We start from the raw sequence: 55,054 nt of genomic DNA on the forward strand, positions 1-55,054 counted from the left end.
AGTAAAATAACTTAAAAAATTAATTCAGTAATATTCTGGGTCACTGTTAAAAGTTATCAATTGGAAAAAGGAGCAAAACCTTTTAAGGAAAGCATTTTATGAGTTAGTGCTTTTTATGAGAAAAGAGTGAAAATGCACATTGACTTTTGGAGTGATTTGCCTTTAAATTGTACAAAATTTTATAATAGTTTTAACTTGAAAAAAAAAATACAGCAATAGTCAGGATCACTATTAGTTGAAAGGTATACACACACAAAACAACACACACATACGCATTACATATTGTATCAATGTTGATATATAATATATATATATATATATATATATATATATATAAATGTATATTTATAAAATGTATATATATAATATATAATATATATATATTATTATATATATATATATATATATATAATATATATTATATTATATATATTATATTATTACACACACACACATATATATATATATATTTAAAATATATATTTATAAAATGTATATATAAAATATATATATATATAATATATTATATATATATATATATATAATAATATATATATATATATATATATATATATATATATAAAATATATATAATATATATATATATATACACACACACACATATATATATTATTATATATATATATATATATATATATATATATATATATATATATATATATATATATATATTATACACACATTGAATAAATTATGTTATTAATGTAAAATAAAAATGTTAATGTACAAAAATAATGTATTCAGAAACATTAATTCAATGTTCAAGTCATTTAAAAAAATGCATTATTTATATCATGACATGAAATAGCAATACATAAATATTCTGATGTCCCTTTAAGTTCTTTTATGGGTTAAATGACGTTTTATGCAGATTTTATTTCATTTTTTTTTTTTGGGAGGGGGTGGGGCACCCGTGAACTATTGAAAATATCAGAAAAAGTATAAAGGAAAACGCCGTTACGACAGCTTCTTTACATCTATTTTGACCGCTCCCTGCACCCGTACCGTCAGTGCACGATTAGACGCACAAACAAAAAAAAAAGTGCGGCTGGCTTGACCGTGTACTTTCAAACCGCGGCTGGCTTGACCGCAGTGCCATTTTGCAACGAGCCTTCAGCGGCGTACTGAGTGAGCGAGCGCCTGACTGAGTCATAACATAACATAAAACATAAGTTGGTGTTTTTTTCTTCTTCGGGAGTGTCAGGGGCGTTGCCTGTTACGTCGTTTGGGTTATTGGGCTACCTTGTTGAACGCATATCATTATATTTCTCTTTTTTTTTTCCAAATATAATTAATTAGTCCAACGAACCGTTCGGTATGCATAATGCGTACCGCGTACCGAACCGAAAGCGTCGTACCGAACGGTTCAATACGAATACGCGTATCGTTACACCCCTAATATATATATATATATATATATATATAATTATATATATATATATATATATATATATATATATATTATACATATACATACACAGTACAGACCAAAAGTTTGGAAAGATTACTATTTTTTTAATGTTTTTGAAAGAAGTTTCTTCTGCTCATCAAGGCTGCATTTGTTTGATCAAAAATACAGAAAAAACTGTAATATTGTGAAATATTATTACATCTTAAAATAATAGTTTTCTATTTGAATATACGTTTAAAAAAATCATTTATTCCTGTGATGCAAAGCTGAATTTTTCAGCATCATTACTCCAGCCTTCAGTGTCACATGTAACATCAGTCTATCACATGATCATTTAGAAATCATTCTAATATTCTGATTTATTATGAGTGTTGGAAACAGTTCTGCTGTCTAATATATTTGATCAATAAAAGGTTAAAAAGAACTGCATTTATTCAAAATAAAAAAAACATTTCTAATAATATATATTCTAATAATATATTTTCTTTACTATCACAATTACAATTTAACACATCCTTGCTGAATAAAAGTATTGATTTTATTAAAAAAAAGAAAAAACAATTACTGACCCCAAATTACTGACCAGTAGTGTATATTGTTATTACAAAATATTTATATTTTAAAAACATAAGCTTCTTTTTTTTTTTTTTTTTTACTTTTTATTCATCAAAGCATCCTAAAAAAGTATCACATGTTCTGAAAAAATATTAAGTAGCAGAACTGTTTCCAACTTTGATAATGAATCATCATATTAGAATGATTTCTAAAGGATAATGTGATAATGATCCTAAAAATTCAGCTTTGCATCACAGAAATAAATGATAATTTAAAGTATAATAAATTGAAAAACAATTATTTTAAATTGCAAAAATATATCACAATATAAATTTTTTTCTGTATTTTTAATCAAATAAATGCAGGCTTGATGAGCAGAAGAAACTTCTTTCAAAAACATTCAAAATAGTAATGTTTCCAAACTTTTGGTCTGTACTATATATATATATATATATATATATATATATATATATATATATATATATATATATATATATATATATATATATATATATATATATAAACAAGGCTCTTATCCTCATCAAATTTCTTTTGATTTGATAAAAAAAAGACAGTAAAACAGTAGTAAAACAGCTATTTTGTAAAATATTTTTACAATGTAGAATAACTGTTTCCTATTTGAATACATTTAAAATACAAATACACTTTTGTTCCTCTGGTGTAAAGCAGAACAGCCATTACTCCAGTCTTCTACTCCAGTGTTGATAATTCATACATGATCATTTAGGAATCCCTAAAATAACAAGCTGTCTGTCTGGATCTCTGGATCTTAAAGCTGTGAGTAAATTATGAATCACCTAAATGACTGAACATTCATGATGGGGGAAAACTCACCCCATGATGTTGAAGTCGTCATCAGGAGGTACGTAGTCCTCATCATCACTGGTTAGACCCAGTTCATTCCCATAACACTGATGGACAAAGTGCCACAGCTCTTTAGGACACAATGGCTAGGTAAAAACGAGACACGCACTGGGTGAACATGGCCACCAAACATTTGCTTTCAACAGATCATAGGATATAATTCCATTTCTTGTCTAACCTTGTCCAGAAGAGCATTTTGCCAGAGTCTGAACATCATCATGTATGTCCGATCTCTTGCCCCGAATGAGGTAAAAAAGTGCTGGAGGAGAATATGTAAATGTTTAGTGTTGGTACACTACTGGTGATGTGTAGAAGTCAGAGGCCTGTGTTCACCTTTTCACTGTCTGTGCACAGCTGGATGGCATTGGGGATGAGTCTAGCCGTCTTCTCTTTCGTCATGGAACAAACATCTTTCAACTTCACAGTCAGCTACACACAGAAGACAACAAACTCTATCATTCTATTGGCAGAGCTAAAAAGACATATCAAAAGCATGCAGAAATGTGATCTTTGTTGTCCCTCACACAGCTTTGCTAATCAAGCTGTGAGAGACTGATGCCCTCCGAGACGAGGGCAATTCATCAACTCACCAGCGTTTCCCAGCGGAATATGTTGCTATAGAAACAGATCCAGTTTTCGGAGAGGTAGAGGCGACCCTGCAGGAGGATATCTCTCTGCAGGGCACAGGAGTAGTCTGTCAGGATGAGGCCACAGGTCAGAGGTTAAGACATGCCAGCCTGTTTCATACATAAAACTTTTCCCTTGTTTCCAATCACACACCAAAAATATAACAGGCTACCACTAGTTAGAAAAAAATAGTGGATCCTAGTCTTATATGAATGTTGTAAAAAATGTAATTCCTTTTAAATATCAAATAAGACTCACCCACAATGAGGCGCTCTGAGTCGGGCAGCTGCTTAAAGAGCTTCCTGAAGTCTTTCATTTCGCTGTTTGTATGTGGGGCTCAAAACCTGAGAGACAAGAGGAAAGAGAGAATGAGACCAGCTATATACAACACACATAAACACACAGCCACAAACATCCAAAAAGAAAAAACAGGCAATACATTCAGGGTACAAGTCCTCATTTGATAGAGACAAACTGTAAAAGGTCATTCTACAATACAGGTGACATTTAATCATAATGAATAACATTTTTAAAAAAATCCATAATTATATACAGTAAATTACATTAAAAACATAAAAGTTAAAAGTTAATGAAAATTAAATTAGATGTTACATATAGATTTGTATTTTATTTGTATAAAATATATACTATTTATTTATTTTAAAAATAAATAAAATATTACACCCCCCAAAAATATGAATAAATATATTTATGCTGGACTTCATCATCTACACCTAGATACTGATCAGTACATCAGACCCTCTGCAGTTCTGTCCTGACAGTTTGTGAGATGTTCATGATCGAACATAACCAAAGACAAAAAAAAGGACGCTTCTCTTCTCTTCTGCTGTCTGATTAGTTCTCGAAATCGAAGTCCCAGTTCGTCCAATCACATGGGGGCACTCTGGGCTGTTGGACTGCCTCCCAATCATAGAGCCAATCAGTCTCCGCCTCAAAACTGAGGACTTCCATTACACTTGTCCAGCTGTGGAGATTTTGCCACTTATTATTGTCTCAGCTCCTGACAGTGGTGAAAAGCTTCGCAGCTTATGTGCTGACCTCCAGTCCAGCTTCACCAGGCCACGCTCTGAAATGACCCGGAGTGACCTCAGCAACATATTAGCATTACTTATTCTGTTGTTTAAATGAGTCTCACCACCTCAACACCAGTCAAACAATCTTCCTCAGACAGCAGCAGAACTCGACACATTGAGAGACACGCATCACACTTGACAATGAAAATGGAGTATGTTTTCCTCAGGAAAATGAGTCAAATTTTTAACAAGACACAGAGAAGAGTTAGTGGTAAGGTAGCAATGTTCAATCCTTGGAATTGATCACCTGACGCTCTCAAAATGGAAATGTTACTTGCAGAAGAACATCTATTTAAACAAATCCAAAAACTGGAAAGTGCTTGAGGATCCCAAAAAAACAACCACCTGTTACGAAAAAAAAAAAAACTCTTCTCTTGAGAAAATAGAAAATTCTTTGTATAGACAAAATTATACACATTAATATCCTTGCAAGCCAAGATGCATTCATCAGTCGCTTTTGATAAAATTTCTTCCCAGAGGATGTGAATTTTCTCTCAGTTTCACAGAATAACTGACTTAAGCTGAAGCAACCCTTAACAATGGCAGAAAAGAGTTCTCACTGAGAATTTCTACAAAACAATTCTGCCAAGAGGAGTGGGAGGGGGCTGAGGGAACGTTCGTGTGTGAGAAACAGGGAGGGGGAGGAGCTAAGAAAGCCAGCTGGCCAATAGAATGCCAGAGATTGGAGCAGTGTCAGATGTAGAAAGCTCATTGCTTCAGGCTGTCCATTTTTCTCACTCATGATCAAAGAGATGTGAGATTTATATGCTTCTCCTAGGACTATTGAGAGAGAATCACAGAAGCCTCCATTGTGCACAAGTCATTTTATGGTGTTAGAGTAGAGACAATGCCTCAGTCTTCCTTCTCTCCCTCATACTCGCACTCACACGGGGTGAACAAACTCTAGTTAACTTCCTGCGCTGGAGGAAGGGGGACGTTTAGAGGGGATGCCAAATGGGTCAATCATCTCTTTTTCTGGCCTCTCCTTCAGTCCAGTCTCAAGTTAAGCATCTAGAACCTCTAAGAAAGTCCCTTATTGAACTATTTTGGTACTATGTCGGATTGTCACTTGATGCCCAATATCAAGTCTGGGTCAATATCAGTAAATATGAGCAAAGTAATGGAAATTAACCAAGTGTGGTCATTGAAGATGAGTCCGGTTATTCCCAAGGTCTTCCTTCTGCTGGCTTAACATGGGTTTTTTCTACTGCCACAGTTTTTCTTTGTGGTTTTTAGGACTAATGCATTTTCTGTAAAGCTGCTTTGATGCATTATACAAATAAAAATGACTTGACCCTCCTTGCAACCACACGTGATTATTTACCGTCCTGTGGTGAAAATGCATTTGAAATGGACATCTGAAAAGTTTTTACAGCAGACATCTTACAGCTTGTGGTTGTCTGCCCACCCAGGAAAAACAAAAATGAGCACAAAAAAAAAAGTTCACACTTGGAGAGAAGCCCAGCATCTTTGTTTCCTGCTGATCTTTATAAACAGGCACAGTTATCTTCACACAGATGCTGGTGTCCACGCATCCTGTTTTCTTCAGTTTACAGAGACATGCAGAAGCATCATGCCCATTCAGACTGGTCTTGTAACCAAAGGGCCAAATTTGATCCATCATCCATGCACTTGTCAAAATGCGGTCAGTTCAACCGAATCAAGTGCAGATCATGGGGTTCGAGATGGCCCAGAGGTTATGACCGACCACAACACATTGACAAAACATCATAAAGGCACTTATAAAATTATGTCAGGTCAAACATCCATCCCTACAGAAGAAAGAGGTAATCATTTCCAACAAGAGATGTCCGTGAAAGCAGTTTAACTCAGACAACACTGTGAGCCGACAAGCTCCCAGATTCACATGATTCTCATCATCCTACAACATATAAAGCCTTGTGGACGAGCAACAGAATAGTATTCAAATAAAGAAAAACAGCATCCATGACCCATACACCTACATATCATACACATCACAACATTCATCAAAAATCACTGATATAAGCAAAACATAAAGAAGAATAAAAAACAGACTTACGTTATACCAGCTTTGACTCTTCTGTGAGTTTGAAGAATCAGATTTTGATGTTGAAAGAAACGAGAGAGGAACATACAAACATTAGAGTGAGTTTTTAAGGGAATATACAACCATTTATATTAGACTATGTACTTAGTCTATCTATCTATCAAAAATGATTGATCAGCACAGGTATACAAGCAATTGATTTGAGTATACCATAAAACAAGGGATTATGGGACAGCTCTGTCGTGTATGGGATTGATTTCATCAGTGCATGTATCACATTTCTCATACACAAAGCTACCACAAGAGGACAGTCTTTACACTAATCCAAAGCTTTTCTTTCAAATGGTGCAAAACGTATAAAGGACTTCTCTACAAAACCACATCTATTTCAAATGTGTCTTAGCAGGGATTATGATACAGTTTTATGTTACATATACACAAATATAAAGACCTAAGAGAAATCTCTGCAAAACTCTCTTTCTCTGACTCCAAACAACAGCAGCATGGAGACAGAAGAGCTTTGGGTCTCTACAGTTCTCTACTGCGGACTCTTCTCACAGGACGGGCCAGGACTCAAAGGCACAGATATTGATTTCTTACTTTAATCAGGTTTAGTCTGTCATACTGGAGAGAAAGTTCATCAAGAGTAAGAGGTCAGGTGTGAGATGTTTTACTAATACAGTATATATGTTTTTCTGCCTCTGTGACATGAGTAATGCATCTCTATATGGGATCGGAAACTGAAAACTGCTTTGGTGTGATGCTGCATCAGTACAGATTGTTGTCAAGATTACTTTTTTTTTTCACAGTTTATCAGACACAATTCATAACATTCAACTTGGCATTACTACAGTAGCTAGTTTCGCACAGGGTTTGCTTAGCATGTCCTAGGGTAACTTAGCACAGACAGGTGAAGCAGAGCATAATGGGATGGCTCACAGGCAGAAGAGCAGAAAAGAGTGATGCTTACTTTAGACAGTCTCTTGTGTGACTAGCATGCATGAGAGGAAGAACAGATATCAGAAAACAAACAAAAATAAAACAATGAATAAGTGCAGAAAAAAAAAAAAAAAAAAACACTGTTGGGTTGCGAAGCTTCTCTACATAGCAAAGAGATGTTCTGTGATTAACTCCTGTACATGAGGAGCTGCTGATGAATATGAAATGATTATGCAACGATTGTGACTTCACAGGAAGGAAATGTCCCTAATTTTTTTGACAGGTATTTCTTTTGTGAAACATTTTTTTGTAAAATATTTTGTTCTTCTTGAAAAGGAGAACTCAACCTTTTGAGTTCAAAAATATATTAGGGATGCATGATATTGGAAATCTGATGTGCCGATAATTTTAAACTCATTTTGGTGGACAGCTGATGCCGATAAATTTTTTTTTGTTTGGAAACAACACCAAGTCTCTCCTGTGCAGAGATTATGAATAAATTTTTTTGTGTTAATTTTGAGGAAAAACTGACTTGTTAGAACTAAATAAACAGTATTAAATTTCCTTTTATAATGAGAGTATGTATGTAATGCTTTGAAAATAGCTTGAAAAAAGCACTGCATTATATATATATATATATATATATTAGTGCTGTCAATCGATTAAAAAAAATTAACTAATTAATCGCACAATTTTTAAAAATTAATCGCGATTAATCGCGATTAATCGCAATTAAAAGACTGAAACTTTTTGGATATGTAAATGTAAAATGTAAATAATTAATGTAAACTCAAGACATTTAAATTTAAATTCAAAATATTTAAATTCAAAATATGATTGTTTATTGGAATTTTTGTTTAACTTGTAACACAGATTTTCTCATGTAAACAACATACCTGCAATAAACCATCAATATCCTCCAAATTAACTGTTGGCTTGAAAGCCATATTTATTACAGAAATAAAAACACAGGCATGTAAGTACCATTTGAATTTCAAAACAATCAATGCCAATGAAAAACAAAAATGATTTCCATGTTGAATTCTAAGTGGACTGCAAAAAAATTCCAAAGTATAGTCATTGCCAGTGCTTTAAGTGGGCCAGTACGCACCAGTACTCAGTACCGCCACTTCCAAATATAGCTCTTGAGCGTACCGCCACCTCTCCGTGCGCCCAGAACGTGCTTGTAGCGTACCGGTACGCTCATTTGGACATCTGTTTTAATAGAGGTTTTAATCTTTTACCTACACTGCCGATTTTCAGAGCGCCCTTCACAATGCAAGCTTCCTAATTCATCCCACCCAGGGCAGAAACTACATTACACATTCACCCTTAAGTTATACAAGTGAATAGCGCATGTGTCGCTTTTCCCACTGTTAAGTGTCAACAACTCAACGTGGCCGGAGAAGGTGTGTGAAACTCGTTGTGAGTTATACTAAAGCAAAATCTTGAGTATTTATTGTCTGATAAACATTAAAAACTGTCTGCGGAGGTTGAGTCGTCCTGCAGCCCCCGCTGGCTGCTCATTGGCTGCAGCATCTTTTTTCTAAGTTCTAAAAAAATACCGTAGACGGCAAGGCACAAATTTAGATATTCATTTATCTAATTAATCTATAGCCTATGCACAAAGACAATATGATCTTTTTGTCCCCTTTTTGTTTTAAAGCTTGATGAAGAGAGTTCAAGTTCAGCAAGTTGCTGCAGCTGAGGAGGACAGTGATGCACGCGTACAGGAGTGATTGACAGTTCGCGGCACTGTGTACAAAAAATACTCCGCTACACAATTATTTCGTTTAAGCTTATTAACGTTAGCGTTACAGAAAGGTCTGATTTACGCACTGTTACAGTCATTGTTTTTTTTTTTTTTTTTTTAAACAATGACATTTGAGTTCATGATTTTAATGTTGCTGTTTCTTGTGGCAGACTAAATGAAGAGTAATGTTTCTTGTGGCAGACTGAAGAGTAATCCGGCAGAGTTTTATACTGAAACTTTCCGTCTAAATGTCCTTCCTTGGTCTTATCCATATTTCTTTGCACGTTGAACACACATAGGCCACAACTGGAAATAAAAAAAACTACAACCGCGTTAATTGCGTTATTTTATTTTAACGCGTTAAATATTTCAAATTAATCGAATGCGTTAACGCGCTAATTTTGACAGCACTAATATATATATATATATATATATATATATATTAGGGCTGTCAAAAATAGCGCATTAACGACGTTAATTAGTCGTTTGTCGTCAAATTTTTTAACGCATTTCACGCATGCGCAGTGTGACAAATTATTCAGGTCAGGAAAGTCTCGTCGATCTCTGAATTTTCAAGTTAGTATAAAACAGCGGCGAGCGCCGCAACGAAAACAACGAGGAAGCTTAAGGTTTTACCCCAGTTACTCTCAAAAACTGTACATTCATGCCAAGCTCGATAAACAGAGATGACTTTGGTAGTTGATACGCTGGAGCTTCTTCCTGTTATAGCGTCCTGTGTTTCACACTGCGCATGCGCAGAACGCCTACATGCAATGCAGCGAAAATTACAGCTGTTTGGAAAAGCATATGCATTTTTACTTGGTTTTACTGGCACTTGAAGCCTTCAGAACGTGAAAGTATCGATCCTAAAGTATTGTGGCAGAGCAAATGAACACCTCCCAAAAACAAGAGTGCTGCTTATGTGATGGTGGCGCATGTTTGTGTTTCTGAGTTCATTCTTTCGAGTTTCTCTATGCATAATTTCATAGATATGTGGCTATATTTAAACACTGGTTCACCTAAAACTCTTACACTATCTGTAGTTAAATGGCATGGTTTGATATAGTGCTCAGGTAAATTTGATCTAAGTAAATGTTAAACTTTTGAAATTCAGAAAAAAAGAAGCACATATTGATGAATCAATACATGAAAATTATCTATCTGTGTCCTGTTATTTATCTTTTGGTATGCATTTCAGAAAAAAAATGGTTAGGATTCAGGTGTAATTGCAAATAGTGATTAATCCTGATTAATCCACTGAAAATTCTGATTAATTTGATTACAAATTTTAATCATTTGACAGCCCTAATATATATATATATATATATTATAAACATATATGTGGCACATGTATGTGCCTTATCCACAGTGAATATGCTGCTAAAATATGACACCTACATTTTTTTCTAGGTTGGCAGCTCACTGGGTTTTGAAGTCAGTTTACTCGAAAGCTAAACTCGCAACATTGTTATCATATAAGAAGACATGGAAAATCATCTTTATGAATATAAATCATCTGCAATTTTATAATGCTACTCAGAATTGAGTTTAAAAACTGATACAGAATTTAATCCCACAGTAGCAATTAAAGTGCAAGGCATGCAGTATATGAAAACGGAGAGAGTGGAAGTACAGGAAGTACAATCACACGTTTACCTTGGAGTTTTTCCCTCCGGGGCGGGTGGTGTGAAGCGACTGGCTGTAGGTGCGCTGGACGGCTTGTTCTGGGGTGGATGGGGATTTATCAGAGGAATGATCGGAGCTCTTTTCCACCATGTTCTCTCCCTCTGGACTCTGGGGTGTTGGGGAGCGCGAGCGTTTACGCAGGACGGGTGAGCAGGCCGGCGAGCTGCGGTTCGAGTTACTGGCAGTGCTACAGAAACAAGAACAATATCCAGTAAAAAACTGATTCTGTATTTCCAAAGGAATACAAATGTTTGTTGGATGATGGCCGGACACTTTAAGCTCACAGGTTCCAGACACACTGATTTGCAGTGCTCATGTGTCAAAGGAAGTTTTCTTTAAACCAGCAAAACGCTTAATAAACTAAATGTCTTTATGAAAATGTGAAAATGCAAATGTTTCTGAAAAGTTAGGTTTAAAGTTAATCCAAAGCCACTTGCTCACTTTAAAAACAACAGAAGTCAACCACTAAAACAAACATTTTCCCATGAGGCCACACCTCTGCCCTGTCAGCTTCTAGGAATGCATTCAGACTGACATCTCACAACTCTGACCAAAAACACAGCACGCAGTTCTGCTAGGAACGTACACATCACTGATAATATCACATTATCTGTTGAAGAAATTACGAATGCACATTCATAAGGTGTTTTTTAGATCAGAAAAACAATATTGGTCAAAATACACAGAACTAAACATCTGATAATCTTTCTGAAGCACAAAACTGAGAAGAAAGGAAGAACTGAGTCTTCAAGAACAGAGTCATACTGCGCATGTTCATTTTGTTATTGCATCTTTTATTTCCTTAAAGGGGTTTTCGGAGAAACATTTCATGCAAAATTGATACTTAAAATAAAGCATAACTGAGAACTCCATTAATTCTTAGGCTAATGAAGAGCAACCTCCAGACAATAAAGTTATATTCTGGGAAAAACCATCACTCACTAGCTGACCTCAAACACACAGAATCTCAGAATTTGCTTACAAAGGTCAAGATGATGTGGAAATGAAAAGCTTTTTTCAGTCAAATGGGGAAGCACTCCATCTGTGCAGCAATCCTCCATCTTCCTGCTGTCAGCCCTTCATCTGTCCATCAGAAAGGGGTAGGGTTGCCACCCGTCCCTTAAAATACATAATGGTCCCGTATTTGAGAATAAAATAGCGCGTCCCGTTTTGAATCAATATGGGACGGGGTTTGTCCCATATTTTCGGAGTTGTCTTCAATGCAGCATCTCATGCAGATCATCCCACCGGCATTCTGTGAAGACTCGTCCTATTCTGCACCTGATTGGGTAATATTCGCTGCTATCGTTGGATTGATTGGTTTGTTTCAGGTTCACGGCCAATCAGAGTCAGAGGGGGGCGGGTCCCTTGGCAGAGAGTCGATTTGAAAGAATGGCGGAGGCTCTTCAGATACCCTCCACATCCACCCACCCCCCCGCATCAAGCGCTGGAAAGATAGCGGATGCAAAAGTATCGACGAGTGCGGGAGGAATCAAATGCTTGGCTGGAAAGTGTCCGCGGAAATGAGTATCAAGATCAACAATTTGTCGGCGAGTGTTCTCTGTTCCGCACGGTGGCTTGTCAGATGTGCGACAGCATGCCTCGGGAGAACAATATTCATACACTTCACAGTAAGGTTTATTTATTCAACATTAGTTTATTAACTAACATGAACTAACAATGAGTAAATACATTTGTTACAGTATTTATTAATCTTTGTTAATGGTAGTTAATAGAAATAAAGCTGTTCATTGTTTGTTCATGTTAGTTCAGTGCATTAACTAGTATTAACAAGATTTTAATAAAGTATTATTAAATGTGGAAATTAACATGAACAAAGATGAACAATTGCTGTATAAGTGCAGATCATTATTAGTTAATGTTAATTTATGTAGTTAACTAATGAACCTTATTTTAAAGTATTACCGATTTGTTTATTACGGTTAAGGTGTACAGTGAGACACATAAGCATTATTTTAATAAGCGATCAGATAGATATACTTAATAATAAAAATATAGGCCTAAGTGAAGCAAATAAACAACGTAACTAATTTAAATGATTGCATTCTTCAATAGGCTACTGTAGAATTAACAACAGACTATATAAAATAGAGTAACTTACCAATAATAATAATTTAAAAAAAATTATTTTACATGAATTTAGAAATGTTTATAGATCGGTTATTTATTATGTGGTTTCACTATGTGGATGGTGTTACTGTCTGCAAACAGTGACAAAAATTTTATCAAAAATCTGTGTTCACGCCACCTTATACAGTTACTAAAGTTCATTAGCAATTCCTATTTTTATGAAAACATGTTTTAAGTTGTGATTTACCACCACTGGCACTTCATCGGACCTGTGGTCATCGTGGCCCCGAGGGGTGTCCACCCCCCAGGCGTCCCTTATTTCTCTGTATTGAAGGTGGCAACCCTTGAAAGGGCACCAAGCTTATTACCAAGCTTATTATTAATCTTAATTACTAATTCTGTACCTGAGCTAAGAGCTGCCCGTCTGGAAAAACAAACAGTGTGACAAAAGACAGATAAAGAGAGAGAGAGAGAGAGCGAGTAGATAAACACCTCACAACCTCTCTGGGTTCATGATATCCACCTAATGCACTTGTGATTTTGCCCATGCAGCAACACTCAAGCACTCTAGGAGCCATTACCTCCCAGAACACAAGTCCACGTTTAGAAGGTTCTAACAGTGAATAAATCACTGCAGATGAAACCTTCACAGAAACAGTGGGATTAAATGACCGTTGAATAGATCTACATCTGTCATGCTGTCAGGAATCTGTTAGATCAGCTGCTTAAATGTTTTCTTTTACATCATTGCATTCAATTTACAAAGTGAGGATGGGAAGCACAGCTCTGGAAAATGAACTGCTATGTTGCAGTTTTAAATTCCATAATAAAAATCTAAATAAGTAGTCTAAATACTAAAATAAATCACTTCAGGGTGCCATAAATGAAAAAGAGCATCCAAACCTTATAATGTACAGTCTTAAAACTGTGATATTTAGATAAAAGCAAAACATGTCAAATGTAAAAACATGCTAAACAAGCATGCACAATTAAATATTAAATATCTACTGATAACTTACTGATAAATTCAAAAATACTACACACCAGAATTACTATAGTTACCTAAAACTAAAACCATAAAAAAATATTTCCTAAAAGAAAAGAAAAAATAACTATAATACAAAAAAAAAAAAAAAAAAAAAACATATTTCATCTAGATGAAAAGGCCACTTCTCATTTCCATTTAGTTGAACTAAACTAAAATAATTAAAATAAAAATGAATACACACAGCATAATGAAAACACACCACATAATTAATAGGAATATCATAATTTTATAATCCCCTTTACATTGAACTTTCTTGGTACTCATCTTCATCTCTTTTTTGTAATTGTATTATTATGTATTAAGTATTATTATATTCCTCTCACAAATCTGAGCTATGTGTGTACCTTTTTTGGGGGGGGACGGTTCCTTGTTATGCTATAATTACAGTTCAATAAATCATAATAAAAAAATATGTAAATAAAAACTCAAAATATTCCAAATATTAATAAAAAATATATAATAGTATCTCGATGATACTAAAATAAAGCGTGTGAATAAAAAAAAAAAAGCTAGTAATTCATTCAAAACATGTCTTTTACAAAAGCCTCGTCCATCATGTCCAGCATCTGATGTTAGTGAGAGCTCTTTTAACGCCTATAAAAGTGAGAAAAGGTCTTTGGCAAACACTCTATAGAAAAAAGCTGTTGTGGGCAGCTGTATGGCTCTCTTTACCTCCCACCTGTCACAACGACAGGCCACAGAGGCGTATTCACACGTGTATGTACAGTATGTGTGAAGGGTGCAGTTTTCACCCTTCTGCTTAAATGTTGAGACCAAAAAAAAAAATCAACACACAAGGTCTAAGACAATTTCTCAAACCACCAGTCAGAGGATCCGGCTCTCTCACGGTAGCAGCCAAAAGGAAGTGATAAACATCTTTCTCACACTCGTTGAAGGGGAGAAAACACTCCTATGTGATGCAAAAAAGCTTGTTACATGCAGCAAATGCGATGCAATGCCCTGATTAAATGGCGCATGTCAGCTACTCTTTTAAAAGCATGCAGCTCACGGATGCTTTTGCCACTTTGCAATATTTAATAGTGTAATTGATAAAAATAGCTGCTTGGAATTGGATGAAAAATGGCTTTATTTGCTATTCAATTTTTTTAAATTATTCTATTATATATTGCAAGGTGGCAAAAGCATCTGTGAGAACTAAAATACAGGAAACTGTTGCTCATGGACATGTCAAGTGCAACTACCCATCATGCAAATGCAAAAACAACGACTTTTCATGATTTTCATGCAAAAATCACACACAGACAAACCTGGTGGCCATGGGGAGCTACGCGAAAGCATTGGGCTCGGCTTCATTCATTCAGTGCGGCTGCGGTGTGAGGATGGAGTGATGTGACGAGAGAGGAGGAAAAGAGGAGGCGGAGCTTATCACCTCTGAATCCAGCATCCCTGTTTTTTCGAGCAAGCGTTCTAATTTTTTCACTCTTCTGCATGGCTGTCTCCTCTAAGGTCCCATTAGTCGTTTGCTATTATTAAGTCAGGGTCAGCGGGGGCAGGAGGACGGTGAGCTGGTGTGAAAAACGGCTGCTGTGTGGCGCATTGTGGTGGTTGGGGTTGATTTAATATTCATGAGTTTCTTGAATGAAGCCACTTGCGTCAGCAGCCTGAACGTCAACAAGCCAGTCTCTGGCTCTCTACCCCTCCCCCTGTCCAATCACACCACTCCGTCTCTCACTCTTACTCGCTCGCTCTCTGTCTGCTCCTGATGCATATGCCAGCAGATTCTGCACGAACATATATTCTGGACTGTATAACTTGTATTGTTACCAGTATTACTATTGCATATTGCATGGTGCCTCAAATCCTTGTTGTTGAACAATGTGCTCTTATTTTTCTTAACAATGAGACTCTTGAAGTATTTTTTGGTGGTTGATAAAAGAGGTAGAAATATTGATTCCTGTGATGACAAAGCTGAATTTTTTAGCAGTCATACACTACTCACATGATCCTTCAAGAAATGATTATAATATGCTGATTTGGTGTTCAGTTATTACCAAATACAACCAGTGCTCAGTTACTTAATTGAAACAGTTTTTGAAAAACTTATTATTAAAACTTATTATTTTTGGGAAAACTATCATATTTTTTTTTTAGGATTCTTTGATGAATAGAAACAGCATTTATTTAAAAATTATATTTCTGAAAAATCACGTGACACTGAAGACTGGAGTAATGATGCTGAAAAATCAGCTTTGCACCACTTTCACACTAATTCACGATATGCATATTTTAACTGTATTTTTGATCAGAGAAATGCTGTCTTGGTGAGACTTTAAAAAACATTTAAAAAAATCTGAATTAGACCAGAGGCAAGATCAGGTTATGATTGATTATAGATGAGATCAGCAAGGTCTAAGGTGATAATATTGCATCAGATCATGATTCAATTAGATCACTTTAAATCAGATCAGTGTCAGATGAGATCAGAATTAAATCAGATGAGAATTAGATACAAGTTTGAGTAAAATCAGTGCAAAAACAAATCAGGTGTAAACAACTACATGAAATTAGAGTCTAATATCACAGATCTTAAATATGAGTCAAATCAGACTGTAATCGTAATTCATGAATAATCAGATGGTCCGCAATCACAAGATAGCAGAAACAGAAAGAAATTAAAAATATCAAAGATCAAATCAAACCAAACCAAACCATTAATGTGAATTGTGAATCAAATCAAACTAGTCTGATCTACACTGAATCAGAGATAGACAGCACATCTCTTCTTAAAATAGACCTGTAATCTGCTCAGTCAGGGCAGTGTAATACATGGCAATGCTTGTCAGCTGAGCTACTGCAACAAATCACCACAGAGAATAAAACACAAACATAACTGGAACAAACAGCCCATCTTTACTGTAAAAAATAATAATAATAAAAGCACAAAAAATCCCCGGTTGCCAGTTGGTGGAAAACACAGTGTATTGCATCAATGGAAGCTTTCAATCAAACTTTGTAAGGGGTTGCAGATTCTATCCAGATAAAAAAAATAATAATAAAAAGAAAAGAAAAAAAAGAACGAAATGCTTAATTGCCATCTAAAAAATCCATCTAAAAAGCTCTGGGACTAGAGGAGTATTAAAATATGGATACATCAACTCATCAACTTCTCTCCTTCAATTGTCAATTACGCTCATTCTTTCCTGTAGCTTGTCATCAATCCGGCAACCCTCCGTGAAAATACACTTTTTACAAGATTCAACAAATATTAGACACCATACAGTTTGATCTGTCAACATATAATGTAGCACACCACCATCAGATATATTTTTCATTCCATAATACACACACACACACACACACACACACACACACAGTATTTTTAACAGTATGCAGTCTATACTGTGCAGTATAGCCGAAACTCAAAAGCATTCTTCAGCTGTGACAGACTACACTAGAGAGGGAGCTGGTCATATGACCACATCTGGTTTAGGATGTAAATTATCTTTATACTGTATTCTACTAAACAGAAACTATAAATCTGGATTATCAAACAGGATTATTCTTACTGTATCTTTTAATCATATAAAAATAAACAAAATAGCAAGAAGAGTAGTAAATCTCGATGAGTTTTCATGAGGGACTCATAATTGTATATCAACACGCCTCTTGGATTTGACTGCAGTAAACACCCACAGATGGGCACAGAGTGAGCCCCGATCCAAGGACACACTCTGCAGTGCTCAAGGGTCCCACCGGAGGACACAGCAGCACACAGATGCTGAGACTGTCCACACTGTTACCGCAGAGCGGCTTATGAGCAGAAATCTGTACAGGGTAAAATTAAAATAAACCATCTACAAAAAGTACACAGTTATTCCATGTTTTTTATAACACATATTATGGTAATATCTTGTCTCTTTTGTCGTACTATGGTAATTGTTTTTGCATATACAGTATTGTTCAAAATAATAGCAGTACAATGTGACTAACCAGAATAATCAAGGTTTTTCGTATATTTTTTTATTGCTACGTGGCAAACAAGTTACCAGTAGGTTCAGTAGATTCTCAGAAAACAAATGAGACCCAGCATTCATGATATGCACGCTCTTAAGGCTGTGCAATTGGGCAATTAGTTGAAAGGGGTGTGTTCAAAAAAATAGCAGTGTGGCATTCAATCACTGAGGTCATCAATTTTGTGAAGAAACAGGTGTGAATCAGGTGGCCCCTATTTAAGGATGAAGCCAACACTTGTTGAACATGCATTTGAAAGCTGAGGAAAATGGGTCGTTCAAGACATTGTTCAGAAGAACAGCGTACTTTGATTAAAAAGTTGATTAGAGAGGGGAAAACCTATAAAGAGGTGCAAAAAATGATAGGCTGTTCAGCTAAAATGATCTCCAATGCCTTAAAATGGAGAGCAAAACCAGAGAGACGTGGAAGAAAACGGAAGACAACCATCAAAATGGATAGAAGAATAACCAGAATGGCAAAGGCTCAGCCAATGATCACCTCCAGGATGATCAAAGACAGTCTGGAGTTACCTGTAAGTACTGTGACAGTTAGAAGACGTCTGTGTGAAGCTAATCTATTTTCAAGAATCCCCCGCAAAGTCCCTCTGTTAAAAAAAAGGCATGTGCAGAAGAGGTTACAATTTGCCAAAGAACACATCAACTGGCCTAAAGAGAAATGGAGGAACATTTTGTGGACTGATGAGAGTAAAATTGTTCTTTTTGGGTCCAAGGGCCACAGGCAGTTTGTGAGACGACCCCCAAACTCTGAATTCAAGCCACAGTACACAGTGAAGACAGTGAAGCATGGAGGTGCAAGCATCATGATATGGGCATGTTTCTCCTACTATGGTGTTGGGCCTATTTATCGCATACCAGGGATCATGGATCAGTTTGCATATGTTAAAATACTTGAAGAGGTCATGTTGCCCTATGCTGAAGAGGACATGCCCTTGAAATGGTTGTTTCAACAAGACAATGACCCAAAACACACTAGTAAACGGGCAAAGTCTTGGTTCCAAACCAACAAAATTAATGTTATGGAGTGGCCAGCCCAATCTCCAGACCTTAATCCAATTGAGAACTTGTGGGGTGATATCAAAAATGCTGTTTCTGAAGCAAAACCAAGAAATGTGAATGAATTGTGGAATGTTGTTAAAGAATCATGGAGTGGAATAACAGCTGAGAGATGCCACAAGTTGGTTGACTCCATGCCACACAGATGTCATGCAGTTTTAAAAAACTGTGGTCATACAACTAAATATTAGTTTAGTGATTCACAGGATTGCTAAATCCCAGAAAAAAAAAAATGTTTGTACAAAATAGTTTTGAGTTTGTACAGTCAAAGGTAGACACTGCTATTTTTTTGAACACACCCCTTTCAACTAATTGCCCAATTGCACAGCCTTAAGAGCGTGCATATCATGAATGCTGGGTCTTGTTTGTTTTCTGACAATCTACTGAACCTACTGGTAACTTGTTTGCCACGTAGCAATAAAAAATATACTAAAAACCTTGATTATTCTGGCTAGTCACATTGTACTGCTATTATTTTGAACAATACTGTATTTAACGAAAGAGCAAGCATAGCTATTGTAACTTACACGTGTGTGGCTGTTGGCTTTTGCTACCAGTTATTTTAGCGGTACAAAACAGCTTGTTATCCTGCTTTATATTGCAAACTATATTTCTTATCATATTGTTTTAATGCATTGTCAAAATAAATTGTCATAAACACACTGGTTTTTAGCACAACTAGTTTAACTGCTTACTGCACTTGTTATTCTTTACGTTATTTATTTAAGCCCGAAACACACTGCACGATTTTAGCAGTCCTATAAGATCATTGCATATCACACTGTCCGACATCGATCAAATAAACTTGGCTGCGATTTATGTGCAGACTGTATGATGTTGATACCTATTGACCCGTACAGTCATGCTGTATTTCTGACAATCTCAGAAAATTACCTTAGGTTTACTTTAGTCGCAAGACCGTGACAACGGCTGCCTTTGAACCTCTCTCACTGTACGACAAAGGAGCACCGATTAGGAAGCACGATCACAGAAATCACCACAATTGTTTCACAATGCCAAAATTTTTCGCCTGGGTCAGCCGAAAATCATGCAGTGTGTTTCAGGCTTTACAGTGGCAAATGAATCAGAAGTTTCAAACATTCACAGGTGTACTATTTGATAGCAATCTTTCCTTAGAAAGCCACGTTTCTAGCATTTGTAAAACTGCATTTTTCAATCTCAAAAATATATCTAAATTACTGCCTATGCTCTCTACAAAAACAAAACAAAATTTTTTTTCTTATGTGATAATTTCTTATGAGACACAAGCTCAGATAAGACTCAAGATCTCAACACAAGTTATTTTTAAACAAGTTTATCAACTTCTGATCTGATATGGAATAAATCTGCACCATAACATCATTGTCAAACATTTCCATTTAGCATGTTTGTGACTTTAAACACACAGTACTGCATTACAAATGACAAAAATGTGTCCAAAACAGTTCAATGATAAAAAAACAGTTCAAATTAAAACTCTTTAATCATGCGACTGCTTCATAATGAAAACATTAAATAAATACATTTTATGGATGACCGTTTTGTGAATAAGAGGAGGTAATTCTTTCTTTGCCATGACAATCTGGCACTTCTAAATCAGCTACTGGAAGTATGTTTTGTTCTTAGTTTAAGTACTGAATGTTCCAATGTGGAGTTTTGCACACTTGTGTGTGTGTGTGTGTGTGTGTGAGAGGGAGAGAGAGAGAGAGACAGGGTCACACAGTGGAGCCAGCTGTCTTAACCGTCAGTTGCTTGTGTCCTGCAAACACATACGAGCTTCATCACTGTGTCTGTCACATGACTCTGTTCCCCTTTCAGGATTTAACTGATGGTAAAACTAAGAAAATTATTAACTGTCTTTACATTTATTTTATATTAAATTAAATTAAATTAAGTTAAATTAAATTAGCAGACGCTTTTATCCAAAGCGACTTACATTGCATTCAGGCTAACAATTTTCTACTATCGTGTGTTCCCTGTTATTCAAACCCCCAATCTTGCGCTTGCTAATGCAATGCTCTACCAGTTGAGCTACAGGAACACATTTTATTTGAAAGAAGAAGCTCATGATTATGGAAAAGGAAATTATATTTCCGACGATCTTTGGCCTATAACAATGCATTGGGTCAGTTGGCAAATCTGTGACTGCATTTGTCGGAAGGAGGGACTTTGTAGAAAGCAACACGTTTGCGAGAGCTGGAGCATAGAGATCCTACAATAATGTACAGTATTTGAAAAATAATGTGTTTTTTGAACATTAAAGCATGTCAACATATTTTGTTACACCAAATAAAGCATCATATGACTCCTTTAACATTAAAGTCAATCATCTCAGCCTCAGCCTCAGCTGTGAGACTGCCAATCGCTCGGAGCTATGGAGAATGAATTCGGTTATCAGACCAAGTCAATGCTGTACTTGGTTGATGTAAACAAGTGGACACTAATACGTCATTGCAGATTTCTGACAGCAACAGATTCAGACCGCATACAGCACAATGCAGGTGTTTAGAATGAGCATGGCGAGCCAAAATCTCTTTCCTGCAACACTAAAAAACGACGTACACACAAACAAGCACTGCACAGAGAGGAGAAGCCCTTGACAGACCAATTGGCATCTGCCCGTCTATCTTACCAGGCAAGCTTGAAGCCTTTCATTAGTGAATTACAGGCTGTCCAGATCCCACTGTGTCATCTTTCCATTTTACGGGCCGCCTTTCCCAAGGCATCCCGAGCAGGATGTTAATCCGGGTGGGTTTGGGTGATCCCAAGCACAGGCGATCAGCCCGACTCAGAATGCTTCATTCTGTATGAAAGTGCGGTGCCAGCCATGCTTCCACATACTGTGTGTGAAACACTCGTGTGCACCTCTCTGTAATGCAGCTCAGCCTCTCTCTCTCTCTCTCTCTCTTCCTGCAGATGAGGGCATGAGCAGATCTCTTCTAAATCCGGCGCTCACTGAGCATGCTCAGATCATTCAGGCCACTCCCCCTTGCTTCCTTCCTGACTCAAAAAGATTCCTGTCCAGTCGCACTGCTGCTCTGTGTGAGGGACTATGAGGCAGTTGACAGCTGGTCCTCTAATCCCTTAATACAGATGGACGGTAAACCTGCGAAAAGAGTGTGTGTTGATGTGTGTGTGTGTGTGTGTGTGTGTGTGAGGATGACAGAAATGTATTGTTTGTTCTCTTGTTCTATTCCAGTTTGAGCTGCTATATGCCACACACACACACACATACACTGCTGATATTATGGCAAATATCTAGTCACATGTTCAGGCCAGCAGCGCTTCCCTGATCCCATCGACACAGAGGTCACCAAAACATTCACAAGCTGTCTGAACACGTAAACCTCTGTTAAATTTTGATGTGCATTTAGGCCATATTTGCAAGTAATTAGCAATGGAAGTTTTCACTGCACAAGGATGTGGCTTTCAGATTTGACTGAGTATAAAAGACAAGACACTGCTGAGTCACTGTCTCCAAATACTCTTAAATACAGTGACAATGATTTTGCAAAGTATGACATGTTCCTGAATAAACATCCTTTTTTTGTCCTAGAACAGCATTTAAACCAACCAAAAAAATTTTGGGACATGAATAGTATTCAAAATGATAATTTCTGTATTATTTTAGTGGTTAGGAAAGTTGTTTCTGTACAAACAAAATGTGTTGCTTCAAGTCTTACTTGACACAATCGCAGTCAAATATGAACAAAAATACAAAAGGAGTACTAGGGATGTAATGCTCCTCGCAGCTTCCAATGCAATAGATTTCAGGATACTGATTACCCAATACGATTTTCTCAACATTTCTTACAAATTATAAATGAAAGATTTATGGCAAATTATAACTGGAAAGGTGTCCTATTATTTTTGTTTGGACAAAATTTCTTTGTGAAATTAAAATGTATCTAATGACAAAACTAATTAGACATTTTTAAACAAACCCCAAATCAAATAAATAACACACATTAAAGAAATCTCTTCATATAAACAAACTAAGGCTTTGCCTGTGCTCTTTCCCTTTAAAAGGGAACCACTGTATTTTAATCACAATCCAAACAATGTTTTTAATAACTGAATTGTATAATTTCAAAACTGGGTTTTGTTATTTGTTTAACTATACTACATAAAACATCTGCATGTGGCGCTTATAGAACAGCGGCAATATAATGTTTTCTTGATTACCGCTGTAAACAAAGCAGCGCTGCACTTTAATATGTAAATTTACTTTAATATGTATTATAAAGAAAATACCATCTAAAACTCTCATGTACATTCACATAAATTCCATACCCAACTGTATCGCAATTTGTTTAAAATTTCAACTGACTTAATTTGTCACATAATTGTATTGATTTTGAACCGGCTAAGGGTGCATTGTTGCATCCCTAGGCGTGTTTAAACTGACAGGCAGTATCAGCATAATCAGAAGTGAATTTCAATGAGAGTTAGTGATTTTAGGCAAGACTAGGGAGATTGTTGGCATTGTAACAAAATGCATGCAGATACACAGTGATACACCACAGAAGCTACCATTGGAAGTGCAGAGAGTAAAGCGTTCGATTGTCACCCAGTAACAAACAATAGGACTCTGACTTAATCACTGTCATTGTGAACACACCTACACTGAAAGTAAGGTGTAGAAACAATTTTCATTCAGAAATTGCTAGTACATTTCACAAACTGCAAAGAACTTGCAAGTAACACATTTGATTAAATGTGAAATTCTTAAGCAGAAAGACACACAAGAAAAACAAAAAGAAACAGGACACCTCTTACTACTACTTCCAAATACTGTGATACTTTTCAAATGACCAGCACACATGCCCATTTACAGAGATTGCTAAACACATCCATCAAATCTAAAAAATAGCCATATAATTCTCATTTTCCAATTATCCAGAAAATGATTCCCTATAACAGTATTAGCCAATCGGAGTGCATGTCACTGTGGTGCTGAATGGACAGCTCCATCACAGGCCCTGAATGTGAACACATTGCATGCTGTCTAAAACACAATTTTATCTGGAAATAAAATGCACGATTTAGGTTTGTGAAGACAAAATAAAAAATGGCCAATGTTTCGCTCCACCTTGGGATTTAATCACATAATGTGGCACAACCTATATCATTTTATACATCTATATTCTGATTCTTATACAACCTGGACATGATATTACTTGTCCCAAAAGCGGTGATGTCCAAATAAGGAATCTGTTCAAATATAGAAAAATTGTTTCATTGGCAGTGCTTCTAGAATTTCCCAGCATTCAGTGGAGGTCAGTGCTGATGTGAAATATCAGCATTGCACATGTAATCGGCTGTGTCATCGGTTGCACATGCTCCTTTGCCCTTGCTGGGTCTCTGGGGGTCTGAGTGGGGAAGCGCAGAGCAGACGAGGATCTCTGGCTCCAATGGCCTGCGGAACCAGGCATGGGTTTATTTCTGCGGGTCCAGTCCTGCTATGTTTAGCATCACAGCCTAACAGCCTCCAAAAGCTGGTACATAGCCCCGCCCCCACAGCATCACCATCCACTGCCACATGGAGGCTGTCAGGAGCCAGCCAATGAGAAGAGAGTGTGAGGAGTCAGGTGATGAGGTGACTGTCAAGCTTGGTTAGTGAGTGTACTGGAGACATGAAGTGAGGCAGCTAATCCCTGCATGAACGCACACACAGACACACACACACACACACACACAGAGAGAGAGAGAGAAACAAACCCAAGCACTGCACACAACCCTGACTAGCAAAAACAACACAGATTATTATACCACTGAAAAGATTTCAGAGGGTTAGAAGATATTACTTATTTCCAATATGAGGGCAAACTTATTAAAATGAACACTTATTTTATAAATATTTTTACTGAAAATGTACACAATTTTTTTTACATTTTTATTATTATTTTGAATTGACAAGGCTGTGGATAGAGTTTTATGCTGAATTATAAATATTGGCCTAAAAATTAGCCTGGAATACCAGTTTGTGACTCATAAACGTATAATTAAAAAAAATAATAATTTTGGACTGATTGTTGAGAAGAAATAAGAGGAAAAGATAACTATGGCAAACTAACTGAAAATACACTATTACTTTCAGTTATAACTAATTTATTCAAAAATGCATTAAAATATTGAATGTGTACAATTATGAATATATATGCATAAAGCTCCACAGACTCACAGTACTACATTCTTATTCCGAAATTGTATCTATAAATATGATCAGATTAACAGATGTGTACAACGATGTTTATTAAAGAATTGTTGAATTGTGCTCAAAATCTATGAAATAGATGACTTGTGATGCAAACACTGAGGTCTCTGGTGTTTCACTGAGATTTATACAGAAAGCACTGGTGAATCCCACATAGGAAGGAGAACTCAATCAGTTGCTCATGACCTACTTTCACTGGCTCTATGCGGCCCACTCTTCCTCACAAAGAACCCAAAGGACTCTGAGGGTTAACTCATTGTCCACAGACAGACAGACAGACAGATGTCCAGACAGGACTCAGCTTGCATATGGCTGAGGAAAGAGTCCATTTAACGGAAAGCACATGAGCTTACTATGAGAGCTGGGCCTCTGTTTACAGCTCAGTGGAAAAGAAAGAGTGAGACAAGAGCAAGAGAGCAGAATTTGATTGGGGTGTTAGATAACATCAGTCTGCAGTTCTCGGATGAATCATCAGCTCTGGTAACAGGACACTGCTGCTGCAGGTTTCTGTCTAATCTTAGATGAAAGATGGACTGCACATCCTTCACAGGGATCTGGCTAATTAAATAAGAACACAAGAACACATGAGGCAAACAGAACATGTTGAGCACATTGACACATTATTACAGGAACAAAGTCAAGCAATAATGTGCTTTCACATCCTACAACAATTTTGACAGAAACTATGTTGGTGGCACTGAGAAAACAGTCTAAACACTGAATAAAACCAGAATCACATGATCTACTATAAGCTTTGATCTACAGTGTGTATAGTGCACCCATCAACCAATGACCACAGGTTAACAATTCAACATATGAACTATGAACATGTTCATCTAACATGACAACCAAAATTTGTCCAAATACTGTGTTTGCTTCAAACAATTTAACAAAGTGTTAAAACATTTCGGACCAACAAACCTAAATCCTCATAAAATGTTTTTTTCTGTAAAAGTGTGCTTGTGCAATCACCTTTTAAAATAATGCCAGCTGGCTTATTACCTAGAGCCACATTTACACTACAGATGTGGAACAGAAGCGGTTCTGAAGTGGCATTTAGGTGCATTTACACATACAACACTTTTTAATGTTGCTCAGAGGTGGCATAAATGCATTTACACAGCAATTACAACTGTATAACTTGATACTAGGAGCTGAGGTCGGTTTGAGCAGGCATAATTTTGCCTGGCTTTGATGCGGCATAGCACCATTACAATGAATTTTGAGCAGGCACAGAGCAGCTTTAACTCGGCTGCGTAAAGATGCCAATTGCCACACTGGCACAAAAGTGTTTCTGTATTGGCATTCAGGTGTTTCTACACAGATTGTTTAATGCTGCTTAGAAGTGGCATACATGCATTTACATGTATATTTTGATACTAGAGTCTGAGGTGTGACAGAACAGGCATAATTCAGTCTTTAATTTAATTCACCTTTACACTGAATTTTGAGCAGGCACTGATCAGTCCCTAACTCAGCTGTATAAAAATGCCAATACATTTTAAAAGCCTAGGATGCAAACACCTTTTGTGGCCGTGGTATCTGTAAACAACTACATGACAGTTGTTAGGAAATGAAATATTAAATATAGAAAGAAGTTTTTTAGGGAGAGAAAGCAATGAATAATGTATTCTTCCGATTATAGGCTCGCTGCACTTTTCTTTTGCAGCATAAGCATTTCCTAACAAACTATAGCAGAAAGGGCAACTCAGAATGTTGCTGATCATGTCAAAGCAAAAACCCTGTCCAATGTACAATGTCTGATCTCACCTTAAATACACAGAGGAATAGGGAGTAAGGCAGGCAGAGCGATTTCCTTGTTAAAAAAGCCTGCCTTGAACAACTGCTAATTAAAGAACAGGCACACTAGTGCATGCACACACACACACACACACACACACACACACAAACATCTGTGTTCATCAAAGCTTTGTGACTGAAGAGAAACAGATCTAGTTAGTCTAGTTACTGTGACAGGGACACAGTGACCCTGAGCTCATGTCGACCAGAAGAACATGACATGACTCTTTCACTCTCTCATCCTCTAACACAACTGTCTGTGTGTGTGTGTGTGTGTGTGTGTGTGTGTGTGTGTGTGTGTGTGTGTGTGTGTGTGAATGTGTGTGTGTCTGTGTGATGTTCATTCTGTATAGCATCACTTTGTTAAAGGGCTACTTCAACCAAAAATTAATTCTCTGCGTACACTGACTCAATCTCATGTCATTTCAAACATGTATGGGTTTCTTTCTGTAGAACACAAAAGCAGAGTTTCTGAAGAATATCCTGGCTGCTCTTTTCAATTTAATGAAAATAAAGAAGCTCCAAAAATGCAAAAAAAAAAAAAAAAAATGCACCGTAAAACTTACATGCAGTCCATATGAATTGTCCACTAAATAGCAAATTTTCGGACTAATTTTAAGTCTGTATTCTCTGAAAAGCATATTTACCCATGCTTTCCTTGGAATAAAAATTTACGAGAGAAGCAGTAATGCTCTATTCATTAATGGATAATGAATTTGAATCAGATTCTTGTCAATAAAACCGGTTCATAAAATTGTCAGCATAATTTGTTCATAAAATCGACTAATTTCAACTCACTGATTCAATGATTCATTCACAAAGATCAATCATTTACATTGGTACACTCTTAAAAATAAAGGTTCTTTCAAATGCAGGAAACGTTCTTTGTAGTGGAAAAAGATTCTTTAGATTTTTAAAATGCTCTTCAAAATGGTTCATTTAAGAACTGCTAACTGAAAGGTTCTTAGGGGAACCAAAACTGGTTCTTTTATGGCATCACTGCAAAAACACCCTATTGGAGGCTTTACTTTTAAGAACATATTATACGACTTATATACGATTATATTCAGAAATACTAAAGGCACAGTGCTGAGAGAATACTTCATGCATTTTTGGGTGAACCATCAAAACCTCATGCGTAAGTCTAACCACATACATTATAACATATTCAACTTTTAAACTGATCACATACGTTTAATGCATTTTACATTTAAAAGGCATAGCAAGAATTAGAATGTATTATAATAATTTGCAATGCATTTTTCATTTGAGAACTTAAAACATTACAAAACTTTATAAAACAATGTGTATTAAAAGGCATTATAAATGCAAATAATTCACAAATACGTGACTTTCGGTTCAAAACGGCTGAAAAACAAATTATTACCACACAATCATGGCTTATATATCCATGAATAATAGGGAGTTCTGTTCAACTTCTCTACGTAAAGCGTAATTCAATAGATCACAGGAAACCATATCTACTACAGTAATTCAGGCTGGATCAACTGACCATGAATTTCTGCCTGCCAATTACAGTCTGTACACAACACCTTTCAAGAGCCGTTTTAGAGACAAAAACACAAAAAGTACTCACGGATCCCGGCGAAAGTGCAGTCTCTTCCTGAGCGTGGACACCCGTGGGTGACAGCCCATCTTGACGGGTGAGGTGCATGTTAAAGTCCTGCTCTGAACCATGATGCTCTACACTCATGTAGAACTGCACACGGTTCACCCACCCTATCGGGATGAGGACTCCTCATTACTGAACTCACTTCACCCCCTCCTCTCCTCTCCCTCGCTCTCTCTCTCTTTCTCTGCGCGGGCCATGTCTTGTCCTGCGGTGACCTAGATCCTGCGTTTTCTCAGTGTGTGTGCTGTGGATCAGTACAGCTTGTTTCCTCACCTGAGGTGTGACAGTGGTGAGACCACCAGCAGAGATGCTAATATAACCATCAGAGGCTCAGAGGCACACAAGAGATTGCATGCTTCTGGCCAAAAATGCATATTAATATGTAAAAACCAGAGAAACACAGATGTGATAAGCTGAGTACATTTGGCTGTTGATTTGGATGAAGTAGAATTCAAACAATATGACATGCAAGTACTTTATAGGGTTTGGTTTATTAGGTTTTGAATATCTTTGGAATTTTGTTAACTAAATTTTCCTTGTCTTTTCCGATTTATTGGCGGGGGGGGGGGGCATATTGTATAGAGACTGCACAGGCAATTAAATATTAGACTAATAAACTAGCAGCAGCAACAACAAAAAGTACATTGTACATTCACTACATAAATTTCCAAGACTTAATAATAATTGTTTTTCATAACTATGTCGGGAAATTCCCCACAAATTCCCTGATATTTCTGATACACATACTTGGGCATTTCCAGAAAAAAATTATAAAATTTCTATACATAATTAGCATTTTAAATGGGAAGTCGTGGCCTAATGGTTAGAGGGTTGGACTCCCAATCAAAGGGTTGTGGGTTCTAGTCTCAGGCCGGACGGAATTGTGGGTGGGGGTAGTGCATAAACAGCTCTCTCTCCACCTTCAATACCACGACTTAGGTGTCCTTGAGCAAGTCATTGAACCCCCAACTGCTCCCCGGGCGCCGCAGCATAAATGGCTGCCCACTGCTCCGGGTGTGTGTTCACAGTGTGTGTGTGTGTGTTCACTGCTCTGTGTGTGTGCATTTCGGATGGGTTAAATGCAGAGCACAAATTCTGAGTATGGGTCACCATACTTGGCTGAATGTCACTTCACTTAAATGCAATAACTATGGACATTTGTTTTTAATTCACATATACTGAATTGCATTACATTATTTCTAATTTTATAAATATTACTTTTTTACTTAATTTTGTAAAATTAAATTAATAATATTAACACACTAATTTACAACAAATATTGTCAACATTTATTTCTATAGGCAGTGAAAACCATGTGACAAAACTTAAATTCTGTTAATTACTGATGTACTTTAAAGGTCCCGTTTTTCGTGCTTTTTTTAAGCTTTGATTGTGTTTACAGTGTGCAATATAACGTGTTCATGTTTCGCATGTAAAAAAAAACAAATTAATTCACCTATCTGTAAACCGCTGTTTTCACTGTCATAAAAACGGGCTAATGACTTCCTTGTTCTATGAAGTTCCTCCTTCAGAAATACGTAACGAGTTCTGATTGCGCCAGCGGTTCCTGTGTTGTGATTCGACAGCAGCTGAGCGCACGCGGCCCTCCAGGAAACGCGATTAGGCTAGTTTTGGGCAGGATTTGTTTTGAAAACCAGGCAATCCTGATCTGAACTACAGACAGTAAAAGAACGCACATGCTGGAGATGTACTTATACTCACAGGAGCGTTTTTACTGACGAGATGCGCATGAAAATCGCATTCGATTTTTTTGCACAGCTCTACCATCTAGTTAACACAGCGTTGCCCTTTGTGTAAAAAGTTACAGAAACTGTTAAACGCACCAACTTTAATAATAAAATACACCGGTTGTGGTCCATAAACAACGCCTTCTCCAGACAAAGAGGGAACTGCTCCATCTTTCAAGAATAATCTTTGTGTGAATCCGACATTAAACTGATTGAAATTGAGGAAGCTGTCTTAAGCAAAATATGCTGCACATAGTTTTACATGTGGATTATAATTTTCGGGAACCGAGTTAAACATAAATTGTAACCATTAATCTCCAAGTACAGCGTCCCTGGGAAGGCCAAATTGAGATGATTGGACCCCGAGATGAAAATAACAGCGTTTCGACGACATGGTGACAAACACAAACGTAGCTCTTCCTCCTTCTCCGTTGGAGCACAACAAGGCCACGCCTCCTTTTTTGTGTATTTATGTGGGCGGAGGTTAGTCCAAAAACTGTTTTAGTGACGTCATTACTGCAGGAACTAGAGGGCTGTAGTCCAAATGGGTCGTTTTATGTAGGCGAATTATGTTAAATAAAATATCTCGCTTGGTATTGAACTTTGAGCTTTAGAATTTTACAGATATTATTTATACTCTAACAACATTACACACTAACTAAAGTTTGAAACATGGAATCACGAAGAACGGGACCTTTAAGCAGTATTTACAGTTTTATAGTTCAGATCAGAAATAATGTATATTCCATGAAAAAAAAGCAATGACATAATTCGCATAATTCAAACACTTCCTATTTTAATTACATTTTCAGGCCAATTTGATATAAATTCCCACTGGCAAACTAAAACGGGACCTGTAATGTATGCATGTGTGTAAATGAGAGTTAAGGGACTAAGCTGTGATCACTTCAGCCTAACGGGACACAAACAGGCTGAACATTCATCACCTTTAATGAGCATTAGCTGCTTTTACGTCACAACACAAAACTGATTTAAAAATAAGCTCATGGAATCAGCTAAAATCAGGTTGCTGAGTGCACAAAAATGAGCTGCTGGCGATTGCGTGCATACTGACTTTAACAAACTGACTTTAGCAGGTGTGGAGATGCACACACACACAAATGACCTCTTTTCTGACAAAAACATGGTAATAATGCTCATAAATGTTAATAGCAACAATACACAAACTCAATTAATGTACAAGCAGTGATGTTCACAAGACGCATTTCATAAATACAGAAGAAAGAACACAGTGTTCCAAGAAGTCCAACAAAAGCACCAACGAACAAGCGCCTGAAACTTGGAGATGAAAAAACGCTCATATGATATTCCAGCCGAGGACCGGCGTGTTCTCTGACCAGCTGGGCTCAACAAGAACATTAGAGCGCAGCTAAAAATCTGAACTTTCACTACAAAACTTGCTTAGATGATTCAAAATATGTCGCACCTGGTTTAGTTCATGGTATTTCTGAGATAGCGACACAAATATATGGCCTCAGAAGAAGCCATGGGAAGTTCTGTAGTTCTACTGTCATATGAAAGTGAAACATGCAAGAGTTGTTTTTCAGATGGCACGATATAGACAGTGAGATCTGTGGTCAGACTCAAAACCAGACAACAGATGCAGAACTTGACACGGAAAGAAGAACAACTTCATAAGCAAAACTTGAACCACCAAAAACAGATACTTCTCATCCACACTGAGACTAAACCAGCTGCCAGAAGGATGTTCACATCAACTGCTGAAATTGCAAAGATGAAAAAGAGAAAACAAAAGCTATTAAAAATAAAAGATATTTTGTCAAATGCGAGATATAAAGTGTTTGATTTTATTTTTATTTTATTTTTAGCATTTTAGCATTTTATGTAGAATTATAGGGAGGCAGTCATGGCAAATGTGACATCTTTCTCTGCTCTAACCACAGCAATCATCTTTTAAAAAAAAATAAAAAAAAAATGCTTTTTTTATATATATTTTTTTTTCCTATTGCAGCAAATGGGAATGCAAAAACAAATAAAAATTAAATAAAACATCTGTGGTAGTTTCCATTAACCACTATAGAAGTTCACCCAACTGTGACAACTTCCATTTTTGAGAATTGTGGAAATGTGAAAAAGATCCATAATGAGGAATAAGGTAGCAATTATAAGAAGTAAAATCATACAAAGTACATTTACAGTACACTGAAAGCAGTATGTCAAGAGAATTAAGGAAATATCACATACAATACATATTTTCCCATCACAAGTAAATAGCTGAATAGTGAATTATATACAATTTCAGCCAGATTGTGAGCTGACCAACCACTGACCTCTGTTGGACTCATAAGGAAACTACAGTGAGAGCAGTACTGTATAATGCATAAATATCAGACAAGTGAGATAAATGCCTCAGCTTCCAGGTACTTTAACATGTAAAAGCCACTGCCAATGCCAATGAGATCTAAAGCAGCTCAGAGTGTGTACCTGTCGTCACGGGTGTTGGGGCTCAGGTAGCGTGTGGACTCTTCCTCATGGCTGCTCTGCAGGCTGCTCTGCTGACTGCTGTAACACAGAGCGTCACATTACAATCATAACACAACAAATACACACATACACACCACATGTCCACTCATACTGAGATTGAGACAACAGAAGGTGAGTTTGGACACACAGTGATGTTTTTAATTACAGTAACAAAAAAAAATGCTCAAACATAACATACAAGATCAACACACAATGTGCATATAGTTTAACAGTTCACTGTTTGTCAGTTTACAGACTTCCATCAAGTGTCTTATACAAGATATTTTAAGGAGACCATTTACACTTTTCCACTAGAGGACAGTAGAGAGTGTTCTATTTGACAAGTGTTATACAACAACACAACAATACATGCATTTAACCAGTTAACCTTGACATGATGATCAAGTACAGTGTGCAATGTAGACTTAAGAAAAGAAACGACAGAAAAACATCCTGTGCATTCAATCACAGAAGTGGTTCCCCCGAGTTCTTTCATATTGCATGAAAAGGAAGCGGGTGACAAAACGACCCGACAGATCAACATACCAGAGCCCTACATTGATAAACACTGGTCTATTTAAAAGTGGTTTATACCAGCAAACACTTGACAGCTTACAGACTACAGTACACAGCTGATTCATGCCAAACATCTAACCTCAAAATCCCTGTACACTACCAGTTAAAAGTTTACACACTTACTCATCCTTTATTAGAGGTATTTTCCACATTTTAGAATGACAGTAAAGTCAGACAATATCTGAAATGACAAACATAAGTATGAGAATTATAAAGTGACCAAACAATTTTTTTTTAAAAGAAATGAATACTTTTATTCAATGATGCATTAAATGGATCAAAAGTGAAAGTAGAGACTTTTACAGTTACAAAATTTTTCAAACAAATGTTTTTTTTTCTTTCACCTTCATCAAAGAATTCTAGAAAAACATTAAGCAGCACAACTGTTTTCAACATTGCTAATCATAAAACATGTTTCATGAGCACCAAAAAAAAAAAGCCTATTAGAATGATTTCTGAAGGATGACGTGACACTGAAGACTGTAGTAATGATGCTGAAAATTAAACTTTTTCAAATAATCATAGAATGGAAAACAGTTATTTTATGTAAATTGAAATAATATTTCAAAGTAATACATTTTACTGCATTTTTGATAAATTAATGCAGCCTTGGAGAGCAAAAGGGACCTCTTTCAAAAACAATGGGTATGCAATGGATGCAAAAAAATAATAAATCTTACACGTGATTGAGGAGGATAATTTTTTTTGCTGTAAGAATAAAATGCCTTGTTCCAGCTATTTTCTATTTGATCAATTAATAATTTATGAACAATCAAGATCATAAATTCAGTCAAGTGTGTCCATACTTTTGACTGGTGGTGTACTTCCGATCTAATTTCAGCTAATGTTAAGGCTGCTTGAAGTAAATGTTTAGGTCAAAGCAGAAACATATATACTCCATGTTGTGTTTTTTGTCTATTAAAAGCCAGCGAGAGTTATGAATATTTAAGACGTCCCTAGACAAACTCCTGTCAGCGTTCCTGGCAGCAGCAGGCGGCTGCTTGTTCTTCCCTCCAGCCTATGAATGTCACAGCAGAGACTTCAGTCCCTTCAGAGAGAACAGGGAAAAAGACACTCATGCACACACATGAAACACAAAGGTCTGCTATTGCTAATTTATCAGAGCAAGAAGACTTAAATGAAGTGGTGCACATTAATCATGATGGACAGCGGAAATGAAGGATGGATGTGTTTGTGTGCTGAGATCAGGCAGTGCAGGAGGGTTCGGTCTCGTGCTCATACAGACCTGCTCTCACTGCCGTGCTCTTTTTTCTCGCCTCCTCGCAGCCACTTGCGCAGGAGGAAGCGTCTGCGTTGGGGTGAGGCACTAGGGGTGGAACAACTCGACCACGCTGCGTCCTCATCGCTGGATGGCGTGATCTCAATAGACGGAAGCTGCAGGTACTCCTTACTCCCGGAACGCTGAAGTTGTTCCTTCTCCAGCTGCTCCTTCTCGCTCATGACGTTCTTCATACGGTGCATTTTAAAGCGCTTGCGCCGCAGAGACGGGCTGGACGAGCTGGACAGGGCCGGATCCACCTTGCATACATTGCACTCACCGTCTACCGGGCCCTGGATCTGCAGCGCGGGCAGCTGGAGGGTTTCTGACATGGTTCTGCTTCTGCTCGGTCTTACATGAGTCCAGAAGCAAGTACAGATGAAGATCAAAGAGCTCAGCGAGTCCACACCTGGCCTGAGCTAAGTTCAGCACTTCCTGTGAGATGGCTCACTGTTGACATGTTGGGACTTACAGAAGATTTCTTTTAAAAACCTTCTGTCCAGAAATTCAGCATAGCTCCCTAGAGGTCAGACGAAGGTCAAAGGATCTACTAGATTAGCAGTTCCCAAACACTGGAAAATGTTGATTGTTTTATTTAAATACATTTTTTCTATAAAGATGTGTGCATTTAAAAGTTTTTAACACACATTATTACTTTTCGATTGGCAGAAGTGCATCAATAATGTATTTATTTGTTTGAAAATTGTTAGTTTTGATTTAATCAGGTGTGTTTGAGAACCACTGTTCTAGGTGGAAAGATTCTATGCATGCACATAATCATCTACACAAAACATTAGGACTTTACAGAAAAGACTACACAGAAGTGACAACATGCAAAGCAAATCAATCACTATTAGTTAGCAAAAATGACATATTTTGTTTTCTCACACACATGCTTTTTCCTGCTCTGCTCTGGAGTATTACTGAAAAACTCAACATTAATAATAAGAACCACTAGTGATAATTGGGAAACAATAGTAACCGATAATAAATGCCCACCAAGTAAGAATATAAGAAAGATTTCTGAAAGATCATTTGACAGCAAAGACTATAATGATGCTGAAAATTTTGGCTTTTATCACAGGAATACATTACATCTTTAATTTTAATAGAAATTTGTTATTTAAATTGTAATAATATTTTTCAGTATTATTATTTTTGATCAAATAAATAAACCACTGGTGGGCATAAGGGACTTCTTTCAAAAATGTTTTTTAAGAAATCCTAATTATTCCAAACCGGTAGTGTATATTTATGCATTTATGTTTCTTCCCCTAAAACCACTAAGTTCCACTAAATTACAAAAAAAAAAAAAAGAACAGTTTTTATCACTGGGGAGGAAGTTTTGAGTTCTGACAGTTACAGTATGTTTTCATAGTACAACAACTCTTATCGAAAAAAAAATCGAAGAAGCTTGATTCCTCAGGATATGACCCAAAAAAAATTAAAAATACATTTAGAGCCAGTCATGCGTGTCAGTGTTAATATAACAGGCATCATGTAGCGCTGCACTTCAGGCGTGTATAAGGAAGTGAGGCATAAACATGCAAGACGAGTTCATCTTACAGCAGGAAGTGCAGTAAGCCGCCACCCACTGAGAGCAGACACACACTCACGGGCTGCCCATCTGCCTGCTCATCACAACACACAATCTGCTGACTGAACCCTACCTGCCACACACTGTTAGATCACTGCTGTTACTGCTCCACTGGAGATGGCCAGTGAGCTTTTTTTTATTAGTATTATTTTTTTTTTTAAATAAAAATATGTCCCTGTTGTCTTGTCCTCAGCAGTAAATGCCAAATACATGAGTTATGCATTCTTAGACTTCTTCAATTATATGCAAAACAAATCCTACCATGTTCCCCATGTGAGGGGCTCTGGAAGGTGCACACCGTGCCACACTGCATAACCTGTACAGTAAATATCTGACTTTGAAAAGCTTTAAAATGTAAGGCTCTAAAATGAGGCTTAACTTTTTCCCACAATCCATTAAACATGCATATAAATCACATTTTGGTGTGAACTGTATTATAATTTATGACTCTATCTATACCTGTTTTCACTTATAAAATGTACTATGGCACAAGGGGTTTTGAACCTGGTCCAATAGTAATACCTTGGGCATTTCATGCAAAAATGTGGTACGCTAATTTCAGTGTCATAACTTATGAATTATGAATGTAACATGTAACTAAATCTGTTACCATTGTACATTAGTACTGCCACGTACTTTTTGTAAGACTTGTTATGCGTTATTATTTATTATTATAAGTTTGATAGGCTACCCGAGAAACCAAATCATAAGCACTATAGAGAAAGGTACCAGAAAGCAAAGTTAAAAATTTATTCTGCAAAACCGAAGAGCACAACAATATTTCCTGTGAAGAAATGCTATCTATTATTGTTTTAAGTGGAAACAATACTCTATAAAATAGTATATTGATCTGTAAACAATCCTTAACGGTACAAATAAAAAGTTGAAAACATGCACTAAACAGTAATGAGGAAAATCTTACCTTTTACATTTCAAGTAACCAAAACCTTCGTTTTTAATATGCCGTCTCTGTCTTTCAGTTTTAAATAGCAGGAATGAATGAGAAACTTAAGCGTTTATTCCCACACTGTTCCGTTATGATCTTCACGTTTCCTTTTCACCGGACAAATCCACTCCGATTGATGGGGAGAGTTGTCGCGCAGAAACAAATTAAATGTCGTTTTACAGGATAACGTAAACTGGGTTTATTATAAGCGAAATAAAACAGATTAAAAATATTTGTGTGGAAATAAAAACAAAAAAAACGATCGGATGTGTCATATACGTAGACTGAGCTTTGGAAATCACCCCTCTTACTGAGATTGAGACGCCCCGGATCTCTCAGCATAAAAGCACTAGCAGGCTCATCGTTCAAAAGAGGTTTCCTTACTGCAGCAGTCAAGTAAAACATACTAGCCTAACGCTGAATATACGACAATTTAAACTGTCGTGATTTACTAAAGAAACGAGCTTCTTTCTCAAAACGAACTACTTTTCAAAACGTCGTTCATTGTTAGGTAGAATTTTCAACATACTGATGTAACATCAGTAAAAACGAATGAAAAATGTACAAATCCATCTTAATTAATGACGAAAATTATGACAAACACATTTTTTGTCGGAAATCCTCGTCAAAAACGTACTACAACCTTTTAAAGCTGAGGTAAAAATATTACAAGCACATCTTGACAGCCAGTAATACTTACAAAAATGTAGCCTAGCCTATCATCCAAAAACGCGGTTAGCACATATCTTGCCTGGAGGAAATTCTAATCAAAATGTACAACCACCTTCATTACTGACGTGAAATCATAAAAGCACATTCTCACCGCAGGAGATACTGTAAATCTGTAAAGGTAAAAAAAAACTTTTGCAAATTTGGCATGACAGAAATTACTAACAGCACTAATAGGTAATCCATCTTGTAATTGTAACCTAATCTTCATTAAGTAACATTATTTAATCTTCTACCCTATTTAGTTTTATGCAAATGAAGACTAAAGTACAGTTCATTAAAGAAATTACACATAAGGTCTTTTAATCAAGATAGCTCAATGTTGTTTGATTCAGACATGAGGAACTTCACAGTAGCCTTCATAAAAAGATGACAAATCTTCCTACCATCAGTTATGAGTTTTTACGTTTTTCATACTGTCATGATTGATGAGCTACACAAAATCGTAAAAAAATACACCAGCAAATCTAACATCATACCCAAGAGCGTCAATAGATCCTGCTTCTTTTCATTATATTGTTTACTTTGTTGCACTATGAGTCTTTGACTTATTTATAGTATGCCGATATTTTCTAACAAATTTGCTTCAAAGCATTATCCTTGGGGAGTCTCTTTAACTGGCTGAGGAACATCAAGCCACAGGATGCTGGATTTATTTGGCAGATGGCTGCTCCTGTCTGTTTTGTGTGTGACAGTTTTCAATCACCACACCATAACTTTCCTGATGTATTTATTCACTACACCAGGGGTTTTCAACCTGTGGGGCATGCGAGACCCTGAGGCATACACCCAAGTAATAATGAATACGAGCTATAATTTTTTAGGAATCCACTAGGAGGCAATCTGATTAGTAACGCAGCTAATTCTCACGCATCTGTTAGAGCAGAGTTGGTGCAATAGAGTTTGAGAAAAAGTCAAAACAAAATGATCCAGTGGCTTTTAAGATTAATACCAGTGAAGGTAAAAAGGTGAACCATCTGACAAAAAAGAAGCGGAGTTCCCAACTGAAGCATTGCGACTTCAAACTGATGACGATCCCTCCACGTCAACAGGGATATCCACAAAGAAAGGATTAATTGCAAAAACCAAAGGCCTGTGTGCATCAAAGCGACGGAAGTGTGACCAACAGTACATAAAATACAAATTCATGTGCACCACAATTAATAATGAACAATGGCCACGATGTGTTGTATGTTCAGAGTTTGAAACCTGCATGTGAAACTGATAAGTCACTTACAAATCAAACATTCAAAGTTAAAGGATAAACCAGTTGACTTTTTTCGCCATAAAGAATCCGCATTAACAGGTACAAAAAACAAAACAAAAAAAAAAACCTTACCACCCAAACCACTCTACCAGTAAAAGCGTTTAATGCTTCATATGAGACGACGCATTTACTGTAGTTGCCAAGGCCAAAAAGCCTCATACAATTGCAGAGAGCCTCATTCATCCAGCAGCAATGGCCATCTGTAAAACTATGTTTGGAGATAAGTATGCAAGTGGTGTTGAACAAATTCCACAATCATACAACACCACAAGCCGGCGTATTACCAAAATGGCAACCAACGTCAAATGTCAGCTATTTGAGAGAATAAAGAATGGAATTTACAGACATCACAAACTCCTCCCAACTACTTGTATTTGTCTGCTACCGTCATAGAGAAAGTTGCTTGAGGATCTTCCATTTTACTCAGCACCGGAAAAAACATGCACAGGAAGAGATATTTTCAAAAAACTCAGTGGTAAACTGAATGAACCTGGTCTTTGTTGGGACAACTGTTTCTGTATGTGCACAGACAGAGCGGGATCAGTGTTAGGGAAAAATAAAGGACTCACTGCTTTGGTTCGAGAAATAGCTCCGCACATTCATTTCACCCACTGTATGATTCACGGACAGGCCATTGGAGCAAAAACTCTTCCGGTGGGGCTGAACGCAGTGTTTCAAACAGCAACACAAATTGTACATTTTATAAAGACTCATCCCACAAAATCAAGACTGTTTGACCTGTTGTGCAAAGAAATGGTGTTTAGAATATGAACTGTTACTTTTCCAAACGGAGGTAAGATGGCTCTCAAGAGGAAAAGTACTGCAGGTAAGCTCCTTATGGCCAACTCCTAACCCTAGGGTTGTGGGTTTGAGTCTTGGGCCAGCAATACCACAACTGAGGTGCCCTTGAGCAAGGCACTGAACCCCAAACTGTTCCCCGGGTGCCGCAGCATAAATGGCTGCCCACTGCTCCGAGTGTGTGTTCACAGTGTGTGTGTGTGCTTTGGATGGGTTAAATGCAGAGCACGAATTCTGAGTATGGGTCACCATCCTTGGCTGAATGTCATGTCACTTTGTATAAACTGTATTTGTGTCTTTTCTATACAATGAAAGTTAATTGGGTCCAATGTTGTTCAGACTCACATTCGTCACATTCACACTTGCAATAAAACTGTTTCTGATTCTGATTCTGCAAAAAGTCTTCTAAGAGCATACACATTTTTTAGTTACAGAGTTCAATAGGTACTGGCAGGAATAGCCCACACATTCATCTTCAACGTCAAACTGTGCTTTTTTTGCAGCTCTCACTCACTCGGTTTTTAAAGGTTATGTAAGGTCTTACATAAAAACTACTTCCAAGTGCAGTGCATGTGGGTGTTCGAGTTCATTCAACCCAGTGGCTTTTACAGTTGTGTTCATTATAGAAACATCCTCCACCACTTCAAATAATTACAAAAAACTGGAATACATGTTTGGTGTAATGATGCAGAAAGGAATCTTTTTAAATAAAGATTTATTCAGGGTTTAAAAGAAAAATTGTATACTGTATAATCATCAACAGATCTTTTTTAACCTTAATTATCTGTATCCTACGTGAATTCAAACCTGATTTCAGAGTTGTTTAATAAAAGTAATGAATTTTACAACAAAATATTATTAACTCCAGAGTATCAGCATTTAATTGAAATAAAACCAATGTTAAATGAAAAACACGGACATCGAGAAGAAAGTAGTTCCTCATAACTCTGACTTCATCTTTCACTTCTCAGTGACAATTCACATCACACATATAAGAAAATGTAAGACATTTTCACACGGACAATAAAATGATCACATCAACCCCAAACTATACTATACCATTTTAAACAGTCGTTCATAATAAACGATTCCTGCACAGAACCCACACACAATGTCAGGTTCCCTCTGAAACTCAACCTGAACGGTTAAAAAGAGGGAAATCATGCCCAGAGAGCCTTCCTGAATAATCAAATTAGGTTTGTTTGAATAATTTAGCAGTAACAACCTCAAAAAGGCCCCAAGGCACCGCACCCGGAAGACTGGACAAGAACTGAAACTCTGTTTAATCTAAACAGATAAATAGAAAACAAAAATCACAATGTTTGAGGCAGATGATAATGAAATGTGCATTGCATTTTGTACGATAGTATGAGCTGATGCACTGGACAGAGAAAAGACAAATAGGAATCATCTAATAAGGTAAATGCTCCTGACAGCATGTGCACTGAGTGGGAAGTCACTGCCAGTTCACGTGTCATATCCTGTCATAGACTTGCCAGTCACAGTGTCATTGAGTTAGACATGTTTCCAGGGGTTTCTAACTGCTCCATCATTAGCTTACTTTTACTCTTACTTACACACCCTGAGAACTACAAGCAACTTATTATATTGTCCTTTATTTAAAACTATTTTGTGGTACATTCTTTTTTTATATTACAAAAAGAAAAACAAAATCACCAGCATTGTTTTTTTGTTGTTGTTGTTCTATTTTTTCCCCCCAATATTTATTTTATATATACTCTTTCATTTTAATATTTTTTGGTTTCAGTCATCTTAGTTTTAGTAATTTTGTTCTTTTTCATTACTTTAAATTAAATTAGTTGCCAAAGTAACTAATTTTGGTTTCTGTTTTTTAAGGTTTAGTTTTTCATCTAATATGCTTATTTTATTTGATTTGATTTAAGCTTTATTTAAAATAACACCATCTATTTTTATTCATTTTAAATTTAGTTAACATTTATTTCATTTTTTTTTATTTAAAAAACTTAATATAATGAATTCAGTTTGGTTTATATGTAGTAATACAGAACTAATAATTAAAAATTAGTAATTCTGAGAGAGTTACACATCTGTAGTGGTCAATTTAAACAGCCATTATTTACATTAAGTTTTAAAACATTTAAAATGAATTTTACACTGCAAGACTGCAAAACTGAGAAAATGAAGCAAATGAAGATTATCTAAAATAATGTCGATTTTCTATAATATATTCATATAAGCTTCAATAAAAAAAATAAAAAAAAAAACTTATATAAATTCCACAGCTGCAAATACATGCATGCACATCCTGATCCTGATTCCTGATGACAAGTTCAACAAACTTACACAGGACTTGAATGAAGCTTGAAGGGGATGGATTGAGTTTTTGCCTCTTTGCAACCAAGCTCTGTCCAATCATCTTATTAAAAAACATAATACTCAATGCAATGTTACCATGACAACCATTCCCAAAGTCTAAAGTGATGTTTTGGGAACTTAAAAAGGGAAGCTTTGGGAGTCTCCAACCATACTGAATGTGTGAGCATGAACCTAAAAATGTCCCGGCATGAGCTGCAAAAGAGCAATAGTCTGCAATGCAATGCTTTGTTTAGTATTTGACAAGCCAATGGTGCATTTATAAAACAAAGCAGCCGCTCTCTGGATACATGATTGCTGGGAGCTGAAGTACATTTGACTGACAGTGCTTTTCAAACGTTTGTCAATTCTGAGTCATGCTTGAAAAGACCAGGCTCACTTCAGAAAGCTGCTAGTTGGTAAAATGCTGCTGCATTTATTCATTAACTTTTAATGAAAATATCACCTATACAATCGAAAAAATTATCAGAAATGCCTTTTGTTTGATGTCATTTTATAAATGAGCTAACCTGAAGCATTTAACAGCTCCAGAATTTTACTAAATCTGTGTAAATTTAACACAAAGCACATCACATCACAAGAAGGCAAGGTAAAAATATTGTCAGCATGAGTAGCGAAATAAAATTCAACCATTACAGTTGTGTGATGTCTAAATGTTATGAAACGGTCCCCCTTGTAGAGAAATCAAGGTCTATTCAGCACCAGGCGAAATATGAGCAAATCATTGACTGCACGATAGCACTATTTGTCCATAAAATGAAATGCAGTGGGGGTCAAAACAACACTAGACAAAATGGGGAGGTTTACAGTTTGGTATGATGACAGGTTTCAGTAAATGATGACAGAATTAGCAATTTTTTTTGCATTTTTTTTTTTAAATAAATGTCTTTAAATAAATAAATATAAATCAATAAATTGAGCCCCTATAGACATTTAAATAAATGTGTTGGGTTCAATACAAGCTAAGGTCCTCTGAACACTCGATCCTGGGCTGCTTAATATTTTGTGGGGCCTGTGATACCTTTTCAGGATTTAATAAATAAAATAAAAAGTTAAAAAGAACAGAGTTTATCCAAAATATAAATTGTGTTACAATATACTCTACTATTCAAAAGTTTGGGGTCAGTAAATTGTTTTTTTTTTTTTTAAAGAAATGAATACTTCTGTTCAGCAAGGATGTGTTAAATTGACAAAAAGTGTTAGAAAAGACTTATATTGATAGAAAATATATTTTTTTTAAATAAATGCTATTCTCTTTTACTTTTTATTGATAAAAAGAATATAAAGAATCGAAGAAAAATGTATCCAAAATGAAAATGGTTCCAAAAAATATTAAGCAGCACAACAGTTTTAACACTGATAATAGATCAGCATATTAGAATGATTTTTGAAGGATCATGTGACACTAAAGCCTGATGAATATTCAGCAATGCATCACTTAAATAAAATATATTTCACTGTATATTAAAATAGGAAACCAATATTAGAAATAATACACAATTATACAGTTGGTGAGCATAAGAGACTCCATTAAAAAAGGCAAATATACTATACTGTACTGCTTGAACGCTTGTATCTTTGTAAAATGTTAACTACTGTATAATAAGTGCCATATCTTATCTGCGAAGACATGAAAATATTAAGATATTTAAAACATGATTTTTTGTAAAGCTGATTTGAAATCATGTAAACTGTAAAAAGCACGGTATAAATACATTTTGATGTTACTTGGACAATTTCTTTTGCACATTTAAAGTCCTCTAGAAGGCCCTTCTGTCAAATGTCACATCATCAGACTTCCATTATCGAAAACGTCTTTAAAGTAAGCAATATGATAACGATATGAAAAGGCATCATCAAAATGATAAGCAATGTCAGACGTGCAGTGACATCTATCTCAAGTCAACTCATCTGCATGGACGCAGGACCGTCCCTGTCTCCAACAGCTGGGCAGCCGAGACGTGGACACAATGACCTCAGCGGGAGGCCACAGACATTAGCCTGCATTCAGGGACATAAAACACGTCATCTCATGAATATGGAAGAAGAATCTGCCAGAGGGTTCGAAATGTGTTTGCCCAGCATGATGCAGAATAACACAGAGTCTCAAAATGCTGAAGAGAGGCGGGGAGAGAGGTAACGAGCCGAACAATAAAGTCCATCAGAACAATGCGCTGTTTTTTTATCGATACAAGACCTCACAGGGCATCGGACGGATTCCTGACAGTCTAAAAAAAAAAGAAAATATGATCTTCCTCCTCAGGCAGTTGAGCTAACATGTTCCATTGCTGTGCCAGCAGAGGACGGTTCAAAACATGACCTTCATTAAAGATGTGCATGAATTTTTAAATGTTACAGACTGATTGCACTCTAGAGCAGTGGAGGAATGCACTCTAGAGTCAAGCTCCATCAACACACACACATAGAAGTGAAAGTGAACTGGAGCCCCAAAGCAACATGCATGTAAACCCCAACCCAATAAGATCAATTTACATGCAAACAGTAATCTGGACATGCACAGCATTTGGATAAAAACGCTTTACCGTTACCTGACCCCAACCGTGTTAAACAACACGTCAACGTGTGTGCAACAGCCTCCACTTTTCTCTCCGCACAACTGAGAGGTCTCCGTCAAACTGTATTAAGCCCACACGGAAAGAAACGGTGCAGCACTTATTCACGAGACACTGAGCACATGTCACACTGCTGCCCAGTCAGCGCAGCGATCTCTCCCTCTCTCTCTTTGTCTCCAGGTGTTCTGTTCTCCTTCCGTTACTTCTCTCATAAACACACTTAAACCTGCCGGGCTCTGTCTCTCTTTTACAGTTGTACAGCTGCACTCGGGAAATTCACAGACATTTAGAACATGAAAAACATTTTATTTTATTTTATTTAAGATACACTGAACAAGGTCAACTGACGTTATGACGTTCGTTGTAATAGTGATTCATTTTAAAAATGATTAATACAAATAATTACATTTTTAGCATTCATTTTGCTCTTAACTACCTGCCAACTGATTTTCTTTTTGTTTTAGAATAAACCCGTGAGCTTTACGTTTTTAAACAATTTGCCAATAAATAAACATTTAATTAACAAATGCGCATAAAATATTAACACATCAAATATATTAAATAAATACATTATTTAAAATGTTAAAACTAAGATATAAAATATATATGATCTGAAAATAACTATTGCTTTAAGTATTCTTACTATTCTACTAGGATTTTTTGTTTATTCTTTTGCTACCAGTCCCTTGTATGAATGTGGGATTTATACTGATTTATTATGTTTAAATCTTGAACTTTTAATTAATTTTAATTCTGGAATTAAAAAAAAAAGTGCAATCTTAGGTACCATATTTTTCGGACTATAAGTCGCACCTAAGTATAAGTCGCATCAGTCCAAAAATACGTCATGACGAGGAAAAAAACATATATAAGTCACACCGGACTATAAGTCGCATTTATTTATAACCAAGAGAAAACATTACCGTCTCCAGCCACGAGATGGCGCTCTATGCTGCTCAGTCATAGACAGTAAAAGAAATGGACACAGCGACCCCATTGGAACTCAATTGAGACGAATGAAGCCCAGTTTTAGCGTTTTTTAGCACTTCCGTTTCTGACGCGCAGACTCAAACGAAGCTTGACGACGTCAGCAATCTGTCTGCCAGATGTAAATCTTCTAAGTGGCTGTGCGTGAAAACTGCCATCGTTAATCTTGCAGAGACGGCGAGCTTGAGCGGGGAGTTCTTTGTCGTGAGTGAGCAGGAGTAAGTATTCTGATTAATTATTTTTTATAGTATTTTAAAATGTAACGCCAGTACGCCATATTAAGTTAATTGCCTGCGAGCTTCTCCTCCTGTCTGTACGGTAATGCAACAGAGAGTCGAGTGTTTATGACGCAATCGTTAGCCTATTTTTTACATAAACTGTTTATACGGGGCCATAATGTAACATAGAAGGTAATGGAGCCCTTTATATATTGTCGTGTATCTTTAGAAATAAATAATGGACAAACAGAGTCTTTAAACGCCTCAGATGTAAAGTTATTCACTGTCAAAGTGACGCCAAAATGAATGGGAGTCAATGGGAGTGCTAACGCAAGTGAAGTTCTGCTAAAAGATGGCAGCCCCCACCCGACTTCAACTTCCGGTCGAGTTCCTTGCCCCTTGTGCTCAGTGTGGACTACAGGAGCACTGAGCACAGCACAGAGCGCCCTCTCGCGGCTGTAGACGGTAATGTTTTCTCTTGGTTCATTTCTCTCGGTTCATGTCAAATCAATTTTGATAAATAAGTTGCACCTGACTACAAGTCGCAGTACCAGCCAAACTATGAAGAAGAGTGTGCCTTAAAGTCCGGAAAATACGGTACATATTTTAAAATGACGTTTGTAGTGTGCTGTTTTTTGAGAGAGCATCAAGATCTAAACCACCAAAGACAGAAATCTCTCATAAATGAATTCACCTAACCGAGGCATTGAGTCCAGAATCCCAAACTGACTCCAAAATTCTTCACGCAGCTCTAAATCGTCCTCACAGGTTTGGTTGGAATTGGTTCATTTCTGTGATGTGGGTAAACTGACTCTTCAGGGTGAGACAGAAATAAGTTGGCACCATTTAAAAGAGTTTCAAGTATCTAGGGATCGAACTGTCATAGTATGTCAAGCCCTTTTAAAATGTATTGAGCAGAAACACGTGCAAACACACAGAGAATACATCTAGTCTGAAGTAATATTAGTATGCAGATCACAACATGAGTGTTGAAAATAAAGACGTGAGCATCCCTGAGAAATTCCTTAAGAATCTCCCAGCTCCCAACGGGACTAAAGATCCAAAGAGAATCTCAAACACACAGCAAGCCCTTTTAAGATTTAATTCACCCTTCCATGGAATAAAAAAGGATATGTCTAGTAGATTGTTCTGCATATTTTTTCTATACAATGCACTGGAATGTGGATTAGAACCATCAAGCTCCAAAAATGGCTGACGGACCGATTCATGGACAGAGGAACGGACAGATTTCATTTTAGTATACACTGAATCCCTATACATGGCACAGTATATTATGGCTTCCCATACAACTACAGATGGTGAGTTAGATGTTTACAGTGAGCTTGGCTTTATATTGAGACCCACCAAGAAGGGATTGTGAGCGCGCTAAAAATAGAAGTCTGTCATTGTAGGGTGTTACAGGTTTTGTGCAGAGCTGTCTCTTATTGGTTGACAGTAAACTCAAGAGATCCTGGAGCAAAGCTTTAACTGAAACCCTCTATTGCTTTTTTAAAAAGCATTTCTCTATCAAAAGGAACATGTCCTGATATAAAGAAGAAGCTCTGATGTTCACAGGTTGACTCTGAAGGCCAGGATCTCCTCGGTGAACTTAAAACTGAAAGTGAAAGAAACAAAACTGGTGTCACAGTCGCAAGAGTCACATTTACTGTAGAAACCACTCAGTTAAGGATTAGGTTTATTTTTGCCTCCAACCAAGAGTTTCTCTTCAGATGTTGCTGAAGCTTGTTGATATTTCCAAAGTGTAATTAAGGGAAGTGTAACTGACTTCAGGTTCTACGGTTCGACCTTATTTCCACCATTAGCATATTATGATAAACAGAATCCCACACAATGTTCCTTTTCCAGATTGAGGAGGACAAACTTGCCTCTACTTTCACTTCTGCCCAAAAAAACAAAAACAAAAAAACTACTGTTGGCAGGTTATTAAAGTAGCATTTATTATTCACAGAAGAAGAGCAGCCCATTGAATGGAGCTTCACTGAGGGTTGATATTTCTCTCTGTGTCTCTCTGATTTAGAGAAAATAAGAGTTTTTTTCTCATCTTGTGCCTGGTGGCTTTTACCTACTTGTACAAAATCCCACTGTGGCCCAATCAAAAAAGAAACCACAGTGTAGGAACACTGCAATCTCAATCTCTTTTTCTGTCGAAATTAAGAAGGTTTCTCTAACTGTCTAAAGGTCATGAATATTTAAAGAGGCAAGTACTCAAGCACTGCACTGTGTCATAAAGAATACCTTTGGTGCCAAGATTCGAGGTTTATAACAGCACCAGCAATCCTAAAAACTAAAATGTCTTGTGTGAAGCACTTACGTGTTGTGTTAAAAGGACATATAAATCATGATACTAAAAACAAAAAAGAGAAATAAAAACACTACTGTTCAAAAGTTTGTAAAGATGTCTCTACTGTCCACCCAAGCAACATTTATTTGATCAAAAATACAGTAAACATCCTATTTTTTTTTCCTATATTTTAGAATTTTATTTATTCCTTTTTTATTTTTAAAATGTATAAATGTACACTACTGTATATTAACACAATATTTAGCATGACAAGTTGCAAAAAAAATTTTTTTTAATGAACGGAAATTTCAAATAGACATCTTTTGTAACATTATCAAAAAGTTGTTTACTATCACGTTTGATCAATCCCTTTCTTAATAAAACTATTAATTTCTTTTAAAAAAATCTGGTTGACCCCAAACTTTCAAACATCAGTGTAATTATTGTGGTACATTATTCTGTGCTCAATGGTTCCACGGTCAAGTTAAAAGCTTCCCAGCTCCGAGCAGCTACAGGAACTCACTCGACATCTTAAACGATATTGGATCAGACAGCATAATCTTATACAGTATCCCTCATGGGGTGATGTTTCTAAAGCTTCCGCCACCTTAAAATGCTGTGAAATTGAAATGTGAAATTCATAGTCAGCCACCACCGGCGTTAAGCTTAATGTGTGAGATAGTGTTTGCTTTTGGGGCCAATGGCACATTCATGAACTGAAAAAGGGAAAATGACACATAACAGCGTGACCACTTTCAGCCCAACTTAGAAATGACACCATTGGTGAAGCTAAAAAAGGATCGGTTATAACTTTGGGCAATGATTATAAACATTACATTGTTTTATATATTTTCAAAAACCACCAGAAGTGGAATCAGAGGAAGCTTCAGTGCATCTCTGCACTAGTCTCAGTCTCAAGGGCCGTTCACAATGACAGCGGTTAAATCGATAAAGGTCGTACAGTCACTGTACTGTGGGCTGCTAGCAGGCGTTTGCACTTGACTGGGCTTCACTCCACATTGCTGTGCATTTGCGTTGCGCATTAGATCAGATTGACAGCTGTCACTAAAAAAATACCTTTTTTCAGAAAATTCTGTTAAATAGCTTAAGTATGTTTATGCAACTTATTTATTTACTTATTATGACCTCATTCAGTTCAATTATTTCTGAGTCACTGACTAGATTCACCATGATGAAAATGCCACATGCATGCTTGTCTCTGGCCCTCCTTTTATTTCTTTTACAGTTAGATGGACATATTTATCCAGTAAATTAAAAGTTCAGTGTTATAATGGAATAAATTGAATTCTTGCATAGTAAAATACCTTTAAAGGTCTTGGTATGACAGTCAATCAAGTGCTGCCCTCTGGTGTTCAATAATGTAATCTACTGTATATATTTAAACAAGAGACAGATTTTTTTATATATAGTTTATGTAGCCTACTGTAGGCAGACATTCACTTCCCAAAACCCTAAACGCATGCATTTTGACATGAACACATTAATAAGAAAATGAAAACTGGTGTTGTATAAATGGGGTCCTAAAAAAATTTAAAAGACAATGTATACTTTATTTATTATACATCCTGACATCATTTTTCAATTCAAATCTCAAAATATATATGTGACCCTGGACCACAAAACCAGTCTAAAGTCCCTGTCATATATTTTTAGCAATAGCCAAAAAAACATATGGATCAAAATGATCGATTTTTCTTTTATGCCTAAAATCATTATGGTATTAATTAAAGATCATGTTCCATGAAGATATTTTGTAAATGTCCTACCATAAATATATAAAAACTTAGTTGCTGATTAGTAATATGCATTTCTAAGAACTTCATTTGGACATCTTTAAAGGCGAGTTTCTCGATATTTAGATTTTTTTTGCACCCTCAGATTCCAGATCTCAGCCAAATAGTGCCATATCTTAACAAACCATACATCAATGGAAAGCTTTATTCAGCTGTCATATGATGCATATATTCTCAATTAACTATTGACCCTTATGACTGGTTTTGTTGTCCAGGGTCACATATGTACGTGGGTGTGTGTGGGTGGGTTAGGGTAAAATAGTTAGATTACCTCATTTTAAGTTAATATTTAAAAACAATAATGATTTATACAATAATAATGTTATGGTCATGGTCTGTTTTGGTTTAGTTTTCTGTGATTCCCTTTCTCCTTCCTTGTTTGTTTCTGTGGTTTTTGATTAATTTGCTCATTAGTCATTATTAGTTAACTCCCTCCACCAGTTTTCCCCCTTATCAGCTGCCTTATTTAAAGTTTTCTTTAAATTCGTTGATCTAATGTGGATTTATTTACCTGTCTCCTGAATATTCTAATTAAAATAACTTTTTGTTTATCTCCTTAGTCCTCGTGCATTTATACCTCACCAGCCCATAACAAACCATTTGTCATCTTTACAAAATCTCAAAATAAATAATCTTTCGCTTTGTTGTAATGTTACAATTATCAGTATCCATTCATTAAAAATGTTTAGCTCAATTTTAATATTATAATATTAAAATTAAGCTAAATATATTTTGACATAGTACAGTATGAATGGATATTTATTTTGACATTTGCCAAAGATTATAATTAACAGTGCTAGTAATTTTTTTCTTAGTGATTTAAAAGATTAACTTCAAATGAGGTAATGTCTTCTCTGTGTTAAAAGACGGCAAATGAGCATGTACAACTAAATATCACAAAAAAACAACAATAATAATAACAAAAACCCTACATCCCTAAATAAAATATCTGCATTTCTTGATCACTAATCAAGTAATCATAAGCAAGTGCTACAAGTTCATCAGTGAAGCATTCATGACTAATGTGAGGCTGCTGTCCATGGTGCTGATCTCCCTGTTATTATCTATGTGTTATCTGGAATGCTGAAGGTCCATGGGAGAGGTGGGTTTCTCAAGGCTCTCTGCTGAATCTGACTCACAAAAAATCACCAAGGACACATTTCTGTGAGTCTGAGCAGCTCTTCAGGACAACCAGCATGACTCGCAAAACAGTGACTTCATTTCATATTCATCATTTTTGCCATGAAAGAGATCAGTCAGCCCTTTGCAGAAAGGAAGCCACTAAATTATGACAAACACAGAGAGGAACAGAGTTCTAGAAAAAGCAGCACAAATCTTTTCCTGGTCTTGTCTGATGTTTCTACTAAAAAGAACTTACAGATTGCAGAGAGACTCATCTCTTTAATGTCTAATGCACAGCAAAATATGATATCGCTCCAAACCACACCCAGAGTATGTCATCACCCATGTCTAATTCGGGCAGGACTGTGTTGGGTGTCTCATAGAGGTCGCAGGTAATGGACTAAGAATCAATAACATGCATTAAACTGTAATGGGCCACAATGCACAATGGGTAAAGTGAGCCTTAATAGGCCTGGGGAAATAATGATTCAAACAATTTGATTTCAATGTATGTATGGCATCTTTTTACAGTTATAATGTATTAAAATACTCAAAATAATCTGTAAATAGATTTTGCTGAGCAGGTTCTGCAAAGGAGAATGTGTGCTATGGCACTCTAGGTGGTTACTAAGTGGATCCGTAATTGCAAAGGCAAAAGAGAACAAAAACACAAGTCTAATCAAATAAAAATGATTATCTGCAATTATGAAAAACTATCTCACAATTAAATATATCTTTTGGTCATTTAATTTTTTCTAAAATTGCTAGTTTAATGTTATTGCATTGAACTAAAACCTACTGAATTTCATCACAGAGGGTATAACTTCCAAACAAACTTCATTTTAGTACTTTAGGGTTTTTTTTTCCACCTTTTTACACTTGTGGTACTCCAAGCCTACAAAAAAAATTGCTTATGAATTGTTATCTTGTTATACTATTACCAAATACTGGATTCAATCTTTTCATCAACTTTTTTTATTTTGTTTTATTTAAATTTCTTTCAATTCTTTAAAAATATTGAAGTGAATAGGCTCAGATCAATGAGGTCAATTAATCCTATTAATCTTTAGATTAATCTTTTCCAAAAAGAAAGACAAAAGCATGTGTCAAGTAAAAAAAGAAAAAAACAGTTGACAAAAAAGACTGAAACCAAGATTTGCCGATAATACAACATAATAAGAGATGTACTAGCAATGTTTAAAAGGCTGGTGATTTTTGACCAGGAATGCCAAAGTAAGTAAAGATTTTAAGCACAACACAAAAGTAATATATTTTTATTCTCAGCGGGAAACATCCCTTCCATAAGTAACTCTTTTCTTTAATATGCCACACAAAGTGAGCCATCTTTAAGCTCATATTGTATCAACATGCTCACCGATCAAGACCAAAATGGATGGATCAAGTGTCTAAAATGTATCTGTACAAGTCAAGTTCCATCCTTTAGAAAGCCCTGTCATGACGCATCAGCATGGAGAGAAGCCAAGGAAAACGTCTTCAACAGGAGCAGATATAACGTCATGCTTTAACCAAAGCATCCTGTCCTTGAGTTTCCTAGCAATCTGAATGAGAAGGTTACAAGAACAAATGAGCTGGATAAAACTACAGGTTTTATCCCAGTATATTAATCATTTGATTTAGCAATGTCTGACTGATGATGCCATCAATTATTTGGTATACTGTCCGGTTTGTTCTGGTATTTAAAGTGGGAAATCAAGCTAAATAAATGAGTTGATGTCTGCTGCCTAGCTCTTTCACCACAGTGTATAAGATTTGTAGGCCACAATATTACAGTACAAGGACAAAAATGTGTTACCAAGCCATCTGACTTCCACTCACGCTCTGATAACAAATCCAAACACTCTCAGGATATAGTGAAAACCAGCACAATTCTTAAACATATAGAGTACAGTAAAGAAAAGGCTCTTTTGCAATGGATTTGTCAAAAAGGATGTGCAAGGAGCTTTGAAAAACACTGCATAAAATAACTGATGCCCAATTATTTGGAAGCATGCATTTAAATGAAATCTAAATATAATAATCTAAACATAGTAATTTACATATCAAAATACATAAACAAGTGTTGTATATTTTTGTTCATATATGTATATAAATGCATGTAAAGTGTCCGATGTCCACAGCGCCCATCATGCAAACCACAAACTCACAGTTAAGGTCAGATGGACTGATTTCAGACAAATCTGATACAGTATCTACATCTGCCACTGAAAACACTGCAGCTCTCATTCCCTCTGCAGTGTCCTCTAAATACACCGCCGGCTCAATGGTTAATCAATCCCTACATGCTGCCTGTCTCTGTGCTTGGAGTCGAGACCAGCACACAGTTTCACATGTTCCCTTTGGCTGTAAACCTCCTAATCGGTTCCATTGACAGCTGAGAGTCACTGAGACACTGAGAGGTCATCACCGATCCCAAACTAGGCTGACAAATATGTGCTCATCCACATGTTTATTTACAGATCTCCTAAAAGCATTTAATTAAATATTCCTAACAAGGTTTTGGAAGTCCTCTTGAGCATTTGCTGTAATTGCTTGCAATCTAATTTCAGCAGATTGCCTCTGCACTTCTGCAAGCACAGAATGTTTGGACACCCCGCAGATTTAATAAAGCTGAAGAGATTGAAATGACTTTCAAAGATGACAGAAAAAAAAACAAAATCAATTTAGAAGCTATTTACCCTTATTTTGTTTCTATTTTTGAGGGTTCAAAACTGTAATGTGATGCTTGAAAGGGAAATAAATGGAGGATAAGTGAATGGATGGCTTGTTTGAAGGGTTTAGGCGAAGTCATTGAACTTTGTAATTTAGTAGATAAACGTCCAGATGCCAGTGACTGGTGACACTTGTCAAAATGACTGACGTTTGTCTAAACCAAACCTGTGGCAACTTCACCACAGCTGTTTAACTGTTTCATGTATCACCACAATCATCCTTAATGCGACAGAACTCATTAGATACTGAATATCTGGAACACTGCACTGAATTAGAGACAGAGTCTCACCTCTGATGTTTCCTTGAGCTGAACGGGAGAAGGGGTGCTCCGCCGGGTGAGATGCTCCTGGACGGGCTGCTGTCCTCCGTCGCCTCCTCTACGTTTAACTGCGGTATGATCTGACCACCGACAGTACAAGCCATTTTCCTCGACTGCTCGTGTAAAGCGCATCCAACCCCCCGTGAGATGGAAAGTTCGCCTCAGACGAAAATGAGGACGGGAGGTGCTGTTTGCGGATCTGGACTGCAGGGGTTGGGAAACTGCGCGAACTGAATCGAATGATTTGTATTTCACGAAGTGACACTGTCGTAATCCTGTGAAATCAGCGCGTCTTAATTAAAGAGCTCTGAGCTCCTAAATGTATTACTTCATCACAAAACTCACAAAAAATAAA

General features: G+C 36.5%; 1 pseudogene; it reads right to left on the reverse strand.

The window, feature by feature from the left end:
* Window positions 1-2,696: 2,696 nt before the first annotated feature.
* On the reverse strand, window positions 2,697-37,617 carry LOC113071012 (GRAM domain-containing protein 1B-like; annotated as a pseudogene).
* Window positions 37,618-55,054: the final 17,437 nt, after the last annotated feature.

The sequence above is a fragment of the Carassius auratus genome, unplaced genomic scaffold, assembly GCF_003368295.1.
Source record: "Carassius auratus strain Wakin unplaced genomic scaffold, ASM336829v1 scaf_tig00005678, whole genome shotgun sequence".
Lineage (NCBI taxonomy): Eukaryota > Metazoa > Chordata > Actinopteri > Cypriniformes > Cyprinidae > Carassius > Carassius auratus.